This window comes from Lithobates pipiens, unplaced genomic scaffold, assembly GCF_037356315.1.
Source record: "Lithobates pipiens isolate NorthernLeopardFrog02 unplaced genomic scaffold, aLitPip1_a1.2 Scaffold_19, whole genome shotgun sequence".
NCBI classification, from domain to species: domain Eukaryota; kingdom Metazoa; phylum Chordata; class Amphibia; order Anura; family Ranidae; genus Lithobates; species Lithobates pipiens.
Genome location: NW_027507764.1, coordinates 420585394 through 420657482, shown reverse-complemented (window position 1 = coordinate 420657482; position 72089 = coordinate 420585394). Strand labels below are relative to the sequence as shown.

At 44.9% G+C, this 72089-nt stretch overlaps 1 long non-coding RNA gene across 1 annotated transcript; it reads left to right on the top strand.

Annotated features, from left to right (window-relative positions):
* The first annotated feature begins 39431 nt into the window (after nt 1–39431).
* LOC143998331 (uncharacterized) lies at nt 39432–43745 on the top strand. The gene is made up of 3 exons (XR_013277856.1): nt 39432–39824; nt 40114–40266; nt 43564–43745. It is a non-coding gene; the product is annotated as an uncharacterized LOC143998331 (long non-coding RNA).
* Nucleotides 43746–72089: the final 28344 nt, after the last annotated feature.

The following is a 72089-nucleotide window of genomic DNA, read 5'->3' as shown; positions in this document are numbered from 1 at the left end:
AGGAATGACTCACATCATTTTAATGTCTTTGTATTTTCCCTTAGCTAGCAGTAGCAGGTTCCAGCGTCTGGTATTTCATTTTTCATGCTATTGGCTTCTCACTTAGTAGCGAAATGAAACATTTTCAATAGTATGCTAGCATATATGTTTTGAAATTATCAAAATTAGGCAATTATCTAATGCATATATAGCATCCTTTATCGACCTTTTTACCCCAAAGGAACTCTTGCAATAGTTTTTAGGTCTCATGAAAACACAGCTAAAATAGTTATCTACAGCTCACAGTATATCAGCATGGTCAGTAAGTTTTAAATATAATACTAAATTAAAAAAACATAAAGAATGTGGCTTAATGAGATATTTGTACTCTTATTTTTTACTACTTCTCTTCTATATGACAACATTATTTTCAGTAGTAAACAGAAAATGAAAGTAAAATAAATAATATTTACAGTCAGAAAATAAATTCTATTAATTCTAAGAAATTTTAGTGGTTAGTAGGGATGAGCTTCGTGTTCGAGTCGAACGTACGTTCGACTCGAACATTGGCTGTTCGGGCGTTCGGCGAAATCCGAACTCTTGGTCCGTTCGCGTCAAAATTCGTATGGCGCGCGCGGACCACAATGCACTGCGATGGCGCAGTGCATTGCTGGCTCATGATTGGCCAAGCATGCACTGTGACCCCGCATGCTTGGCCAATCGCAGCGCCAGCAGCGAGGAGAGCCATGATTGGCCACAGGCATCCTGCCTGTGGCCAATCATAGCTCAGGCTGTGTAGTGCACGCCCCACACTATATAAGGCCGCCTTTGAGGCGGCCTCGTGTAGTGTGTTGGAATCTGAAGCAGTGGGTGTTCTGTGTACCTTCAACACAGTTACACACCAATCGTTTTTGGCTCATTTCCTATCTTGCTCTTGTGTAGTGGTTATTGTCTGTGCCCTGACCGCAGTATACACCACTATATTCACCTCACCTATATAGCTAGCTAGTGATCTATCTTTAACCACTTAACAACCGCCCATTGCCGATTAACGGCTTCAGGGCGGTTGTTTAACTCTGAGAGGCCGTTAATTAACGGCCTCACAGAATTCTGCTCTCGCACGCCCCCTGGGGCGCGCACTCGAGAGCATCCGTGACCGCCGGGTCCACAGGACCCGGCGCATCACGGATCACGGTAAACGGCCGCTCGTCGCGGCCGTTTATGATGTGATCGCTCCGTCAAATGACGGAGTGATCACTTGTAAACAAACCGGCGTCATGTTATGACGCCGGTTCCTCCCTCCCCTCTCTGTACCGATCGGTACAGCGGAGGGGAAAGAGATCGGTGTCAGCAGCGATGTGGGCTGCATCTGCAGTGCCCACATCGCTGCTCACCGAATTTAACCCCTCAATTCCCTGCCAATACTCTGCAATACCAGTGCATACTCTGCAGTACCCTGCCATTACTCTGCAGTACCCCCCATTACTCTGCAGTACCCTGCCTTTACTCTGCAGTACCCCCCATTACTCTGCAGTAACCCCCATTACTCTGCAGTACCCTGCCATTACTCTGCAGTACCCCCCAGTACTCTGCAGTACCCGCCATTACTCTGCAGTACCCCGCCATTACTCTGCAGTGCAGTACCCTGCCATTACTCTGCAGTACCCTGCCATTACTCTGCAGTACCCTGCCTTTACTCTGCAGTACCCTGCCATTACTCTGTAGTACTCCCCAATACTCTGCAGTACCCTGCTATTACTCTGTAGTACCCCGCCAATACCCCGCCAATACTCTGCAATACCAGTGCATACTCTGCAGTACCCTGCCATTACTCTGCAGTACCCCCCATTACTCTGCAGTACCCTGCCTTTACTCTGCAGTACCCTGCCATTACTCTGTAGTACTCCCCAATACTCTGCAGTACCCTGCTATTACTCTGTAGTACCCCGCCAATACCCCGCCAATACTCTGCAATACCCTGCCATAAATTGCCATACCCAGCCATACTCGGAGATACCCAGCCATACTCGGAGATACCCAGCCATACTCGGTGATACCCTGAAATACCCAGCCATAGACGCCCCCCACCCCTCACCGCCCTCCGGTGCTTCTACCAACTCGCCAGTACGATCAAAGCCAGAATCTTTTTTTTATTTTTTATTTCAGGCTTCCCAGCCTAGAGGTGAGATGTGGGGTCATATTGACCCCCAGATTTCACTGTAAAGAGGACCTGTCACCCCATATTCCTATTACAAGGGATGTTTACATTCCTTGTAATAGGAATAAAAGTGATCAAAAACATATTTTTGGGGAAAAAAATGTCAAACTAAAATAAATAAAGTAAAATGAACAATAAAAAAAAAAAAAAAAAATTAAAGCGCCCATGTCCCCATGTGCTCGCATGCAGAAGCGAACGCATGCGTAAGCCCCGCCCACATATGAAAACGGTGTTCAAACCACACATGTGAGGTATTGCCGAGAACGTTAGAGCGAGAGCAATAATTCTAGTCCTAGACCTCCTCTGCAACTGAAAACATGTAACCAGTAAAAAAAAATTTATGAAGAAAAAATTACTAATCTGCAAAATTTTATAACAGAAACAAAGAAAAATTCTTTTTTTCGCAGAATTTCCGGTCTTTTTTCTTTTATAGCACAAAAAATAAAAAAACTGAGAGGTGATTAAATACCACCAAAAGAAAGCTCTATTTGTGTGAAAAAAAGGACAAACATTTCATATAGGTCCAGTGTTGCATGTTGTCATTCAAAATGTGAGAGCACCAAAAGCTGAAAATTGGTCTGGTTATTAAGGGTGTTTAAGTGCCCAGTGGTCAAGTGGTTAATAATAGAGCTTGCAGTCAGTAGTGTTAGGAGATAGTGCGTGCTGTCTGCGTGCTCTGTACCCAGTACATACCGCTATAATATAGGGCAGGCCCCTACTTTCAAACATCCAACTTACAAACATCTCCTACTTGCAAACGGAAGGAGACAGCAGCAAGTGAGATGAAAAAAGACGGATGGCAAAACAAATTATACAGGGGTGATAACCCTTCCCTATGTTTTCCAAAAAGCTTAAAAATAGTTTTTTTGACTGGAGCTACACTTTAAAAATGTACCAGTTTAAAATTACAAACAGATTCACCTTAACACAACAAACCTACACAGTCCCTGTCTTGTTTGCACCACCTGTATACTTCTGTTCTGAGTATATAGGGCCTGGGGGCCACACGCATTTCCTTTTTTTAATATGGGTACAGGGTTCCCCTTAATATGCGTACAAGACCCAAATAGGCTGGTAATGGGCAGGGAGGGCTACCCATGCCATTTTTCTGAATGATTTTCAACCATATTGCAGGAACCAGATATAACATTAAAACCGCAAGCAGTTTTAAATGGTGTTATTTCCGTTAAATGTCATTTTGTGCAGGGACTGTTCTAAGCACGGGAAACACGTGGCATTTCACAGGCATACTACAGACACCCCCCAGGCACCATATTTAAAGTAATATTTTACTTTTTTTTTTTTCACTTTAATCGTCATTAAAATCAGTGCTCCCGCCAAAACGGCCGTTTTTAAACCTTTTTTTTGCATTGACCCATGTCCCCTGAGGCAGGAGTCAGGTCCCCAAACCCTTTTTAGGACAGTAAAATAAAATTAGCACTTTCCATTTCGAACGTTCGAGTCCCATAGACTTCAATGGGGGTTCTAACGTTCGTAACGAACGCGGGGGCCGTTCGCAAGTTCTGGTGCGAACCGAACCGTTGGGTGTTCGGCTCATCCCTAGTGGTTAGTAGAAAAACACTCCCTTGCATTGGTAGCCATGGGAGAAATACCCCCTTGCATTGGTAGTCAGTGCAGTGTGCTCAATGGAAGAATGGCCCTTCTTGTATTGGTGGTCGATAAGAAGGTTAACCTATCATTGGTGGTCAGTGGGAGAAGTGACCACCTACATTACATTTATGGTCATTGGAAGAAAAGCCCTCTGTCTTTGGAGGCCAGCGTGAGGAAGCATGCTCCTTGAACTGGTGGTCAATGGGAAGAATGCCTACTGCAGTAGGAGCCAGTAAAAGGAATGTCACCCTTACAGACAGATAAAAAGATCACTAACGTCAGTGGTTATACATCTGGTCAGTGGTTATACATCTGAGATAAGAGAGCAGAGGCTGACACTGGAAGAAAAGCTTCTGATGCAGGCACCATCAAGAGGGAGGTCAACCTGCCACTTCTCCCTGCTCAAGGAACCCCTAACAACACTTGGAAACTGGCCTGTGGGGCACTCGTAGACACCTCCGGCCTAGGTCCATTTTGAGAAATGATCAGACTAGTAAAAAAACAAAACAAAAAAACCTGCCTAATCATTACTGTTTTTTCCCTGATTAGCTATTGGCTTCTGTCCAATGTATTGCTTTATTGAGGTGATAAAAGATAACTGAAGGCAGTCAGGTTGTTCCTGCATATCCAGCTGCCCTGTTTTTTTATATGGCCATCTTTTGTAAATCTGAGTAAGAAGATTTAGGATGCCTACGGATATTTAAGAACAATTTCCTAATCCCGCCCTTTATGGTCAGATTAGGAAACATTCACTTGTTTGAAGGCACCTCAACATATTGAACTCATGGTACCTTTAGTCTTGTTCAGTAGTACTAGCCTCTTTCCTGTACTGAAATTGGGTCCTGGGATTTCACTGCTTCTCCTAGTGTGCAATAAAAGCTGCAGCATATCAGATAGAGCACATCTAATTTCCTGGCTGGAGGACATCCAGTATCTTCTAGCTCTTTCCTCTCCAGAATACCTTCTCTGGCCCACCCCTTTTATTCATTGGATTTAAGTTCAATTCTGGAGGCTCAGCATCTCATTTGGGCATTACCTAGGAGAGTTTGCGTGCAAATGCAGCCTGCCTAGGAATGCCCACTAATGCAATCTAACATCCACACCCATCACGTCATTTTGATATTTGCATAGCTCATCTCAATGGCCAGTCCACTGTTTGCATTAAAGCTGAGAAATCATCAGAGGAATACTGAGTCCAGGTGCTGTGATGTTTTCAGGAAGCTATGTACACCCTCCCACTAGCTTTAATCTGCCTGCATTGCATAGAGAAGCACAGAGATTCAGCGATAACATCAGACACCGATAAGTGCACCCTCCCTCATGAAATGACAGTCAGGTTCACATTTTTGATTAATTACACTCTCCCCATTGCTTACTGCAAGTCCATAACGGTTGTAGCTTGTCACTACTGGATCCTGAGCTCTTGCCTAGGTTGCTTTGTGAATGATGATGTTTTATTTTTTTCACTGGTTATATGAGAGGCAGCCATATCAAGGGCAAGAGAAATTAAGCAGCTTTAAAGCCAGCAATTTCAAAAAATGTGCATGTAGCCCTGGCTGGCTGCTCATATACGGTAACCAACAGGAGTAGTACAACCTAGGACACCATCGTAGCCGCGCTGCTGAACCCCCACACTTTCTGTCCCAGGCACATTATTTGACAGCCTGTCATAAGAGGGGAGGGAGCAGCATTGTGTTCAACAACAGCAGCAAGGAACCGGAGTCCAACCAACTGAACCTGGGGTGTAGCGAACGTGTTGAGCAGCATAAAAAGTGGCCTGGAGAAAAAAGGGAGAGTGTACATGCATAGCTGTATGGGACTACTGAGTAGATAACTGCAGGACATGAGCCATGAGCCAGGGGCCCATGGAGAGGACTGTGCTGGGACTAAATCCAAAGATGTAGACACAGGAGTGAGAGCTGAATAGGAACGCAAGGCTGCATGGAGTGCTTTTTGGGCTGCGCAGAGCAGACAGTGTTGAGTAGAATAGAGCCTAGAGGCTACAAGGAGAGATGTTGATAGTAAAAAGAGTAGGAGATGATCAACTGGGCACCATGGTGAACCCCAGAGACACAAGCCAGGATAGTGTGTGTGCTAAAGAAGGGAAGCCCACTGCAGGCTACCTCCTGCCTGACTCTCCAGAAACATGCCAGCAGTGCAGAAACCAACGAGAGAAACAATGTGGCGGACAACTCTCATCCACCATCATCCTGCTAGAAGCAATGTGGCTTCCTCCTAATCTGTCTCAATCCAGACTGTGAGGACAGACTGCTGAGTGGAGGACATCTATTCATAACCTGTGTAATGAGAGGCATTTAGCAGCCTTTATATGCATTAAAGTAATATTAAAGCTCTGGATATTTTTTTTTTTTTTACAATAAAATAATAAACATGTCATACTTACCTGCTCTGTGTAGGGGTTTTGCACAGAACAGCCCAGATTCTCCTCTTCTCTGTTCCCCTGCCGGCGCTTCTGGCCCCTCCCTCCTGCCGAGTGTCCCCAGAGCAAGCAGGTTGCTATGGGGGCACTCAGGCAGGCTCAATCCTGAGCCGCTGCTCTGCGTGTTAATCCACACACAGAGCCATGGGTCGGCCCTACCCCTTTCTCTCCGCATTGGCTTACTGGCTGTGACTGACTGAATAAGGAGGGAGAGTCCGCGGAGAGCCGAGGCTCTAGTGCACAGTGCTGAAGGAAGATTGGGTTCAGGAAAGTATTAGGGGGGCTAATAGAATAGAATATAGAATGCATGGTAATAAACCTTGAGACTTTAGAACCACTTTAAACTTGTTGACTTGCCTTTGGAAATTTTGGTACCACTGGCAGAGTTCTGCCTGAGAACTACATCACTTTCCCTTTCTTGTGGCATATAGGTACCCTCACTTTGACGGTAAGTGCTCAAATGTGAGATAAACCCTGCCTTGCCGGCAGACTTGTTCTTTTATTCCACTGGCCAGTATTGAGACAGAGTATAAATGATGTAGTTAGGCTGCACTGTTGTTTATGTTATTTTAGGTTACATAAGTATTTACCACTGTTACTGTTGTGTTAACATTGTACTCTTTTCGTCCCACATAGTTCGTTTTGCAGAGCCATTTCATAGGCATCTAGGGGAGTGAACATTGGGGTTAAACCTTTCATTGTTAAAACAACTTAAACATAACTACCTCCTTATCTCTTATTCCTGCTTAAAGGAGAAGTTTGGGAATATAAAAAAACAAACACACATGCACCATGCTGAGCAGTCACATGATCACTGATTGCTCAGTTCTTGGTCAGCTCTAATCAAAGTGCTTTGCCCCTTCAGTGCTCACTGGAGTGCCAGGCAGGAGAGGGGGCGAGGGCAGGCTTTAGCTCTCAGCCACACACTGAGAGGCGGAGTCAGATGTCCATCAGGCAGCTGGGTGGATCCTGATAGTACGGTCAGGATCCTTCCAACGTCTGGGTCACAAGAGAGCAAAAGTAAGGGCACGCCTGTGACCCAGAAGAGAAGTATGGCTAAAAAAGTTTTGACCATACTTCTTTTAAATATAATCGATTTTTACCAGTACCAGTGTGTCAGGGAGTTATGGGTACAGTTAGGGGCGGGTCACCACTGGGAAGGGCAGAAAAACCCAACATTTTGCAGCTCCTTTCGGAGTCATTGCTACATGCATTATTCTTACTAATGTCAAACTATGCAGTGTACGAAAAATATGCTTTGGGTACCTTATTACTTTCCTAAGACCCCACATTATGTAGGTACAGCCATGGCGCACAAAAACCTTAATATACTGTTTCCAGTACTTTAACTGCAATGGTCTGTGTAATGTATAAGATAATTCTCATTATGCTATTTATATACAAAAGTCATTCTTCATTGAGTGGTAACTGTGGGGATTAGATTACTATTCATTTGTTTATGATATATGATTTTTCATCATTGTCAGCAAATACTCCCCCACCTTCCTCTATTGTGAGCTCATGTGGTTGGTATTTAGTAGGAATGTCGACCTTATCTGGACACACTAGTTGGCATCTGTTTTGGCTAAACAGACAGACTTCATAAAAAATCATAGCCCTGTTTGCCCTTTTTTGTAATGTACAGTGTAATATGTCACTCCGGAAATGTTTTGTGCCTATTTACCTGTTAAATAAGGCATGTTAACCACTTCAGCTCCGGACCAATAAACACCTTAAGGACCAGAGGTCTTTTTCCAATTTCGCACTGCGCTGCTTTAACTGGTAATTGCGCGGTCATGCAATATTGCACCCAAACGAAATTTGCGTCCTTTTCTTCCCACAAATAGAGCTTTCTTTTGATGGTATTTGATTGCCCTTGCTTTTTTTTTTTGTGATATAAATGGAAAAAGAGCGAAAATTTTGAAAAAAAAAGATATTTTCTTCTTTTTGTTATAAGAAAAATCGAATAAACTAAATTTTAGTCATACATTGAGGGCAAAATTTATTCAGCCACATGTCTTTAGTAAAAAAAATGTCAATAAGCGTATGTGCATATGTGAAATGACACCCCAAAATACATTCTGCTGCTTCTCCTGAGTACGGGGATACCACATGTGTGGGACTTTTCGGGAGCCTAGCTGCGTACGGGACCCCGAAATCCAAGCACCGCCTTCAGGATTTCTAAGGGCATACATTTTTTATTTTACTCCTCACTACCTATCACTACCTATCACAGTTTTGAAGGCCATAAAATGCCAAGATGGCACAAAACCCCCCCAAATGACCCCATTTTGGAAAGTAGACACCCCAAGCTATTTGCTGAGGGCCATGTTGAGACCATTGAATATTTTTTTTTTGTCCCAAGGGATTGAATAATGACAAAAAAAAAAAAAAAAATGTATTTTACAAAAAGTTGTCACTAAATGATATATTGCTCACACATGCCATGGTTATATGTGGAATTGCATGCCAAAATATATTCCGCTACTTCTCCCGAGTATGGGGATACCACATGTGCGGGACTTTTTGGGAGTCTAGTCGCGCACGGCACCCCGAAAACCAATCACCACCTTCAGGATTTCTAAGGGTGCAAATTTTTGATTTAACTCCTCACTACCTATCACAGTTTCGAAGGCCATAAAATGCCAAAATAGCACAAAACCCCCCAAAATGACCCCATTTTGGAAAGTAGACACCCCAAGCTATTTACTGAGAGGCATGTTGAGTCCATGGAATATTTTATATTTTGCCAAAAGTTGCGGGAATATTACAAACTTTTTTTTTTTTGCACAAAGTTGTCACTAAATGATATATTGCTCACACATGCTATGGGCAGAAGTCAAATTACACCCCAAAATAAATTCTGCTGCTTCTCCCGAGTACGGGGATACCACATGTGGGGGACTTTTTGGGAGCCTAGCCACGTACGGGACCCCGAAAACCAAGCACTGCCTTCCGGATTTAAATATAAAATGCTACCAAAAAAACTGTTAGCGATCGCAGGGATCAGGCCTGACTCTGCGATCGCTGCAGTTATGTGTTTAGTGTTTTGTAAGTGACAGTGATCGATCGATACTGCACTTGGGTGGGCTGGGCAGAGGGGCAAAACGCAGGTGCTAGCAGGTATCTGGGCTGATCCCGCTAACAATGCGTTTTTTTGGAACCCTGAACTGCTGGGGACGCTAGTATAGATCTGATCAGATCAGATATTGATCTGTTCATATTCTATACCACTACGGGAGGTGTATGCTTTGCGCGTGGGTGTTAGCGGTACTGGCACTAACCTAGCGCTGCCTGGGGCGACGCAGACCCTGACCCTAAAACCTAATTGATATCACCCGCCGGGTGATCAGGGGGTTAAACCTTTATTGGGTAATAAATGGTGGGTGCCCTGATGCTATAAAAAGCAAACTAACCAGAGTCACCCGTAACACTTATACGGTGATCAGTGGTGAAAGGGTTAACTAGGGGCAATCAGGGGGTTCAAATTTTTATTAGGTAGTATATGGGGGTCCCTGGCGCTATATAAAAACCTGACGGGGAACCTAAATAACTAACTGGCTAACCAGCGTCACCAGTGACACTTATACTGTGATCGCTGGTGAAAGGGTTAACTAGGGGCAATCAGGGGGTTAAAACCATTATTGGGTAGTATATCGGGGTACCTAGCGCTATAAAAACCTGGCGGTGAACCTAAAAAAATAACTAGCTACCTAGCGACAGTAGCGACACTGATGCAGCGATCAGAAAAATTATCGCTTAGTGACACTGGCAAAAGGGGGTGAAAGGGTTAACTAGGGGCAATCAGGATGATAAAACCATTATTGGGTAGTATATCGGGGTACCTAGCGATATAAAAACCTGGCGGTGAACCTAAAAAAATAACTAGCTACCTAGCGACAGTAGCGACACTGATGCAGCGATCAGAAAAATTATCGCTTAGTGACACTGGCAAAAGGGGGTGAAAGGGTTAACTAGGGGCAATCAGGATGTTAAAACCATTATTGGGTAGTATATCGGGGTACCTAGCGCTATAAAAACCTGGCGGTGAACCTAAAAAAATAACTAGCTACCTAGCGACAGTAGCGACACTGATGCAGCGATCAGAAAAATTATCGCTTAGTGACACTGGCAAAAGGGGGTGAAAGGGTTAACTAGGGGCAATCAGGATGTTAAAACCATTATTGGGTAGTATATCGGGGTACCTAGCGCTATAAAAACCTGGCGGTGAACCTAAAAAAATAACTAGCTACCTAGCGACAGTAGCGACACTGATGCAGCGATCAGAAAAATGATCGCTTAGTGACACTGGCAAAAGGGGGTGAAAGGGTTAACTAGGGGCAATCAGGATGTTAAAACCATTATTGGGTAGTATATCGGGGTACCTAGCGATATAAAAACCTGGCGGTGAACCTAAAAAAATAACTAGCTACCTAGCGACAGTAGCGACACTAATGCAGCGATCAGAAAAATGATCGCTTAGTGACACTGGCAAAAGGGGGTGAAAGGGTTAACTAGGGGCAATCAGGATGTTAAAACCATTATTGGGTAGTATATCGGGGTACCTAGCGCTATAAAAACCTGGCGGTGAACCTAAAAAAATAACTAGCTACCTAGCGACAGTAGCGACACTGATGCAGCGATCAGAAAAATGATCGCTTAGTGACAGTGGCAAAAGGGGGTGAAAGGGTTAACTAGGGGCAATCAGGATGTTAAAACCATTATTGGGTAGTATATCGGGGTACCTAGCGATATAAAAACCTGGCGGTGAACCTAAAAAAATAACTAGCTACTTAGCGAAACTAGCGACACTGATGCAGCGATCAGAAAAATTATCGCTTAGTGACACTGGCAAAAGGGGGTGAAAGGGTTAACTCTAGGCGCAATCAGGGGGTTAAATCTTTATTGGGGGGTGATAGGGGGCTACCCTGGACCTAACACTAACTGCCCTGACAGTTTACTTTTACAACTGACACTGAATGCATTGATCAGTAAAGAAATGATCAATGCAATCAGTGACACTGTGACTGGGGGGGGAGGGGGGGGCGGGGGGGATCGGTGGGGGGGGTTTGTGTACCTGTGTGTACCTACATGTCAGTGTAGTGTTGGTGCACACTTACTATTAGTCTTCTCCTCGTAGTCCGATCAAAAAGACCGCCCCGAGGAGAATGACATCACTTCCTCCTTCCTGTGTAAACAATACACAGTGGGAGGAAGTTCGTCATTGGCCAGGAGCGATCCAGAGGGGGTGGCCAGAAACCAACGGCCATCCCCTCATCACGGATTGCTGTTGGAGGGAAAGGGACCGCCGTATCCAGCGGGAGGGGGTCCGATCGGACCCCCCACCCGCTGGAAGCCAGGCACGTACATCTACGTGCTTGTGCCTGCCTGTGCCATTCTGATGACGTATAATGGCAATACGGCGGTCCTTAAGTGGTTAAAATGTATTTAAAGACAATTTTTTTCTTTTAGTTTTGGATGAAGTGGGAAAGAGTTAGAACCACTGTTGAGTTTTTATTGCTGTCTGTGTCCTATCTGGGAAAATTCACCCTCTCTACTAATGCTGGAAAGCATTGTCACAAGGTGAAAAAATTATGTTTGATTGTCATCAGAACAGGCGGTTAGCAGAAATCTTCCAATGGGCATACCTGTTGTGGTGACAACTGTTTAAAAGGAGATTTCACCTTCTTTTAGGGCTTGTTCACACCAGCCATTATATTGCTACACAGTGGCTGGTATGCGGCAGTGTTGATGTGCCAATAGTGGCACATCGTACTGTTCCCTTTTTTTATTAAATGAACTTTATTGAAATGTCACAGTGACATTTCATAGAGTTCTCTTGGCCGGCATGCGGTGACCCAAGCTGTGCTGGAAAAAAGTACTGCATGCAATGCAGCGGTGTGAGCCGGCCACATTGGAGAAAATGCATTTTGCCTTGTTTTGTGCTGGAAGTGCAGTGGAACGGGGCATTAATAGCCACCAAATGCAGTTCCACCTTATCTGGTGTAAATGGAACCTTAAGCCGCGTACACACGGGCGGACTGTCTGGCCTACTTAGTCCGCCGAAACACATTTCAGCGGACAGTCCGCTCGTGTGTGGGCTTCAGCGGACTTTTTCAGCGTGCAGTCCGGCGGACTAAGTATTTCGGAATTTCCGTAATACTGTCCGTCGTACTCGCATTTCGGCGGACAATCCGCCCGTGTGTATGCCAGTCCGCCGTACTTTTGAAATGAGCGGACTTTTCCCGCCCGGAGAAAAGTCCGCTCATTTCGAGGGGGTATCCAGGTAGGCGGGGCCCGCGAAGGAGACGTCGCAGGCCCCGCCTCCTGGTATGGACTTAAAGGGGAGCCCCAAAGCCGAAAAAAATCGGCGTGGGGGTCCCCCCCAAGTCCACAACAGACCCTTGTCCGAGCACGCTACCCGGCCGGCCAGGAAAGGGGGGCGAGCGAGCGCCCCCCCCCTCCTGAGCCGTACCAGGCCGCGTGCCCTCAACATGGGGGGGTGCCTTGGGGAAGGGGGGGCCGCGCGGCCCCCCACCCCAAAGCACCTTGTCCCTATGTTGATGAGGACAAGGGCCTCTTCCCGACAACCCTGGCCGTTGGTTGTCGGGGTCTGCGGGCGGGGGGCTTATCGGAATCCGGGAGCCCCCTTTAATAAGGGGGCCCCCGGATACCGGCCCCCCACCCTATGTGAATGAGTAGGGGTACAATGTACCCCTACCCATTCACCTGTAAAATAAAAGTACAAAAAAAAACAACACACGAGATAAAATACTTTATTGCACAGCTCCGGGGGTCTTCCGTCTTCGGGGGTCTTCTCGCCGGACTCCTCCGCTATCTTCTTGTAGCTCTTTTGCTAGCGGAGGAGTCCGGCTTTCTTCCTCACCGCCGGCCTCTTCTCCCGACTTCGGGGGTCTTGTCCCCCTCTTCGGTTCTTCTGCCGGGCCACCGCGCCTTCTTATAGCTCTTTTGCAGGCGGTGGCCCGGTCTTCTGTCGCCGCCGCCGCCGCCCCTTCCGTTCTTCTTCTTCTTCTTCTCCAGGAGATGTTGCCTCGACGATCTCTCTGGCCGGAATGCCAGGGCGCGGCCACTTATATAGGGACAAGGGGCGGTGTCACATGGCTTTATGTCACATGGGTTGGTCACATGGGTTGATGTCACATGGGGACTATGACATCGTAAGGGGGCGGGGTCACCATGTGACACCAACCCATGTGACATAAAGCCATGTGACACCGCCCCATTGTCCCTATATAAGTGGCCGCGCAGTGCGTCCCTGGCATTCCGGCCGGAGAGATCGTCGAGGCAACATCTCCTGGAGAAGAAGAAGAAGAAGAAGAAGAAGAAGAACGGAAGGGGCGGCCGCGGCGGCGACAGAAGACCGGGCCACCACCTGTAAAAGAGCTATAAGAAGGCGCGGTGGCCCGGCAGAAGAACCGAAGAGGGGGACAAGACCCCCGAAGTCGGGAGAAGAGGCCGGCGGCGAGAAAGAAAGCCGGACTCCTCCGCTAGCAAAAGAGCTACAAGAAGATAGCGGAGGAGTCCGGCGAGAAGACCCCCGAAGACGGAAGACCCCCGGAGCTGTGCAATAAAGTATTTTATCTTGTGTGTTGTGTTTTTTTTATACTTTTATTTTACAGGTGAATGGGTAGGGGTACATTGTACCCCATACTCATTCACATAGGGTGGGGGGCCGGTATCCGGGGGCCCTCTTATTAAAGGAGCCCCCCGCCCGCAGACCCCGACAACCAACGGCCAGGGTTGTCGGGAAGAGGCCCTTGTCCTCATCAACATGGGGACAAGGTGCTTTGGGGTGGCAAGGCACCCCCCCATGTTGAGGGCACGCGGCCTGGTACGGTTTAGGAGGGGGGGCCCTCGCTCGCCCCCCTTTCCTGGCCGTCCGGGTAGCGTGCTCGGACAAGGGTCTGTTGTGGACTTGGGGGGGACCCCCACGCCGATTTTTTTCGGCTTTGGGGTTCCCCTTTAAGTCCATACCAGGCAGCGGGGCCAGCGACGTCTCCTTCGCGGGCCCCGCCTACCTGGAGACGCGCTCGAAATGAGCGGACTTTCCTCCGCGTGTGTGGGCGAGTCCGTTCATTTTAAAAGTAGGGCGGATAGCATGGCGGACTTAGTACGCCGTATTAGTCCGCTCAAAAAGTGCCGTGTGTGGGCAAGTCCGTTCATTCGAAAGTATGACGGACTGTCCGTCGGATTGTATGACGGACTAAGTAGGCCATACAATCCGCCCGTGTGTACGCGGCTTTAGAGAGGTTTCCTCTCACTTCCCGTCTTGTCTCTAGGGTAGAAACTAAAGCAAATTTAGCCCAGGGGTTTTAGCCTTTTTCCTGGCAGAAGGCATGGATTAGATTCTAATCTCTGTTAGGCCGCGTACACACGGGCGGATTGTCTGTCCAACTTAGTCCGCTGAACCGTGTTTCAGCGGACAATCCGCTCGTGTGTGGGCTTCAGCTGACTTTTTCAGCGGACTGTCTGACGAACAAAGTCTTACGGAATTTCCGAAATTTTGTCCGTTCAAACTTGGTTTTGTCCGTCCAAACTTGGTTTCAGCGGACAGTCCGCTCGTGTGTAGGCAAGTTGGACGAACTAAGTATGGCGCATGCTCAGAAAGGATTTACACGGCCGAAGGTTGCATTGCAGTGTATAGGACGTCGTTTTTCTAGTCCCGTCGTACGTGCTGTACACGTCATCGCGCACGCTTTCAGCGGACTGTCTGCTCATCGTGTGTGGTCAAGTCCGTTCATGCAAATTTTGAACGGACTGTCTGTCGGATTGTCTGACGAACTTAGTTGGGCAGACAATCCGCCCGTGTGTACGCGGCCTTAGGTTTATATTGCTGCCCTCCAATATCCTGCTCAATGGCAAAGGTCTTTGCAGTTAGGGAAAGTCTCTCCAATTGAAGACAGACAAAATTAAGAAAATTTCCTTATAGAATAGTGAAGCATTACACCTTCTCTTAAAGTAGAACTATAGGCACGTTTTTTTTTTCATTTTGGATAGATAAGGGAGGGTTATAACCACTGTAAGGTTTAATTTTGCCCTCTTTGTCCTATTGTAGAAATGTATCTTCACTTCCTGTCCCATTGCCAAAACAGGAAGTGGAGGGTAAATCCCTGATAATTAAGGGAATTTCTTGGAGACCCCCAGGTCATCAGAACTAGTGTCCCCATTGGAAGGTATCCCCACTATTACTTTTCTGGGGACAGCCCAAAATGTGGTATTTTCTTTTACATTCACTTTTAATGATAGCGGTAAACAGGACAAATAGAGAGGGTGAATCTCCCTGACGGGGGCACAAACAGCGATAAAAACTACCAAGTGTTCTAATCCCTCTTCACGCTAACTAAAACAAAAGTTTTGCCTTTAGTTATGCTTTAAGCCTAGTACACATAATGAAGTTATTGGATGAATGATAGTCCATTTTTTGGTTTCTTTTGCATGCTAGTCTCCATATCGAAAAGAAATAGGTTACTAAAATTTGAAAATTATCGTATGACAGAATAGAAATTCGTAAATGACATACGACAGCACACCCGAATGGCCGCTCCTACACGCTCGTGGGGGCACGAAGGGAGGCTTTTGCAGTCATGCCATGTTGCTAGGACATGGTGTGACCTCGATCCCTGTAACCATGTGATTGGCTGTGTCCAATCACAGCCGGTCACATGTAAACACAGACGTGCTGGTAAACTATACTGGTTCTCCTCCTACCTATCACAGCACTCCTTCAGTTTTAACTACAACTCTGTCTCCTCCTCTCCATTGCTCCTCTCTGTGGGGATCCCCCACAGCTCTGTTCTTGGACCCCTTCTCTTCGCTATCTACACCTCCTGCCTTGTTCACTTGATTGCATTTTCTGTCTTTTCTTTTGTAAAAAATAAAAAAGCCCAGCGGTGATTACATAGCACCAAAAGAAATATCTATTTGTGTGAAGAAAATTATAAAAATTTCACATAGTTACAGTATAGTGCTGAAAACTGAAAAATATCCTGGGCAGGAAGGGGGTGAAAGTGTCCTGTATTGAGGTGGTTAAACAAAATCATACCATCTATTAACGTATGAGAAAAATTTTCATGTTTGTCCCTTTTGAAATTTTGGACCAAAGCTGTGTAATAATGATCGGATTATCATATTTTTTGTAAGATTATTCTGATTGTGTGTACAAGGCTTTACGTTTTTATAACTGTTTGTCTCCTTGTTGTCCAGATGCTTCAGGACAGCAAATAAAGTGATATCTTCTCAATGGAGACATGGAAAATAAGCAAAACTTGATAGAGATTCAAACCCTTCCTTACTCTATGCTAAACTAAAATCTATATCCAAAGCTTTATGAATGAACATACAAATGACTAAAGAAGAACAAGCCCCAACCTTTATCAAATTATATAAATATATAAATATTTTGTGGGAACTTCCAAAGACTTCTGTCTAAAGTATCACTTTCTAGTTTGTGAAACAATGCTATTGTAAGTAGCTGTCCAGGTATTAAATGTATAAGGAGAAGGGCAAGTGGACGATCAAATGGATTCCATATGCAGTAAGTGCCCTGCAGACAGACACAAGATTTTTGAGACTCAGCCAGAGGACGTTTGTCAAACTCTTGAATAAAATAGAAAATCCCTGATCAAAGCAGAGCTCCTTAACAAATTTAAACATTTGTCACCTACTTTTACTTTTGATGTGTTTTGTATTAAAAACATTCCTCTTTTCTTAGAAAGGGTAGCCTAATCTTCAGGCACACAAACTTTGCTTTTTGAAGAGAAAACGCAGTGACAGCTACATGGTAACAAGGAAGTTTTTATTAGTCAATGGCACAGAAAAAGTCTAGGACAGGAAATTAATCAGTGGGACTGTGAGAAATCCACAACACTTTGTTTTAGTATTATTCTACATGCAGGTTAGAGCAGATCACATTATTAACAACACGCTGAACTAAGGGAGGACATTTCCTCCTATTAAAAAAATGTACTGTAAAGCCCTAAATAGCCTTGAGGATTTTGGACCTTTCAACAATGCTGCAGTGTAATCATTTTATGTTCCCTGCTCACTAACATCTAGGATTATTTTTATGACTTCAGCTGACATTAGGAGCCCAGCGGTAAAGAACACTCTTGCTTTTGTCTATGAAGACTTCCAAACCCAATAAAGGGAGAACATACAGTATAATGTTTTATCATTTTAATTCTGTCGTTCAAGGAGTTGTAAAGGCAGAATTTTTTTTTATCTTAATGCATTCTATGCATTAAGATAAAAAGCCTTCTGTGTGTAGAAGCCTCCCCAGAACCCCCTAATTACTTACCTGAGCCCCATCTCCCTCTCCAGCGATGTTAACGAATGCCTAAGTCCAGGACACTCCTCCTGCATTGGCTGAGACACAGCAGTGGCGCAGTTGGCTCCCACGGCTGTCAATCAAAGTCAGTCAGACAATCAGGGGAGAGAGGGGGTGGGGCCGGGTTGGGGCTCCGTGTCTGAATGGACACATGGAGCTGTGACTCGGCTCCAGTGCCCCCATAAGAAGCTGCTGACTGTGGGGGCACTCAATAGGAGGGAGGGGCCAAGAGCAGCAAAGAGGGACCCAAGAAGAGGAGGATCCGGGCTGATCTATGCAAAATCAACTGCACAGAGGAGGTAAGTATAACATATATTTTTTTTTGTTTGTTTTTGTTTTTAAACAAGCCTTTACAATCACTTTAAGTTCACATTGGACATGTTTGTTGTAACATGTTTTTCTGGTGCCTCCATGGCAGCATACATGTGATAGAGCTCAGCCTCTACTCCGCCTTCAGGACTAGTGAAAAGCATTAATTAAAGGACATTGTCCCTCCCCCAACTTTTTTTCCTCATACCTCTTGACTGGTGAAGAGTAGCAGTACGTCCATAACTCTGCAGTCGTCAGCGTCCGCCGGGTTAAGCCTCTCCCATGCGCAGTCCCTGTTCTTGGGCCGCAAGTAGCGCTGATAAGACTGGGAACCCCTTCTGAGGATCTTTTGGGGTCTTGCAGAGTTTCCTCACAGGAACGCAGTCTGCTGAAAAAGAGTCAGGTACAAAATGAATGATTGGTGCATGCGACAGGAGGATCAGCTCTTTTTGGTTTTCAGGTCAGGTTAGATTCTTTTTTTCCCCCTCATATCTTATAGAAATGTGTATGAGTTGATAATAAGGTAATATATAGTGGAGCAGAGTGATAAGGATGTTTTCATGGTCTGCAGTAAAAATTGTCCCCTTTAAGGATTTTATTCCCGGCTTGCGCATGCGTGTTCCGGGTTACCCGTTTTTATTTTTCTCTGAATTCCCGTTTGTGCTCCGGAGGGATCCCCAGGGGTTCTCACCTGTTCTTTGCATTTTCTCTTCTCTTCCTACTTGCTGTACGAGCGGTAGGAAGAGGGGAGGGCGCCGCCATCCTTCAGATATGGCACAGCGTGTCCTCAGGCTCTATGTGCAGGCCCGATCTGGAGCCCTGAGCGAACTGTGTATTCTATATTCTCTTCCTGGTTCTAGTGCGCGTGCGCGCGTGCGCAGTAGGTTGGTGAAGCCTCGGCGGCCATCTTGAAAATTCTATAACTTTTTGCCAGTAATAGGGTAGGTGATTCTAATTAAGATTTCCCTCCCTTTTGCCTTTAAATTCTTGTTTCAAATTGGACTCAGGGCTGCTCCACATAACAAGTGTGTGCCCTGAAGTCCAAATTACTTCAGCAAGTCAGGTATGTGTTACGTTTTTAACCTGTTTTCCATTGCTGTAGCCTTATTTAATTTTTTTTTTGTAAATAGACTCTATATATTTCTTTTGTTTCTTACTTCGCCTCCTACAGCTGATCCTCCTGCCCATAATTCACCATGAGCCATTCATCTCATAGTCAAGATCCTCTTGTATCCATTAGGTATGTGGACCACCTGTACGTGAGTATTTAAAAAAAAAAAAAAGAGTGCGCCACTGACAAACAAACTTTGTTTGTTTCAGCCCTGTTCCTTCAAAGTGGTCCAGAAAATCCTCAAGGCGCCATGACAATGAAGATAGACCTGAGCAGAAGTCATGCTCTTCTCACCATAAATCTTCCAGAAGATCAGGATCTTATAGACATCGTCATTCGCCTTTGCTTCCACTGCAGGCATCAAGGAAAAAATGCTGGGCTTGTGGCGCGTTTCCACTCTCTGATAAGCTTGTCTGCAGAGACTGTCTCAGGGACTACGCAGCTAAATTAGAAGGCCAACAGGTGGTTGACTTGCTTAAGCAAACCATGAGAGACTCTCTTTCTGAATTGATGGCCATGATTCCAGCTCACCCGGTGTCACAAGCTGCACAAGTGTTGGATGTAGGCTCCGACATACCGGGTCCATCAGCTGTTAGTACTCCTTTGCCTCCGTCAGGGAAAACAGCTAAACAAACTACACCAGTAGATTCATCCGACGAGTCTTCAGATGATACTGAACCATCTGGTTTTAATTTCTCCCTGGTTCAACCCTTTGTACAAACAGTGAGGAGCACCATTGTCTGGTAAGACCCGGAAGAACCTCCTCAAAAATCAAAAACCTATTTTCAATTCCTTAAGAGAAAACAGATTTTCTTTCCATTAATGGGGGAGATCAGGGAGATCATAGAGGATGAGTGGAGCAAGACTGACAAGAAGTTCTCTAGCCCGTTTAACCAAACTGTATCCTTTGTCAGATTCAGGTACTCAGTCCTTGAGCTCAATATCGGTGGTTGATGCAGCTGTAGTGCGTCTGGCAAAAAATGTAACACTGCCAATGGAGGGATTCAATGTCCTTCAAGGATCCCCTAGATAGACGTATTGACCTAGACCTCAAGAGGAGCTATCTAGCGGCAGGGGCGGCTTGCAGACCAGCCATTGCGCTGACATCTGTTTCCAATGCCATCAGATCTTGGCTGGAGAATGTTGAGACAGCCCTGCACTAAGACGTTCCCAAAGATGACATAATCAAAGCTCTGGAGGAGCTTAAGTTGGTGGCGGATTTCGTGGGACAAGCTGCAATTGGCACAATCCGGTATTCAGCCAAATCACTCTGTTATGGCAAAGCGGGCCTTATGGCTAAAGCTTTGGACAGCCAATCTAGCATCAAAGCAGAATTGGTGCAAGATTCCCTTTGATGGAAAATCCTTCTTTGGTGAGAAACTCGACAAAGCAATCTCCAGAGTAACAGGGGGAAAATCTGGCTTACTTCCTCAGGACTCGAAGGTCCGGAGAACAAAGGCCTATTTATCACGATTCCGGCAATCAAATTCTAGAGACTTCAGGCAGTCTCGCCCATTTAGGGACAACGGGAAATCATGGAGAGGCACCCAGACTTCTTTTTTTGGAGCCAGAAAGAACCAATCCCTCACCGCTCCCCAGGGGGGGACAGAGTCTTTTTGACTTCAGAGGGGCGGAGACGCCCCCAGTGGGAGCCAGGTTAAAAAACGTTTTCCCCATCTGGGTCTCCAAGTGTCAAGACCCATGGGTCCTATCAACGATCCGGTATGGTCACTTCTGGACTTTCTCTCAGCAGCCTCCTCACAAGTCCTTCAAAGAGACAAAGTTACCAGCCTCTCCACAGAAAGCACTAGCCTTAAACCAATTTTTGGAGTCCCTGCAGTGTCAAGGGGCAGCAATACCTGTCCCCCCCCAGCGATTTACAGGTTTTTATTCCACTCTTTTCCTGGTGCAGAAAAAGACAGGCGACTGGAGACCTGTAATAGATCTGAAAAAGCTAAATAATATATCTATCTCGAAAGCTTCAAGGTGGAATCGCTCCAAACGATCATCCAAACTATATAACCAGGAGATTGGTTAATCCCGATAGACCTGCAGGATGCTTACCTCCACATCCCTATTCTACCATCCTTCCAAAAATATTTAAAGTTCGCAGTGGGTCATGTTCACCTGCAATTTCAAGCTCTGCCCTTTGGGCTGTGCACCTCCTCTCGGGTGTTAACAAAAGTGTTGATATCCGTCTTGGCCCCTCTGAGAGAAAAGGGATTAAGGATTTATCACTACCTGGACAATATTCTCTTGCTGTCAAACAACTCGAGCCAGCTTATAGTCCACAGGGAAATTCTTCTTCAGTCATTGACGGAGTTTGGGTGGCTAGTGAACGATCGGAAGAGCCAGTTGGTTCCAACACAGCAGATGGTTTACTTAGGAGCAATGTTCGATACGCTCCTAGGCACAGACTCTTTACCCCCAGATGAAGATGGAGGGCATCATTCAGAAGGTATCCAAGATCATACAGAGAGCCCATCTATCAGGCTCGCAGTGTCTGAGCCTTATTGGCATGATGTCCTTGTGCATACCTCTAGTCCCATGGTCTCACTGGCATCTGAGACACTTCCAGACGGGATTCTTAATACAATGGAGACGGCAACATCTGTCTCAGACAATCCGTTTAACAATGCTAATGAGCAGGATTCTACACTGGTGGACGAATCCAGAGAATCTATCCCGGTTCCATCATTTGGGTTCCCACTCATGGACCACAATTACGTCAGATGAGAGTAGCCAGGGGTTTGGTGCTCATTGCAGAGAATTCCGGATTCAGGGAAGATGGCCCTTTGCCACCAGAGGGATAGTATCCAACGTCCTGAAAATGAGGGCAGCATTTCTAGCCTTAACCTCTTTTGCATCTCAGGACAAGGTACAGAGAGTACTTCTACGTTTGGACAACAAGGCGACGGTCTCGTACCTTCAGAAACAAGGGAGCACCCACAACAAGACTCTTCTGAGGGAGGTGGAACCTGTGATGCTCTGGGCAGAGAGGAACCTGGTAGACCTCAGGGCAATGTATCTCCCAGGCAAGATGAACACGGAAATCGTGTATGAAGCATGAATCCAAAATCAAAAATACACAATATAGGATACCCTGAGGTACATATTCATCCTCAAAGTCCTCACAAGTAAGAGACTATAGTTGTGATTCTAGTCCCCAAAAAATGCGGAAAACAAGGAAATCAGTCTTTCTTAGAAGCTTGATGAAACTTCCAAATTTTGCCAATATCACTTCCTGAATGGAAAAAGTTGGACTCTTACCGCAATGGATGGACTCCAAGCCGGCGGAGTCGTTAGCGCTGGCAGAAACCAACCCTCTGCAGGGATCACAGGTGCACACTCCATTCTCACACACCGATGGGGGTGTCAACACGTGTAAATCTTCAGAGGATTTCCGACGCGGGCCGATGGTTTCCGGGACCAGCCGATTAGCCTTCCTCCCTCTCAGTTTATGCTAGGAAGATGGACAGGATGGCCGTCCAATCGCTACTAATTTGTGGAGTTTGGAGAGCTCTCCGATGGACATACATGCACGGAGGTTCCTCAATATGCAAACCTGTGGTAAAACATAAACCGCTCGGGCCACCCGGCCACAAGCAAAAGGAAAGGGGGGAAAAAAAGGTGGGCTCCAATCGTGAATGTACCGTTAAACAATCAGCAAATTTATTTAGTTAAAAAATACAGCAGACCAGAGGTATGAACCATTATGGCCAGATTACAACAGATAAGTATTTTCCTTTCGCTCGTGGCCGGGCGGCCCGAGCGTTTTATGTTTTACCACAGGTTTGCATATTCAGGAACCTCCGTGCATGTCTGTCCATCGGAGAGCTCTCCAAACTCCGGAAATTAGTAGCGATTGGACGGCCACAACTATAGTCTCTTAGGACTTTTAGGTTGAATATGTACCTCAGGGTATCCTATATTGTGTATTTTTGATTTTGGATTCATGCATCATACACGAGTTGTATTGGAATTTATTTTTAGAAATTACATTATAGATTTCACGTATATTAAGCGCAACTTTACTCATAATTTTTTGATTTGGTCCATAATGATATTAGATGGTTTTTAGTTGCAGCTTTTGGGTTTATCCTTTTGTTTATGAAGATGAACACGGAGGCAGATGTCTTATCAAGAAGGTTGGGGACAATGAGTGGTCTCTCCACCCCCATGTGTTCAACCAAATCTCCAATCTATGGCAGCCCCCACAAGTGAATCTTTTTGCTATGCAGGAGAATTGCAAAATCAGGAGATTTTTCTCTCGCCTTCCACATCCACATGCAGAAGGGGTAGATGCGCTATCTTGTCCCTGGACCTTAAAGACAGCTTACACCTTTCCTCCATGCCCACTCATTTCAAGGTTTCTCCTCAGATTCCTGAACAAACCAGTCCAAGTGCTAGCAGTGCTACCCTATTGGCCGAAGAGACTGTGGGTTCCACTAGCCATTCACCTCAGTGTGGGTCCTCCGATCAGACTTCCTCCCTTCCCACTGTTGTAGATCCAGGGCAGGCTGGCCCATCCAGACCCACAGAAGCTGGATCTTCTTGTATGGAAGTTGAAAGGAGGAGGTTTGAATCGTTAGGCTGTCCCCAAGAGGTCATATCCACCCTGTTGAAAGCTAGAGAGCCTACAACCAACACAATCTATGCAAGAATTTGGGACAAGTTCTTATCCTATGCCACAGGGAAAGGATTTGATCCTATCTCTCCTTCCACTGCTGATGTGCTAAGTTTCCTGCAAACTGGTCTTAATTTGGGGCTTAGCCAAAGTTCCCTCAAGGTACAAGTGTCCGCAATTTCTGCAGCAACCAACACCAAGTGGGCAGAAGACCCTTTAGTGGTTACGTTCCTCAGGGGAGTATTGAAGATGCGTTCTCCATCCAGACATTCCTTTCCAAAGTGGGATCTTCTTTTAGTCTGGAAGTTCTATCTACTCATCCGTTTGAGCAGGTTGAAGAAGTTTCAATTTGGAATTTAACTTTAAAAACAACTTTTCTATTGGCCATTACATCTGGCAGGAGGATTTCGGAGCTTCACTAACTGGGCATCAGGGATGAAAATATATCATTTTTTCCAGATAGGGTAGAACTTCGCCCTCTCATAGAGTTTACCCCTAAGGTCACCTCAACGGCAAACCTGTCAGAGCCATGGGCATTACCAGTTTTCATGGACTCAGAATCAAACTCCTGTCACGAGTTGGACATATCCAAAGTCCTCAGGGCCTACTTGGAAGCCACAGCAAGTTTCAGGAATTCTGAAAGATTACTCATCATCCCATGGGGCAAAAATAGAGGGAAGAAAGCTTCTACCAGAACCTTGGCATCCTGGGTTGTCAAGCTAATTCAGAAGGCATACAGGGTGAAGAACTTGGAACCTCCGGCTCGGGTGAATGCTCACTCAACATGAGCAGTATCAGCTTCTTGGGCAGCGAGGGCTAATGTTTCTTTGGAAACAGTATGCAGGGTCAACACGTGGTCTTCGCGACACACGTTCCTTAAACATTATCGTGATGATCCCAGAGCTCTTGCGACCGTAGAGTTCGGGAGAAGAGTGCTTCGTGTTGCTATGTCTGTATCTGATTAAAAGATTTTTTCGTTAAAGCATTAAACCCACCCGTGTGAGCTAGTTATTTATCACATGTATGCTGCCATGGAGGCACCAGGAAAACTGAAAATTGTATCATACTTACCGTAATTTTCCTTTCCTGGTGCCAATCCATGGCAGCATATGCTCCCACCCTCAGTATTCTATATAACGAAGAATGTTGGGGGAGGGACAATGTCCTTTAATTTATGCTATTCACTAGTCCTGAAGGCAGAGTAGAGGTGAAGCTCTATCACATGTATGCTGCCGTGGATTGGCACCAAGAAAGAAAAAATTATGCTAAGTATGATACAATTTTCTGTTTTGCTGATGCTACTTCATAAATAGATCTGTATGTTCTCACACTATTGGATAATTCTATTGCAGTGTAGTCATATGTTGAGAAAAATAATTCACTTGATAAGCCCTATAACTGTCAATCATTTTGAACAGACTTAAGTTGGGTACGCACTAATAAAAATTCTGTCGGTTCAGCAGGAAATGGCCAAATTTCTATCTGTGTATGTGGCCCTCTCTACTTGACAGAATTTAATCAGTAGATCAATTGTTGTAAAACGGGACTGTAGGAAAACTTTTGTTCGATCAATTGCTGATCAATGTACTCTGAGAAATCCCGCTGTCACAATACAGTAGCACAGGAGGGAGGATTCTTCTATCCACCTTGCTTGTGTGAATGGGGGAATCCGTTCCTTTCTTTTTTTGTCCTGCTTTATGGTTAGTCAAGTTCACATTGAACACCTATAAAATGTAGATGAATTAAAGAATATAAACTTCCTAGTAAATGTTTGAAATAAATACAGCTTAATTAAGATAATAACCCATAAATTCAGGCTACATGGGTGATTTCAGTCTCTTGCTGCTAAGAGATTTAACCACTTTCAAGTGTTTATTTTCTTTAAATTTCTTTGGCACAGTAAATTTCTGAAAAAAATATACTGTGATAATGGTTTTATTTTGTATAGTAAGTAGTATGAATTGATATGCTTCCCCTTTGAAATATATGTTAGTTTTCAAAGATGTATTCCTACTGCATTGTCTTTTCTCTTCAACTGATACTTCTTCTGAATGACTATCAAAGTAACTGTCAAGGTACAAAAAGTGATGCAGTTCCAACTCCAGCCAAAAATGTTTTCTTTTTGTTTTGTATAGAGAGGGTAGGGATTATTGACTGTGTCCCTTTTGTGGATCATTCCCTTTTCTTCCTGGATCAATGTGGGCACAAACAAAAACACATTATAGGAGAGCAGGGAAGCTTAGAACTTCTGCTATTGTTGTTTTTAATGTTAATGCCTTTTTGACCACATCCCCTATTTTGTTTACAAGCATGAAAAGAACAGGAAGTGGGACAAATCTCTCTAATCAGGCCACAGACATCCAAAACAAGAAAAAAAGAAATTAGCTGGAATTATGAATGATGATATGTACAGTAATTCTATACATCTTTTTGCTTGGGGAGAATCTTCTTGAGGTTTTCCAAAAACATCCCAATGTTATCTTTTTTTCAAGATGCTACTTATTACGTTTTATATATACAGACATAAAAAAACATTACAGTGAATATAATTTCACAAATGTTTGTCCTTCAGAGTCGTGGTATCACAATCAATAGCCACAGTAAGAATGGGGCAGCAGAACAGATCACATAACAGTATACTATATGTAGACCATTAAATGGTCTCCTAGCACAACCATAGTAGCCTAAATGGTTAGTATACAGTGCTTTCATGGACTAAAAATGTTCTCATATCTCTCACATCACAGGGGGAAACTCTATTGGTACATGTAAGCTGGCATACCAGAAGTGCAGAATTACTTAAACTTTTCCATTCAGACTGAGATGACGGAGGGGATTCTTTCAAGGTCAATAATATGTTTTTTTGCATATACATATAGTAGCCTCAATGGTTTCTTATGCCGCGTACACGCGACCAGACTTTTCAACATCAAAAGTCCGACGGAACAATTCCGGCAGACCATTCGATCGTGTGTGGGCTGCAGCGGACTTTTGATTTGCAAAAGTCTGACAGACTTTAGAAATGGAACATGTTTCAAATTTTTCCGCCAGAACTCCGCTGGACCCAGTTCCTACCGAGAAATCCGCTCGTGTGTATGCTAGTCCGACGGACAAAAACCGACGCGAGGGCAGCTATTGGCTACTGGCTATGAACTTCCTTATTCTAGTCCAGTCGTACGTCATCACGTTCAAATCCGTCGGACTTTGGTGTGATTGTGTGTGGCCAAGTCCGTTCATTCGGAAAGTCCGTCAGAACTCTGTCAGAACTCCGTTGAAAGTCTGTCGGACCTTGTCCCTCGAAAAGTCCGGTCGTGTGTACGTGGCATTAGTGTGTGAAGTAAGTCTTTGATCAATACCAATAAGCATACTTTAGGACATTTTATATTGAGCATGCCAAGGCTGATTCAAGAAACTCATCCTCCTGTGACCAGAATGAATGCATTTGTGGGCATTTCCTTGGCACATAAAAAAAATATTTTTTTCATCACAGGTGTGGAAACAAATTGGAGAATGTGTATGGTTTGTAAAGTTTTGTATAATTCGAAAGGAGGATAATATAATGATAACGTTTTATTTGGATACATCTGTCTTTAGAAGAGATAATCAAGGGCATGTAGGACTCCTCAAAATCATCCCAGGCTTTTGCTGAGGTATCATATTGTGGCAATTAGTTTGGATGATAGGAGTTGGGTCTATTGGTGGAGTGGAAAGTAGAATAATACCTGGAAAACAATTTAGCATTATCTGGGGACAGTAAAAGATTCTCTAAAGGGGTTTGTGTAAAGACCATTGTATCAGCCCCTAAATTAACTACTAATTAGCTGACAGTAGTCTAAGAATTTGTTGTGTTAAGTGTTCCTTCATTAAAAGGGCCCAAAGAGAGTCAGATTCCTGCACTGTGGATCAAGAGAATCTCATGTAAATGAGGCTTACCCCGAAATTGGGTTATTAAGAAAGGGACCATGGGTTCACAAAAGAAGGTCACAGCAACATGACAGAAGAGTTTTGGTGTAGTTTTATGAGGGTGATACACTAAAGAAAACATACCCTTTGGTGGTACAAGGAGTTATGCATGGACACAAATGAGGACACAATAGCAGCTTCCATGTCTATGCCAGCATTCTCATTTCTAAGGCCGCGTACACACGGGCGGATTGTCTGTCCAACTTAGTCCGCTGAACCGTGTTTCAGCGGACAATCCGCTCGTGTGTGGGCTTCAGCGGACTTTTTCAGCGGACAATCTGACGAACAAAGTCTTACGGAATTTCCGTAAGACAGTCCGTTCAAACTTGGTTTTGTCCGTCCAAACTTGGTTTCAGCGGACAGTCCGCTCGTGTGTAGGCAAGTTGGACAGACTAAGTATGGCGCATGCTCAGAAAGGATTTACACGGCCGAAGGTTGCATTGCAGTGTATAGGACGTCATTTTTCTAGTCCCGTCGTACGTGCTGTACACGTCATCACGCACGCTTTCAGCGGACTGTCTGCTCATCGTGTGTGGTCAAGTCCGTTCATGCAAATTTTGAACGGACTGTCTGTCGGATTGTCTGACGAACTTAGTTGGGCAGACAATCCGCCCGTGTGTACGCGGCCTTAGTCTCAGCCTATCCTGTATAGAAATCAATTGCGCTGCCAAATAGTAGAAATGGAAATGAGGGAATGTCAATCCAGCAAGTTCAGGTGGCATCTGCAGAGTAGTAAGTTTCTCTCTTGATTCCATTCGAAGGAAGTACAAAAATTTTTATTTTCTGAAATAACTTCTTGGGAATGCCACAGGGAGAGTTGGCCAGAAAATATAAAAGTTAAAGCGGGAGTCCACCGGGGCTCCGCGTTTTTTTTTTTTTTTAAAAGCCAGCAGCTACAAATACTGCAGCTGCTGACTTTTAAAATAGTGACACTTACCTGTCCAGCGCGCCTGCGATGTCGGCACCCGAAGCCGATCTCTAGATCGTCTGTAAGGTGCTGCCGCCGCCATCTTGGGTATGGGAATCAGGAAATGGAGCCTTTCGGCTTCATTTCCCGGTTCCCTACTGCGCATGCGCGAATCGCGCTGCGCAATAAGGACGGTCCCCGCTGCCTCTGGGATCTGTGTGTTTCCCAGCAGGCAGCGGGGCACTTGCGGAAAGGGGCGGGCACTTGCGGAAAGGGGCGTAATCTACGCCCCTTTCCGCAGAGAGCTATCCCGGAAGTGGGTGCAGAATACCTGTACTGTACAGGTATCTGCACCCCCCTCCCCCCTGAAAGGTGCCAATTGTGGCGCCGGAGGGGGGGAGGGTTCCGATGAGCGGAGGTCCACTTTAGGGTGGACCTCCGCTTTAAGAAAATGCATTTTAGCACACTCACCTGATAAGGTCCAGTGGGAGATAATAACTTTTAACTATAATGGACCCAACATTTAAGTCTTTTTCATAAAAACCTTGTTTTTAATTAAGGATAAAAACATATTGCAAATGTTACAAGGCAATAAAAGGTACAGCTTAACATTGGAATAACCTTGGTGCACATTCACAAAAAACAAACAGGTTTTAAGGAGACAGTTTAAGTAAATGTCAGAGATTGACTAAGGGGTCATTGAAAAGAATTGTAATGATGTATCAAGCAGTCAAAGCACAGTTTGTATAATATTTTTCTTGGTTGAAGTTGGTAAAGTATCAATAAAATAAATTGTGTGCGTGTCTTCTTCCACAGTATGGTTGCCATTCGCCCCCATTTCCAGGGGACTGTCTGTGTTTTGAGAGGTCTTTCCCAGGAAACAAGCATTACTAGAGTCACAGGGTTACATAAATGGGAAGTCCTTGGCACGTTACTGCTAGATGGTCAGGGATAATTCCAGAGGTTCTTATTTCCCAGGGATGTTCTCAAAATAAGAACAAATGGGAACAATACTTCTGAATCCTGCATTCTGCACCATGTACTCTTGATTTTTCTGTTACACAATTCTGACCCCTGCACTCTGTGTTACAGAGTCCTGATCTCTGTAGTCTGTGTAATGCATGCCACATCATTTCTCCACCAAGTGCCCAAGGCATTTTGTCTTTATTCTCTTTCAACCTCTGCTTCATGTTCCAAAAGTCTGTGACCAATTGTTTCAGGGCGTGTTAAAAATGGGGCATAGTTTTGTTGTGTGGGTACAAATTGGGGTGCGGTTCATGGGAGTGGTTAAAAGTGAACATGGTCAGTTGGGTGTCCCTGAATTTCATTTTCTAAATCTGATAACCTTATTCCACAGAGAAATCTCAATCCATTTTTAAGATGAATGTCAGTTTCAATATTTGAGTTTTAATTCATCACATATACTGTATAATCACACCAGTATTAATTCATCCTTGTGATATAGGATATTCAGTTAAAAGACCATGAAAGATAACAAGGTGTTTATGAGTGCATAATTTTTTTATGTCTCAGAGTTTTTGTTGATGTCCGGGGTTGTAATCAAATTTGAAAATCTTTCCGTTTACCTTAGAACACCTTTTCTTGTTATTACCTCTGCATAGAAATGCAGCAAAATTGTGAAAATACTGAAGATAGAAAAACAGTCGGTTTCAGCAAACTTTATGAACGTTTTATGTCCCAGTACAAACAGCCACACACACCTCTGTTTACATTATACCAGCTTTATCCTGGGAAACTGCTTACCCTTAGAACCATCCAGTTGTTAGAGGGGACTTGAGGTCATGAAATACACATATACTTTAAGGCAGAGACTCTGTTTCCAGAAAAAAAGAACGGGGAAGGCAATCATAGTTTATCTAGTGCTGGGAATAATTAGAATAAAAGTGGTTTATGTAAAATAAAGGGCAGAAGAGGTTTCCTTTTTTTAGCCTCCAACCCCCATCCAGTTGATAAACGGCCTGAAGTGGGAATTCCCCAAAGTAGATGTAAACCAAAACTGTATGATATTTATTTTGTTACACCATGATGTATTATAAACAATTTTCATGTATTTCCTATAGAAAATACTGATTGCACTTTTTTTTATTCTTTTTTACATCTGATCAACCTCTTTGCAGCCACGCTCTGTGTACCTGTACTTCCTATATTTAAAATAACAAACAGGAACCAAAGGTCTACTGTATAGAGCAGTTCCACAAAAGGACAAATGGCAGTCTCACCCTCAAAGCATTATTAAGTACAAAACTATCAAGTACACAAAGAAAATTACCAAGTAGCCTCCACCACTCTCCATTAAAAACCAAATGACAATGTTGTCACATACAAAACCAGTGTCAGAGCTCACAGACACGGCAACACCCACACATACCGGCTATGATGTCTCTATGTGAATAACAGCATAATGCCTGATAAAACAGAGAGTGGACATACAGTGACACCCAGCCCTTACTCTGCAGACCAGTGTTATCAATATACTACATTTGAAGTATATTGATAACACTGGTCTGCTGAGTAAGGGTTGGGTGTCGCTGTATGTTCATCCTCCAGAAGACACCCCATAGCTGGCCAAAACTTCAATCAGTCTGTGAGTTGATGGCAAGTCAGTTGTTTAATGAACTTCTTTTGAAGAAAACACGTTGGAAAAGTTTTCATCTATCAGTGACTGCAACCGTTGAGTGTATTCTGACAGTAGCGGGTGCCACTGTCAGAATACAGTGTCCTTGCAGAGGGATGTCACTAACAGTATCACATTTTTTGAATGCCTTTTAATGCAGTTCTATGTTAGTCTTTGTGACTATGCATATTAGACATTTACATCAGTATTTTAAGACTAGCGTTTAGAGGCATTGAAAAAATTACCCAAACCTACCTTTGGAAAGAAGCTTATGAGCGTATATACTGGCATAAATGCTTGCATATGTACATACATTTATTCCAGTGTCCAGAGTAAATGAATATTCTGGTCAGTAGAATGAGTTTACACTTAATTTTATGTTTGTAAACATGCATAAATGCATACTGAAATTAGCACTTTTTACGCTGCAATTTTCCTGCCATCTTCTAGCAGAAAGATACGGTGTAGATAGGAGTATTTGAATATGCCCATGTGCATGAGGTCTTAAGCAAGAAAAATTTATCTGAGTTCGGACCTCACCCATTGCATACTTCTTTCATATCAGTGACTTTGAAAATACTGAAGGCAGAGACAGACAGGCAGCCAGGATTTTCCAAGTGGGGTCCGCAATGGCAGCCCCTGTATCTCTCCTAGTGCAGGTTTCCTTTAATATGGGTGTGTCCTTTATCTACTCAGTGCAATATTTACTCCTTTTCCTGCAAGTGTCAATCATCACAAAATCTTTAGTACTAAAGTACCAAATAATTATTTTCAATTGGTCAGCATTTTAGAAGAATAAAGGGCTGGATATATCATGTTTCTCTATGCCAACTGTTTTGTACTACACCTATCCTACACCACATGACTGGCTAGTTTTAGTATCATACTACAGGCTAAATCGGATGTCATAGTCACAGAAGACCGTTGAGGTTGAGGACAGAAAAAAATGAAGAGGACCATTTATGCATTCTGCCTTAGAACACCTAGAACCAAGAACTAGAAGACTAGTCTATCAGCAGTTCAGTTAAGGGTGCATCTTGAGTCGCTAAACTGCAAATACACAGCAAACCATATTCATTGACAATTATGTACATACTTTGCAGAGAGGCAACTATTAGGACCCAAATGGATTGTTCTAGCAGGCAGGGCAGCATTTTATATCCTTTTACCATAGGATTAAGTTACTGATAGTCGACAACATAATGTGTGGGTGTATGTGCCACCTATGGCAGAGCCCTGCTGGTCAAAGCTACAGCCTATGTTGGCTACAGAGATATCTGACCCTGAAAATTACTCCAAAGCATAGGATCCAATGAGCACCCTATGCAAACTACTGTATGAACCCAGGGCCATCTTTAATATTGATTGGACCCTCGGAAAACATTTACTTAGTTCCCCTCTACAAATGCAATTTCGTCTCCACCCCAACAAAGGATTAGATAAGGGGGGATATAGAAATATTACATAGTGCAGTATTTTGAAGCGTGGGGTAACCATACCTGGAGCCAGTGAGGAAGTAGTATTGTGACAGTAGAGACAAGTAGAAAGGGGTGCAGCATTCTAGAGAGTGGGGCTTCTTAGTACTAGTAGTGAGCAGAATGAGATGGGGCTGAGTATGTAAGGGGGTACAGTTAAGTACATCTCCAACCCCTCTCACCAGAAACAATGCACCCTCAGCTTTGCAGTCTGGGAGTCAAAAAGGCAGTGATCTATTGATCTGGGGATATGTAGGATGGTTCCTCAAAAAACTCTTCCAAGAGGGTACTTTATAACAGAAAGGATAGGCCACACTCCATAGATGGTGACAATTTTATATATTTTTTATTTCCCCATCTATGGAGTGTGGCGTATCCTTTTCTGTTATAAAGTACCCTCTTGGAAGAGTGGGGTCACCAAAGGGGGAGTCACCTCACACTTTGGCAACATGGTAGTAAGCTAATCTGGTGATCGCTTGACTCTGTCATCTCACAATCACAGGAAAAGGAAAGAAGTGGAAGGTGCGTGATCTGACGCTTTGATTAAATTGATACAGTTTAATCATATACAGAAACAAATACATTTATATAAAAGGTAGCTATTTATTTTTAAAAACAGGGTTACAAAATATACACTTTACAAATTTTTGAAATTGGACATGCCCATACAAGGGCAAGTGCTAAAAGGTGTCTGATGTGTTTTGAGGGGTCCCCTCTTCATCAGAGCCTTGAAGAACAACAGGAGAAGACTTTACAATATGGTAGACCAACATTAAGAAAGGAGTGGCTAGTTGGGAGGTATATCACATGGTAAGTGATGGATTCTCCTTAGCTTTAAAGCTATCCACATCCCAGCGCTCTACATCCGAGTGTGTGAAGATGTTGCAGCCTGCATTCATCAATTCAAGAACAGGAGGCAGTTACTTCAGTTTGGGTTCTATGTACCGCTTAGCAGAGAGTTGCCTTGTGCTGTCCAAAGGATTGTAGCTGTCTCCAACTATGTGAAACAACACTCACAATCACAACCAGGTGGCTGAATCCGGTGAATATTAAATAGTTGTATGCAGTTATTCATATTTACAATTTCTCATTTTTATTTTTATAATCAAAGACAATACTCCCTCAATATAGTCTCCCTAGAACAGAAAGTGTTTCCATACTACAGAACACCTCTCCCTCGCCCCATCTCCAAAACATAGGAAGCAGGTTCTCTCTATTCCATAGGTAGAACTGGAAACAAAGCTCACTAAGTGTACTTTATATATGGAGAAGCAACATTGTCATGCTGGGACAAGTGTTCACGCTACGGAACACCTTTTATCTGGATAGCATGGGGGGGGGGGGTTCTGTAGTTCGCAGCGGGAACTGGGAACAAAACTGGGAATAACTGAGGGAATACCTGGGCTCACAGAGTTCACAGAGGAATACTGGGCAGTACTGATAACACTGCTTGGATTTCAGTGCAGTAGAAGCAGAGAGAGAGTTACAAACTTACTGTTTTCCTGGGAAGATCAGCATGTACGTTTTGCTCTTTTTTACAGATATAATAAAATACTTTCAATAGTGTATTTTACGGGCCTTAATTAAGTAAATAAGAGAAGTTCATTGTTGGAGTTTACATACTCTTGGCGTTATTATCAGTTATTATGAATAAAATTATATACTTACATTATTCCTTGGTCTTTCAGACTTCCTCCTCTTTGTGCAACTGGTTGCCTGGTTGCAGCCCTCTGGTGTTATCCCCTAAAATGTAGGACCGGTAGTTCTGTATTTTCCAGGAAGATGCTGAGGGCCAATCCAACTTTTTAATCATCCACCAAGCAAAATGAACCGTTAGCAAACCTCCTGGCACGGCTCTTTCCCCCCATGGAACAACCCCTCGCTACCTCAATTCTATGTCCTACCTGACCCACAAGGTTCAGCTAGACACAATATAAAATGTATCTCTCACATTGTGGGGGAGCATCTCTTCTGGACCTGTGCTCCCTCAGGCGGAAATGGCTAAAGGATATCCTTGATTTCAACGATGAAGACTGGCCAGATATGTGGGACTTCCCATTTAAGCAACTGGTTTCCAATGGAGAAATATGCGTTAAATTCAAAATCCTGCACAGGGCCTATTTTATACTTTAATTGCTTCACAAACTCAATCCAACATCTTCTGTGGCCTGTTGGAGATGTACCATCAGATGGGAGATTTCATATAAGTTTTTTGGGACTGTCTGGCAATCTCACAGTAAGGTAAGTGGGGCAGTGGTAGACATAATCAATGCATTGGCAGGTACATCCTTTACCTCTTCCCTCAAAATCTATTTGTTGGGCCTAGTTGACGATCTTGCTACCAGAGCAGAAAAGACTCTTTTAGGGTTACTTTTATTCTATGACAGGAAGGCAATTAATTTGAATTGAAAAAATCCTTTCCCCCTACCACAGATTAAGGGCAGGTGTGCCTGGAGGAGGTCCACCCCTCCTTAAAGGTATTGCCATTTTGTTGTAGTTTGTGAATTGGTGCGGAAAAACACAGGATACCTTCATCTGCCATTGTGCCCTTGTTTCTCTATACCTTTAAGGAGGGCTGGGCTAACTCCAGGCACACCTGTCCTTAATCTATCCAACTGCTATATATTTTGGGAGACTCTCAAAATTATAGAGTTAAGACTGCAGTAAACTGGGGTGCCTTGATGTGGTACTCTGCGGCTTACACATATGTTTGCAAATGTGTGTGAATAAACCCTTTTGTTTTTAACGTGAACTGTTAGACAGGGACCATTTGGTTGTTGCATGCAGTTGAGAAATTTTGTTTGTTTTTGACGTGCGTTGCCCATGTGTTCCTTGCTGCAAAGGCTAGTTATATGTTGGGGTGGTTGTCATTTGTTTGTAAGAAGGATACATATGCCAACAGGGTTGTTTTAAAAAATTGATAGAGTGTGGGTAGGAAGTGCCTCCACTGCTTCCATGCCTGATTCACTTTGACCTGACTTTTTGTTTTCTGGTCTACTGCTTGTTGCACAGATGGGATAGTGATCCTGCCACCATGATGACTCTGTAGATTCCTGGGAGTATATCCTGTTGAATGTACTGGTATTTATTATATTGTACTTAATCCTTATTTCATACGAGCCACACAACCCCACAAGTTGTACATGTTTGGTGGTTTTCTATTGCTCTATTTTGGCACCAAGTGCCCTTTTCTTTTTTGTTTTGTTCTAAGTAGGCAGGTGTACCCCTGCATGGGCCGCATTGCCAAAATGTTTTTCTTTTTTCCCCTTATTGAAAGCAAATAAAAAAGATTTAACAAATGAGCAGTTAGCCCTTGCAGTAAGACCCACTGCAAGGGCAATTTTTTTCCCCATAGTTCAGATTTAACCACAAGAAACTCTTCCTGGAAACAAAGTGTTTTCAGCAATATAGAAAGGACAGATTGCCTTGTAGGCAGAACAGCTTTTGTTTGCATATGTCAGTTTCTTTACTGTTTTACAGTCCAGGTTAGTAGGGTTAGATGTTTACTACATGTTCAGTGTTAATTAGACTTCACTGCTGCTTGCACTGAGAACTCTTTAACTCAGTGTTTGCTTTTGGCTACTCCCAATCTGAAGAATTTTTGGGTTTAACTGGACAAGGGTCACTCACCGTGCATTTCTGGTGCAAAGCTCTAATAAGGTGAAAAATAAGAAAGAATGGTGTCAAAAGGTATTATATGCAATCACAGGTATTTATGTTTTGATAACCTCCATTATATCTAAACTTCTATACTTATTGAGCCATCTGTGATGTACAGTGATAATCAAAGGAAAGTACTGCAATAACACTAGTGCCTATTAATCTCTAGTCTAGACTTTTAAAGTGCAACTTTCAATTGCTCTGACAACAATGACCTGGTGAGATAGAATTTTACATAGTTAACATCCACAGTTACATAGTTACATAGTTAGTAGGGTTGATTAAAGACACCAATCTATCCAGTTTAAATGCATAATATATTAGATACTTTATAAACACCTACTCCAGGATATGAAACAAATACAAATGTTTATAAAATTGTTTATTTCTACTGCTCAGCCTAAGTGAACCAAATTAACCAGACAAATTTGGTTCTTGCTTGCATACATTATGTTTTGGATAATCATAGTAGACACAAAATGACAATTAACCCATCTATCTATCCATTTTCCAGTGTCGAGTCCATGGGTGCCCATAGATGTTTCTGGCACTTGGTTACTATCTGGAAAAATGCTGCTTCCTAGAGAATCTTCTCTTCTCCTCCTTATTTCTCCAACTATCCAGTGACATCAACTGTTAGATCTAGTAAAGCCAAATGTACAATTTTTATGGGAAGTCTGCAACACTGAAGATGTTGTAGCCTTATGTGGTCCGATCAAGCCTACACACATGAATTCTACTGTCAGATTTAAGTTGTCATGGGACCCAGGTAGCTTCTACAGCTCTGTGGATACAATGATAGCGACAATTTTTAAGTTACAACTATTCCTAATAGCACCTAATAGTTTATGTACTATGTACACATTTAGATAATTGCTCCATAAATGCTCAATTGATATATGTACATATTACAGGACTGTGTTTTTCCCTCTCGCGAAAGCCTTTTCCATTTGTATTCAGGCAGTGCATTACACTACATAATTGCTGGTATATCTAAAAGATTGAACAGATTGTAACATGTATAGTCAACTTAAGATCTTTTTTACACAATTCCAGATTTGATGCAGCTCTACAGACGCCTAAGTAGGACAGGGCTGTAATACTCATGGAACTCAAGTAGCAACTAAGTGATTTTGCATGTATGGCACAATATAATAACCTTGTAGATAAGATATAATGTGCTAACCTAAGCACCATATACTGTATTACAGCCTTCCTTTACCATGCAAGCAAATACAAACTGGTCATTTATATTTCAGGTCGGATTTCCTGTAGGGATTCTGCATTAGCATTTACTCACACATGCACATCTGATGTATTTCCCGAACATGAAAGTTTCACATTTGGGAAATACTATGGACGCACATGCATGGATAAACGCAGATGCAAGTAAGCACTGGTGTGTAAAAGAGTACAGCCACATACAGACATTCAATGTATAGCAGGCTGTATGGGGAACTTGTGGCTTCTGGGCATTTATGCTATTCATAGAAAATGTCTATAAAATCTCCAAGTGAATAAAACCTAAAAGTGGTGTTCTCGTTTTTTCAATTCAGTCTAACATTAGAATAATTTGAAAACTAAGTAGTTACAAAATAGCTAACAAGCAACATTCAAACAAATTAATACCAGGATGAAAAAAATATAGCCATATGGTTCACAGAAATGCTAGCACATGCCTTATAAAGAAAATTGTTCATATAACACCTGTAAGGCTCCTTTCACACTGAGGCAGTTTTCAGGCATTTTAGTGCTACAAAATAGCGACTGAAAACTGCCTCCCATGCTGCCCGAATGTGAAAGCCAGAGTGCTTGTGCTGGGGTGGTGTGCTTGTGGGATGTTAGAAAAATGCGGGATGTTAGTCCTGCAAGCAGCATCTTTGGGGTGGTTTGTGAGCACTTTTTTTAACGTTGCCAAAATGACCTGCCCATTGTAATGAATGGGCAGCGCTTCCGAAGCACCTGAAAAGTGCTTCGGAAGCGCTGCAACACAGGCGGTTTTAACTACTTCTTCAGTCGCAGCTAGTGGCCGCAAAGCCCCACTTAAACAGAGCTAAAGCACCGCTAAAACAAGTGGCACTTTAGTGTTGATGCTTGGGCGGCCCCAGTGTAAAAGTAGCCTAAAGGAAATATGTTACACAAAGAACATTAGATTAGCACAGGATTCAATACAAACTCTGAAACTTAAATTGGAAGGCTTGGGATTGCGAATGTCCCAACTTGTCATGATGAATATATTAGACATATTTTGCAACTAATATGAATATGTTTATAGGAGCTATGAGATCCCAAAAGCATGGATCGTGATCAGATAGCGGCTGTTATAAGATCTATTTTTATAGCACGTAAGCTGATAGCTTCTCGCTGGGTCTCACCCAATTGAGGACTAGATTTGAGAAATGGATAAATAAGTGATGTTTGAAAAATACACCTATGTTCAACTTAATGTCTTTTGGAAATTTGAAAGGATCTGGAGTAAATGGATTGTTGTGTCACGTTCTAATTTCAATTGAAATTGTGTATAAATGGTGGATGTGGCCACAGTGGGGGGGGGGGGGGGGGGGGGTAAGTCAAAGATCCATATACCATCTGCTCCGGAGTATTTCTGAATGTTTTTGTATTTATGAATAATTTTGTATATCTATGAATATTTCTGAGAATTTTTACTTGTGAATATCTTGGGAAAAATCTAGAGGATGATGTATCAAATGCATTGATGTTGATATTGCTTGAAATAGCGATTTGACTTTGGATTGTAGAATTTTTTTTTTTTTTGGGGGGGTTGTTTTTGATGGTACTTATTTATCATAAAAATGTCAAAAACAAAACCTTTAAAAAATATCTATCTTTACATAAATATGAGTTGCCATGTTTGCAACTTACATAAAGACAAACTGACAATTCTAGTGTACTGTGTCACTACATAACAAAATACATGACAAAACTGGTAAACACAATGGTTAACCCAACATTCTCCAAATTTCCTTCTACAAGTTTCTTATTACTGCTTGATGCATTTCAAATACATAATCATCATCACCATTATCATCATAATAAATACAATTACTTTCGTTTTCATTAAATACATTTCATTTCCTGCATTTGCCAGTTTTTTTTTTCCAGAAAGGTTTATTGCTGGTATCAACAAATGAATTTCAGAAGTAATTAGTTAGTTATAAAAAATGTTTTGCACATTACATTGCTGATCAACCCCGGGTTAGCAGAGGTTACCAGAGTAACCCCATTTTGTTTGCACAATGGTGTTCCTTTGTCTGTACTTAATGTTTTCCTGGCCAATCATAATGCTTCAACAGCTGTGCCTCGTTTTGATCCCACCCTGAAGGTTTATAATGTTTGTCAAAAGTAGATGATTAAACTCCTAGCCAGGTGTAAATGCAACCTTTGTCATCTGAATTACCTACTGTGAGGTCTCTTTAACCTCATCACTCCTGCCACAATGAGACGCAACAGTTTATTCACAGACAGCACAGATTGTTAGCAAAGAAACAATAAATGAGAATGTTAACTATAAGAATATTAGGGTAAGATCGTTATTCTCACAGGAACGGAAAGTTGTTTTTTTTTAAATCTATTTGCATTACATGTTTACTTATTATTTATTTCATTTACTTATATAGCGCCATCAATTTATGCAGCGCATTGTATATACATTGTGCATTCACATCATTCCCTACCCTCAAGGAGCTTTTCAATCTACAGTACAATGAGATAAGCTGATAAATCCACCCTTGAAAAAAATGGTACTCCACAGATACAGTATGCATTATAAATCTAATTTTATGTGATGGATTTAATATTTATTTTTTTTAGTAACGTTTTAGGGTCCATTTCCTGTAGCCCATTCAACGTGCTTGCATGCACCGAGTTCTGACATTACTTCCTCTGGCCAGGCCCAACTTATCCATGCTGCATAAAATAGGGGATGCAAGATGAAAGGACACTACACTGCTCTGTGCAAGCCAGGTAATTTAATAATCTCTTTGTCTGCATCTCAAGCATGTAATGGAATTTATTTAGACCTGTGCCACTGATTACTTTATCTAAGTCACTCCTTTATATAGTGCTGTGAACATAACTGAGAACAATGAACCATTCTAATCAGTCGTTGTATCCAAAAAAGCTTATGCTCTATTATTCCTATCACACACATATACTCATGAATGCAATGTAGGCCCAATATTGGTTCAAAGCAAAATTAACTGTCTTTCTTGGATTGTTGGAGAAAATCACAGCACACGGAGGATGCCCCCTATGTTAGGCCTAAATAGGAGGATGTCCCCTATGTTAGCCCTAATTTGGAGGATGTCCCCTATGTTAGCCCTAAATTGCTAAACCCTCAACCACTCGGTTTTCATTTTGGTAGCAAGGGCATTTAGAGCCATGCCCAGCAGGGTGTTCATTTGTTCTAATGCTAACCATACATGGATTGATCCAATCACTCAAGGAAATGTTGCATCCTGATAAGCCATTTTTGAACATTGTTGATCTTGTTGTTTTTAATTTTTCCTCCGAATAGATTTGATCAAAACACTTAATGCAGCACCTTGTTTTTTCCAATCATGTCTATATTTTGATATTAGATAATTCTGTGTTTGGATAGTCAATTCCTAGTTCCTATGCTAGTGTTCTCCAAGTCAAAATTATATGTCTGAAATGTGTGATATTTGGGAAGAATTTTTAGAAGATTTCCTGTAATGTACTAATCATGGTCTTATTATTTATGTGATAGGTATAACTAGTGGTATTCGTTTCTTGTTAGCACTCAGTCCTCCTGCAGAGGTTCCTATATATGAAAATATCTTTCTTCAGGCAAAAGAGTTGTACAATATCTATCTGTATGTCAATGATGGTTTATGATAAGGGTAGAATGGATGATTGCCATGAGTAGCCAGGCTTCAGGGGGCCCAGGTGAGGCTAAAATATATATATATATATATTTAAATGCATAGTAAAGCTGGGTGAATTTGGAGGAAAAAAATATTCCTTTATCCAAGCAATACAGAGTGGATGGACAACTCTCCTACTGGGGCTAGTGTTCTTTAACAGTAGGCATGTGATTGCATGTGGGTACTGTTTGGCCAACAATTTTCTGCCAATGTGAGGTAGAAGGCAGCTGACAGGGCCACTCACTGAGCACATTTTGGCCAGGTTTAGTCACAATTACAATTTTGCAAGTCTGAATTTTTTCAGTAGGAGCTAATCAGTGATAATTTTCTTATTCCTCTCTGTCAAGGTCACTGGTAAAATAGTCAAGCAATCACAATGCATATGAACAACTCTGTACTTAAACATTGTTTCACCATCACCTAGCATGTGTAATGTGCAAAGAATATACGGTACTTCTGCATAGGACCCAATTTAATATTCAAATACTGTTCTCTCACTACAGAAGTCTTTGTGCTTTGACTCTTATGCATACGTTTATTAAACAGGTTGGAGCCCATGAACTGATAATGGCACAGGGACCAAGATACAAATAACCCATCACTGTTGTAGGCTGTTTTCTCAAGGATTTTCCTTCATTTATATAAGGATGGCTTTCCCTTGCTTTCCCTAATGAGAAAAACACGTACTTTCCAGGAGAATTTCTTTCTTCAAAAGTCAGACATACAGTAGCTTTCTTGCTCATATTCATGTTTTTGAAGCTGTCTTCTCCTTGCTCAGTGGCTTTTCATTATAGGTGCAGAACTAACCACATGCTATAAATACCATTATGCAAAGATATCAACCAACTACATTTTTCATGCATAGGAATAATTATGCCTCTCTATGGAATGAAAACTTTTTGAATATTCTTTATTTAAATAGTATTTTTATGTAATCAACAAAGCAATTGTGTTCCTGAATAAATGCTACAAACATACAATCGCCAATATATATAAAGAAAAGATTTTGTACATGAATAAAAAAAATTAAGTTTTCATGATTGCATGAAATGATATCACTAAAATACGGTTAGAGATTAGAGCTGTCATAGAGGTCCAGCATAGCATTTTAGTTTACTGTATGTCATACATTTGTATAAAAAATAAGCGCCCATCCCAAAGAAACATTTACCTTAAAGGGGTTGTAAAGGTAAATGTTTTTTTACCTTAATGCATTCTATGCATTAACGTGAAAAAACATCTCACACTGCCGGCGCCCCCAGGCCCCCGTTTTACTTACCTGACCCCACGAAAGTCCCGCGCTCGCCCCTGCCGTCCTCTTTGCCGCTTAACCTGGCCGCTGATTGGCTGGAGTGGATGGATTGAAAGCAACGCAGCCATTGGCTCACGCTGCTGTCAATCACATCCAATGACGCAGCGTGTCGGGGGGCGGGCCGTGTGATACAGCGAGCAGCTATAGCCGCCGGCTGTATCACGGGAGCGCGCCCGCAGGTGCTTCTCAGCATGCGAGGGAGCTCGCATGAACGTGAGAAGTACTTGCGGGAGGAAGCAGAGACAGCCGCCAAGGGACCCCAGAAGGGCAGGTTTGGGGCCACTCTGTGCAAAACTAGCTGCACAGTGGAGGTAAGTATAACATGTTTGTTATTTTAAAAAAATAAAAAAATTTACTTTACAATCCCTTTAATACAAAGGTGTAATTTCAGTGTCATTTAATGATACATTCACATAAAATTATACAATGTATATAATTTTAAGTGAATTTAACTAAATGTCACTGAACGTATTCCTTTTGTATTAAGGTAAATGTTTCTTCGGGATGCACACTTATTTTTTTATACATTTCTATTAGCTGAATATTTAGGCTTTTTCTAAGCAGCAGCACCTGTTTTCTTTCATTATCGCTCTTTTTGGGTTAGTGCTGATATTTCACTTTACACATGTCATACATTTAGCAGAAACTAATTAAAGCTGAACAGTGAACAGATAAAATAGACAAAAATAATGATGCTACGTAATTATTAATACATCATTAATTGTATCTTCTTAATGCAAGCAGTGTAAATGGACCTGATATCAGGTCCAGTGGTCCCCATTTAGCAGCAATGGAGAGTAAAGCCTCATACGCACGATCGGATTGTTGGCCAACAAAACCGTGGAATTTTGTCAGAAAGCGTTGGCCCAAACTTGTCTTGCATACACATGGTCACACAATTGTTGGCCAACAATTACGAATGTAGTGACATACTACATGGTTTTTCAGGTCTTTAGCACTACCTTTTGGGCTAATTTTGTGTTAGTAGAATTTTGGTGAGTGTTGATTCGTGCTTTTCATTTTGTGCTTTTCATTTTGTGCTTTTCATTTTGTGCTTTTCAGTTCATTTCTGAACGGGCGTTTGTCAACCAGACATGTTGCTGAATCGGAGGAGATAACGTGTTATTTATTATTGGCCTTGGAGTTATTGTTTTGACATTATTTTTTTGGTTGAATAACGATTTTATTTGGTATATTTTCTATATTTTTAAATGAAATAGAAAGCACTTTTTGATTAAGTTCTATTGGCAGATAGCATGTCTAATTTTATTTGTTTTCTTTTTTTATTGCACAATAAAAAAAATTGTGTAGAATAATATTTGGCTATGTGTTTTACTTCAAATGACAGTTTGGGAGTAGGCAGTTACATTTTAAAAAATACAATGTAAAATTGACAAGTTACACCAACATAGTTGTATCTTTGATCTTAAAAACTAGGGGATAATGGTGTTGTGGTAACTTGCCCAAATAAAAAAAAAGCATAATAATATTATTCTTGATATCGCTAGAAAAAAAAGCTTTTGAAAATTAGTTTGCAATAACTAATTTGCCACGTTACAAATGTTAATTTTCCATTACGAACGCTAGTTTACAAGACCAGCCGCTTCTGGCTCATCCTTGCGTCCAAAAATGCGTGTTTGTACTTTGGACTTTTGTCCGACAGACTTGTCTACACACGCTTGGAAAATCCGACAACACACATTTGTCCACAGAAAATTTTAAAACCTGCTATCCAACATTTGTCCATGGAAAGTCCGGCAACAATTGTCCGATGGAGCATACACACGGTCAGATTTTCTGCCAACAGCCTGTCATCGAACATTTCCCGTTGGAAAGTCCGATCGTGTGTACGCGGCTTAAGAGAAAGAAGCAGTGGAAGGAGCCAGTCAGTTCATGTCCTGACAAAAATCATGCTGATAGGCAGAAGAAACAGAGTAACATGACATGAGCTCATCACTGTGCTGCTTCCAATTTTGCTGTCCAGTTACAGGCAGGATGGGTCTAGGTCAGTCTGGGCTGAAAGGAAGTGGGTTGAATGATGCTGGCCATCAGACTAAGGGCATCTTGTGGCAGAGAAGAAATACTGCAGAGAAGAGCTCCAGATTATTTTATCTTTTAAATGGCAATTCCTTTTTATTTTGTTATATTTGGCTAGAGTTCTGCTTTAAGTATTAAGATAGCCACATATATGATATGGCCAAAACACTGTGCACTAAAAATACTAAGGCCGCGTACACACGGGCGGACTGTCTGCCCAACTTAGTCCGCTGAACAGTGTTTCAGCGGACAATCCGCTCGTGTGTGGGCTTCAGCGGACTTTTTCAGCAAACAGTCTGACGAACAAAGTCTTACGGAATTTCCGTAAGACAGTCCGTTCAAACTTGGTTTTGTCCGTCCAAACTTGGTTTCAGCGGACAGTCCGCTCGTGCGTAGGCAAGTTGGACGGACTAAGTATGGCGCATGCTCAGAAAGGGTTTACACGGCCGAAGGTTGCATTTCAGTGTATAGGACGTCGTTTTTCTAGTCCCGTCGTACGTGCTGTACACGTCATCACGCACACTTTCAGCGGACTGTCTGCTCATCGTGTGTGGTCAAGTCCGTTCATGCAAATTTTGAACGGACTGTCTGTCGGATTGTCTGCCGAACTTAGTTGGGCAGACAATCCGCCCGTGTGTACGCGGCCTCAGGTGAATTGCCAATATTCTCAGATAAAAATAATAGTATAATAATTAAGTCAAGCAAGTTGAAAATTATTTGTCTTGATGGAGCTTCTCCATTGTTGTCTTTTATAGTTTATGGTGATTGTTGAAAAACCTACTATCACTACAGCTACTGAATTAGAGGCAGCTACAACAAAAAGCAACTTTCCTCTACTTTAGAAAACATGTGGATTAGAAATCTTGGTAATTTATGGCCAGCATTAACTGGAGTTTATGTGTAAAATCTAGTGGAAAGGAGGCATGTAGGTGGAGCTAATATGTTAGATTTTTAACTTTTAATTGCTATTTAAATAAACACCCTATGGGCTAATGCAGTAGCTCAACTTTCTTATCCTATAGTTTTCTAATTTTGGAGAGAGAAAATTGAGTACTGCCCCTGATAAAAAAAAGTATTTGCACTAACATACAATTTTTCAGGACAAGCTTTCGGAGTATGTCCCCTTCTTCAAGGTCCAAGCAGTACTGATTCACAAATTTTTAAGCAGATACTGGATTAAAAATTTGTGAATCAGTACTGCTTGGACCTTAAAAAAGGGGACATACCCCGAAAGCTTGTCCTGAAAAATTGTGTTAGTGCAAATAAAAAAAGTATCACGGACAGTGCTCAATTTTTTCTGTCACAATTGCACTAATACGGCTACAATCATGTCTAATTTTGGAGACAATTTGAAGCTTACGTAGCAGAGGTGTAACTAGAACCTTCAGGGCCCCAGTGCAAGTAACCATGAAGGGCCCCCCTGCCCCCATCCCAGGGCCCTTGTCATTGATCCAGTCCCTTTACTCCCATTGCAGGGCCCTTTATTGTGGCCTCACAGCAGGACCCTTTTACATGTTCTGCAGCGGGACCCCTTCCTGCATGGTTGCCTACCTTTCCAAAAAAAGTCAGATACACTTTTTTTTTTCATTTGTTCAGCCAGCCATTGTAGGGGGGGGGATGTATGTTAATTAGGGGTGGGCCATTTAAAATGGACATAGTTCTACAAGAACCATCTAATGCCATACCCCTTTGCACATCTCTACACCCCCCAGAATGCCTCCATACCCCTCAGCACGCCTCTACCACCCCTGCACATCCCTGTACATCCAGATAACCCCTAGCATACTTCCGTACCCCAAGCACACTTCTGTACTCCTTTGCACATTACTGCACCTTCTACACACACCTCTGCAGTTCCTAGCATCCTCCGTACCCCCCCCCCTCCAACACACCTCTGCACCCCCACACAGCCCTGCATTGCCTAGAATCCTATTTATCCCTCGGTATGTCTTCATAAGCCCAGCAAGCCACTGTAACCCACAGAACACCGCCGCACCCCCCCCCCCCACACACACACACACACACATAGATGTTTGCATTTCTCAGCACATCTATGCACTATGCTGCACATTTCTGCACCCTCACACATCTGTACCCACACACACACACATCTGCACCTCTGTATTTCTCCGGTACACCATTGTACACCACAGCAAGTGAACTTGGCACCCTGCACACCCCTAAGGCCCCTTTCACTTGAGGCAGACCTGTTCTGATACAGAGCGGACATGGGCACAGCACGCTGCTCTCTATGGGGCATTTGGATGGAAAATTTGGATGGACCACCTGTCCATTTCCATCCGACTATCATCCTATCTGATCCACCAGACAGATAAGTAATGGATCTCCCATCTGTCTGTTTTTAGCCAAGAAGATCGGATGGTGGTGGGTATTAGCAGACACTCACCGCTCCATAGAGTGCTATGGATGTTCTGATCGGGTCTGCCTGAAAAATGGACAGGGGGACCTGATTAATCTGCCAGTGTGAAAGGGGTCTAACACATCTGTACTCTGTACCCAATTAATGTGCACCTCCAGCCACCAGCACATCTTTGTACCCCCCCCACACACTTTCACCCCATGGTCACTCACCCCAATGTTGATGACAGTCTGTGGTCAGCATCTCCCCCTGCACCTCAGTATACTAATGTTGCAGTTTAGTATGCATTGGGGGAGGTGGGAGGAAGCAATCGGCAACTCTATGGTACCCCTCTCCACTGTATACACTCGAGAAAAGAACTACTAGCCCCAAGGAGATTCCACAGCCCACGGGTACCACAGAGCTGCTGATCGCCCCCTCCCACTGCCCCCCCACTGCATACTAAACTGACAGCCAGAGGTGCAGGGGGAGATGCTGGGTCTTGGGGCCCCCCACAGCAGCAGAACGCCGGGGCCCAGTCGCAAGACCTTGATAAAATAGGGGGTTGGGCAGCTACTGTATAACGGGGGGAATAAGTATTTGATCCCCTGCAGATTTTGTACGTTTGCCCACATGCAAAGAAATGAAGGGTCTATAATTTTTTATCATATGTGTATTTTAAATGATAGAGACAGAACATCAACCAAAATCCAGAAAAAACACATACAACAAAGTTACAATGAAGTTGCAGTTCAATGAGTGAAATACGTATTTGATCCCCAAGCAAAACATGACTTAGTACTTGGGGGAGAAACCCTTGTTTGCAAGCAAAGAGGTAAGATCTTTCTTGTAGTTGGTGACCAGGTTTGCACATATCTCAGGAGAGATTTTGGATCACTCTTTTTACAGATCTTCTCTAAATCTTTAAGGTTTCTTGGCTGTTGTGTGGCAACTCAAAGTTTAGGCTCCTTTCATAAATTTTCTATAGGATTAAGGTCTGGAGATTGGCTTGGCCACTCTGTGACCTTAATGTGCTCCTTCTTGTTGCCAAATGTTCACATTCAAAATATATGTTAGGAGAGGCTCCCCTGGGAAAATCAGTGATGGAAAAGGATCTGGGGGTGCTTGTAGACTTTGCAGGCTTAGCAACAGCATGCAATGCAAAGCTGCAGCTAACAAAGCTGGCAAAATACTGTCAGGCATTAAAAAGGGCATACATTCCAGATATAAATCAATAATTCTACAACTTGAGAAGACACCGTTTTGGCCTTATCATGAATATGCGGTTCAGTTTTGGCCACCAGTCCTCAGAAAAGACGTTGAATTACAAGAGTGAAGGGCAACAAAATGAATAAGGGGGTGAAGGACTACAGTTTATATAATAATGTATAATAATGTATAATGTATAACTATATCACGGGTGACTTTAGTGACTGCAATAATCTGTTTACTTTAAGGGCCCTGAAGAGGACACATGGCCACAATTTGAGGTTGGAAGAAAGGAGGTTTAAACTTCGACAGTGGAAAGGGTTTGTAGTGCACCCCACTAGGAGCCGCAGATGAACTGGGATCCCCCACATTGCACAGCCAGGCATACTGAATTTTCACAGGCACTCCAGAGACAGAGAACAGTCCATGACTTTTTTTTTGTGGTTTATTGAGGGTTAATAACTTGGATGGGGATGGGAGTTTATGGGATGCCCACTTGACTTTCCTCCACAGTCCTCTAGACTGACTCTCACCAGTCCACCCGACTGACTCAGCAGGAAATCTCCCAGGGAAGGGATGAAGACTTGGCACACCACTGTCTTCAGGGAGAACTGGCTACATGGGGAAGTCCCCAGTAGTGTTACTCTACTTACACTGTCCTCTCTCTTGCTCCCATGCCTCCAGGAAGGGCTTCTTCTGTGTGTTGTTGGCAGGATCCTTCCCGCACCTGAGCGCCGGCTCAAGGTCACCCCCCCCCCAGACTAGGGGGTACCACAGAGGGCCACCGACAGCCTCCTTAGCACTAAATCTCCATCTTCCACCTGACTGCCCTTTATGAGGAAAGCCTTGCCCCCTGCCAGCCCTTTACTAGGGATTGGCTGAGGCCCTCATAAATAGTCCAGGCAGCTCTTCCTAAACTCCAACCACTAGCTCTAGAAGCTTCTACAACCTTCTAGACCAGGGGGAGGCACCAGAGAAGCTGTCGGGATGAGTCATCCAGCCCTGACTCTCTGAGCCCTGACCCAGATTCACAGCTCAGGCTTAGCCCTGCGTTAATCAAATTTACCTATACTAACAAACCCTACACTACAAAAATGTATCTTAAATCTAGCACTCACTAGAGAGTGCTACACTCACCCTCCCTAAAAAAACAGCTGTGTACCAATCGGCTGGGAAAAACACTCCTGAGCCCAGGAAAAAATAGGGCATCCCATAAAAAGAGAAGGGAGGGAAAAGGGGCAACAACTTAGAAGGGACTATGTACTTTGTATTTTGTCAAAGAACCATATGTACATTACATAGATATATATACATCTTAACTACAGGTCCTTGTAGCTAACATAATAGGCACAGAGGTACAGTATAAGGCATATACTTCCACTGGAGCACCTCCTCCTAGAGGGAATGCCTTCCAGCAAACTGTAGAAAAACTCAAAGTCCATTTTCGAATCCATAGGTGTGAACGCCCATCGTGGTTGCCATGGGTGACAGCTCATAACACAGTTCACACTGAATATCAGGTTCTCAGCATAAGTGCCCATCCCAGCCATGGTTGGGGTAACTTTGCATGCGGTGCTATACTGGCACTTCAGCAACTCCCGCCGGTTGCTATGGACAATGGCACTTGACTTAGACCCTCATACATATTCCAGGCAGCCCCTCCTAACCTCCACTCACTAACCTCCACTCACTAGAAGTTTCTACAACCTTCTAGACCAGAGGAGGCACCAGAGGAACTATCAGGATGAGTCACTGAACCCTGACCCAGATTCACAGCTCAGGCTTAACCTTAAGCTAACTAAATGTACCTATACTAACAAACCCTACACTGCAAAAATGTATCCTACATCTAGCACACGCAAGAGGGTGCTACAGGTTCTTTACTGTTAAAGCTGTAAAAATGTGGAACTCCCTCCTCCCAGGAAGTGGTACTAGCTGAGAGTGTTGAAAACATTTTTTTTAGATGTTTTCCTCAGGAAGCTGAATATACAGGGCTATGAGAATTTTTAGAGACTAAAAATAACACACACATACACACAGACTTTTCAACCATATAAACTATGATATCACTTTATATGTGTTAAAGGGAAAATTGTTCATGTAGGGACCCACATGTGCTGCTTCTTTTATTGTGCTGTAGCTCTATGTTAGCATATCACATTAATAAGTCAAAACACAATCATTTTTCATACATTATCCCTATGAAAATAGCTCAGACAACAGAAAGAATCAACAATAAAAACCAAGCAAACAGTCCTTGAAGTATGAATGCTAACAAGACTGAAGTGAGTACGGTAAGCGGAAGTGCGGTTTCCGAGGGAGCAGCCGACTCGTCTTTGCTCACAAGCTGTCATAAAGGTGATCAATGATTTATACTTATTAATAAAGCAGCAGTGACCCTCCAACGACCTGGCGAATCTATAAGAAGTTAAAGGATCCTTGTAGAGCACCTTTTATCCCAGTCTGCTTGTGGACTGACTACTCTATCCATTGAAGCAGCCAAATACTGACTTAAAATGAAGAATGTTTAACAAAGCTTACCTTTTTTTTTTTTTTTTGCAAATCCAGACCAAACACAGTTATAGACAGAGCAATATTAATAGAAGTATACAAAGTGGAAATAAAACATCTTTATATTTCCTTCAACAAACAACCTCTTTTGCATGTCAGTTGAAGCTGTTGATGACTAAGGCTAGGTTCACATCAATGTACGTGCGATTGAGGCATTTTTAGAAATGCGTTTTTCACACACCTGTAATGATTTTTATGCATTCACATGCTTCCTGCATTTTTTTGGTAGGAGGAGGAGACTGGTTGTTAAACACAAAATCCTATCTAGATGCATTTTTTGGAACGCAGTTTCATTGAAGTCTAGGGAGCTAAAAACACACCGTTCTCTGTGTAAAAAAAAGTCCTTGCACTATTCCAAAAAATTCACTGCAGGAAACTGCAAAGATGAGAACGGGATCCATAGGAAATTATGTTAAATTGATTGTAGTGTACTTGACATTTGTAAGGACTTAAGCCCCCCTAAATGCGTATCCGTAATCTCCCACCCATGACAGGCACCCGCCTCCAAAACCTGATCCCCACCTTTAATAAACCACGGACAAGGTATGGAGTAAATGGCCAACTGGTCTTAATTTATTAACAAAAATATATATAGTTTAATAAAATACCATAAATAACTTTCAATTGTAAACATTCCCAGCCTTTAAACGGGTGATGGGTACCAGCATAACAACACACTGGTCACTGCGAATGACTTCCCACTTTTGACCTCTTGACCTCCAGACGGAATCCCCTGTCTCGGAGGCTATACCCAAACCATCGCAGTGACCTACCCCTTTTAACCCTTCCAGGTTAACAACTCTTAACCTGAAAGTACATTAACCACCCCCATCCCATGGATGGGTACAACAGTCTTTTCTACCTGAAAACCTCCCCTTTCCTACTCAAAAAATCCCCAAGCACCGCCACAGCCTGAAAGGGGTAAAACCTTACCTTTGCAGGCACCTCCACACACACAGCCCTCACTGGATGCCCTCCTGTAGACCCAAGGCCCACAGATCCGTCCCCACCTCATTTAAATGCACACCATCACTCCTCAAATAACGCCAGGTGTCTATTTCCAGCTCCCTGTGCCTAACGGCAAGGCCCCCGTTTCTAATGAAGAATCTGCTGACCTCCTTGTTCACCTTCACCCTTGCCTGATCCACCTTCTTATCGGACAAAGCCCACCTCCATGACATCCTGCCCACCATGTCGGACCAGACCAGCACCATGTTAGGATATGCAGATTTCAAACGCTAGAAGTCGCATTTGATGTCCCTGATGAGATCTCTCATGGACCTGACCCCCATGTCATTTCCTCCCACATACAATAGCAACACATCTGGAGGCCTGTCTAGGCGAGAAAACCTGTGAACTTCGCCCAGGACTCTGTTCCATCTCATGCCAGGGACCCCGATCCAGCGAACCTGTGCTTCCTGCCTGGGTATGCGAAGTTGTCTGCCGTTCGGCCGAATGTCAGCTCTCTTCGCACCCCAAAAAACATAGGAATGGCCCAGGATCCACACCAGGCCCACACCATAACCTGCAGATAAAAATTGGATTAACATACCGTAACCAAACGACAATTACCCCACCTACCCCCCAAATAAAGGCGTACAACTCCCCTCTTTACGCCAACCATTGTGGACGGACATACAATTTAAATCTGTCTGAATCCCACTGCCCGATTCTCCTCACAGCCTCATCACTCAAACCCGCCCTGGATGCCCAGGGGCGGCCCTTCCGTAGCCGCCCCAATCCTAAAGGAGTGAGAGGAAAAATTCCTCGGGTCAAAACCCTCTTCCGCCACACATTTTTTAAAAACAGCGATAAACTGAAACTTGGAAAGATAAGAGCCATCCAAGTGCAACAAAAAGGGGCCAGCGACCTGAGGTCGCATGTTCCAAAACCTTTCCACCGCCCTGACCGGACAGATATCGAATTCCCCGATCCTTACCACCTCCACCGGTAGCCCCCGACCCATTTGATCAGTCTTTGACCGCCGTACCCGGATACCAACCGAGTCACGATCGATCTCAAGGTCTTCCCTTGTCAACCCCCCAGCCACCCGTTTCGACGGGCTGACCAGCTCACTGATCCTAAATGCCCCAAAGAAGGCCAGAGTGAATGCCACCTGGAACAACGCCAGTTCGTAATCCGAACTGCAAACTTTCCCCACCGCCCGGCACAAACCGCGAAGGAGGTCAAAAGAGACAGGGCGCCTCCCGTCCCTTTGCTTGTGCGCCCGACGGGATCCCTTGACGGCTTGTCTCGACCAGAATTCCTTGGTATGGTCCCGCTGCCCCTGCCATTTAAACAGAAACACCAGCCCAGCCAGTTTGCGGTCAATTGAAGCCGCCGAAACCCCTTTTTCCATAGCCCCGCTAAGAAAATAAAACACTGCCTGAGCCATGCCCGCATCGCCCGGGGCCATGCCGATCGCTTCCAGGCAAGCTGACCAGTCCTGCCAAACCCTTGAGTAGGCGCCCCACGTAGCCTTACTCACAGATTGCCTGATCCATTGAGCTGCTATTCCAGCGCTATGGCCCACAGGCCCTTGGGGCATTCAATCCCATGACGCTCCGTCTCCGGTGCCAGTCCCCGAAATCTGTCCCACTGAAAACGAGACAGAGCATCAGCAACCGTGTTGTCCACCCCCGGTAAATGTACAGAATAGAGGAAAGAATTAACCTGCAAACACCGTAGCACTAGATGCCGCAACAGCTTGACAACTGGCCCAGAGGCTGCCGTCAGCCGATTGACCACCTGCACCACCCCCAGGTTGTCGCAGTTAAACCTCACCTTCATGTTACGGAATGACTCCCCCCAAATCTCAACCGCCACCACAATGGGGAAACAGCTCCAAAAGAACCAGGTTCTTCAGCAGTCCTGCCTCCGCCCACTCCGATGGCCAGCGAGCCGCACACCATTGCTACCCTTGAAAAAGGCCCCGAAACCCGTGGACCCAGCCGCATCCGTGAAGAGTTCCAGATCGCAGTTACTGATGGGCCCAGACATCCAAAGGGCCCGTCTGTTAAAGGACTCCAAGAACCCCTGCCACACCCTCAGGTCCTCCCGGAGGTCCCGACTGTGTGTCACAAAATGGGTCGGGGCACAAATGCCCGCCGTAGCGGCCGCCAGCCGGCGGCAAAACACACGCCCCATCGGCATGATCCGGCAGGCGAAGTTCAGCTTTCCTAGCAACGATTGCAACCGATGTAGTTGCAACTTACGCAATCCAACCGTCCCGTGTATTTCCTCCTGAAGCCTCGTTAGCTTGTCCAGCGGCAACCTGCACTCCATCTTCTCAGAATCGATCACGATCCCTAAGAACGTGATACAATCCGTAGGACCCTCTGTCTTTTCAGGGACCAACGGGACTCCGAACCGCTCCGCAAGATGTTGAAGCGTACCCAAAAGGACCGAACAAACGTTGGACCCTGCCGGTCCCACACATAAGAAGTCGTCCAGATAATGGATAACCGAGTTGATACCCGACACATCGCGGACGGCCCATTCCAAGAAGGAACTAAACTGTTCAAAGAAGGCGCACGAAATCGAACATCCCATTGGAAGGCACCGGTCCACATAAAACCCCCCCTCCCAGGTACAACCCAGTAGTCGAAAACTCTCTGGATGCACCGGCAGAAGCCGGAAAGCCGATTCGATGTCCGACTTCGCCATCAGCGCCCCCTGGCCATAACGCCGAACCCAGGCAACGGCCGCGTCAAAGGAAGTGTACGTCACCGCACACTCCTCCGGAGCAATGGCATCGTTGACCGAACCCCCTTTCGGGAAGGACAGGTGATGTATCAATCTGAATTTATTCGGCTCTTTCTTAGGAACCACCCCCCAGCAGGGAAACCACTAGGTCCGGGAGAGGCATCTCCCGGAAACAGCCGGCCATCCGACCCAATGCCACCTCCTTCTCCAATTTCGGCGAAACAACTGCTGTATACTGCAGCGCAGATTTCAAATTTTTTGCCAGAGGGGGCACTGAGGTCAGTGAACAAGGGATCTTAAAACCAAACCTAAACCCATCCTCCAGCAAGCAGGCCCCCACCCAGTCGGGGTACCTATTGAGGAAAGGTAACATCCTTTCCACCCGCACCGGAGTCGTCCCGCAGAATCTTGTGCGCAGAATCTCCAGGACGCGCTTTTCCTTTTTTAAAGCATTTGGCAAGTGTGTGAGATCCCGCGCATCCGGAGCACGCGTGCTTGAACCGGCAGGTAGCCCCAAACTTACACGTCCCCTCATTAAATTGCCAACAGAAACCCCAACGTTTTTCGGTCGGCTGTCCCGAGGTTGTCGAACCTCCGACCCCTGGCTGAAAAAACTGGCTTGGGGCCCGCGCTGCCGTCATGAGCTTCATCCATAAGCTGATATCCTTATGATCCCAGCGAAGAGACGGTCGGACTGCCACCCTCTGCCTAAATTGTTCATCATAACGGAGCCACGCCGTCCCTCCGTATGTCCTGTGCGCCTCACTGATGGACTCCAAGTACACAAAGAGCGCCGAACAGTGCTCCGGCGTCTTCTCTCTCACGACGCTTGCCAGGATCGCAAAAGCCTGAAGCCAATTGGCAAAGGTACGCAGAATCAATCTATAGCGCCGTTTTTCCTCATCCTCCTTCTTCCGCTCCTCGGGCTTCAACCTGTCCAGGTTGAACTTCTCTAGTGGCAACAGGGTGAAGAGCTCGACGTACTCACCTTTCCATATTTTCTCTTTCACCTCTGGCTTGAGATGCGCACCTAACGGGCCCTCGATGCATACGTACACTTCGCTCCTCGCTGCATCCGCCAACCGCACCGAGTCCGCACTCTTCTCCGCGGGTTTGCTACCCCCCCCGTCGGCCGAGCTGCCCGCCGGCGACGCCGACGTCACCGCAGCCGTGCCCACCTCAACCGTAGGTGCCGAAGCCTGCACCCCGGCCACCCCCCCAGCCTGGGCCGCGATCGGCCCAGGCGCCTGCGGCCAAGCCTGTGCCGGTCCCCCCATGGCCCCAGGCTCAAACCGCTGAACCAGCTCCTTCAAGCCCAACAACAAACCCCCCAGGCCTTCCTGCCCCACCCTGGATTCCTGCGCCCTTTCCTTCGGGGGGCTGACTGCCGACCCCCCAGCCCCGACACCCCCCCTACCCTACTGGAACCCGGACAACTACCCCGTGCCAGCAAGTCATGCAACAAAGAAGAAAAAGAATAATCACACTCACCGGGCTGCCCAGGAACGGACCTCGCAGCCGCCTCTTGCGGACCCACCGCCGACGACCGACCGTCCTCGCCATGTTCGTCCGACTCCGACAACTCGCCCTTGGATCTTCCGCTGTCTACCGGTGGTTCCTGGCGTGGCGTGCGACTCACTGATGGACCAGCTTCCATGACCAAGGGTCTGCGGTGCTGCACACGAGATGCCCTCTGCTCCTGACCACCAGCCCTGCTCTCCCGCATCGGTGAAGGGGACCTGCGCCTCCCGGCTAGCCGACTCCTCCCTGCTCTCGTCCCGGCAGTGACTGCCCTGGCCTCCTGACTCACACGTTCTCTGCTACCCATGCGCCTGGGACTGGGGGCCGTGGCAACTGGAGGGTCCCCCACCCGCTGCATGTCCTGACCCCGCCGTCCCGGCTGGCTTCCTCCATCCTCCCCTCCTGTGCCCAACGGCCGCCCTGTGCAGCGGCGCCGCGCAGGGGGTGCCGAACCCTGCGCCATATCCATCACCCTCGCTGGCGTGTCCTGGCCCCTCCTCCGCACTCCTCTCCGCGTCACCCCACTCCTCTCTGTAGGCCCCGGGGTGGAAGCTGTGGGATCCTGGCGCTGCCCATCCGACCCTGAGCCCGCATCCCTCCTGGGAGTGCCCGCCAACGCACGCTGAGGCCCACCCGGGCCGGCCTCTGGGCTGTACCGCTCGGGCGGCCGGGAACGCCGAGCCCGAGGTGTAGCCCCTGCTCCCCTGCCGTCAGTGCTCCCCCCCTCTGCCGCCATGGCCGCAATCTGCTCGCGGAGCCATGCTGCGCCCTGACTGTTCACCGCCACCTGCAGTTGGGAGAGGAATGCCTCAGTACCTGCCGCCATAACAAATTCCGGGTCCAAGCGGGAGGGTGCGTGCAATCGCTTCCTCCTCCGCTCTCCGAGTGAAAGCATGGTACGCCGCTATCGCGTACCATGCCGTAGCTCCGCCCCTCAGCTCCGCCTGACCCCTCCTCTTAAAGTGGCCCCGGGGCTGCTAGTTAAAACGGCGACAGGGCTGTCCTGCACCTGTCATGCCGTCCCTCCGCTGACCCCCCCCCCCTTCAGGGGTGTATGGCTGCAGGACTCTCTTTCTGCAGATCTGCAAACTAATAAATGCAAAGTTGTGAACCTAGCCTTAAAGTGTTTGTTACCAGGGGTGGATCCAGAGCCTAGTCTCGGGCGGGGCACTGACAGAAAATTTTGCCGGCAATTTGTTGGCGAAATGGCTGGTGTTGGCGCTTCAATCATCACAGCGCCATGGTTAATATGGTGTCAGGATGATTGAAGCGCATTATTTCTATTATTAGATTGTAATATAAAATTAAATAGTTCAACTCACTTTTGTTAAAAAAAAAAAAATAGTTCAACTCGCCATAATGCAGAATCAGTGGGAGCCCTGAGCGTGTTACTTGCCACGTCGCCTGCCACCAGATGCAGCTTGTCACTTGCTACGTCACCTGCCACCAGATGCAGCATGTCACTTGCCACCGTTGGCTGCTACCAAATGCAGATTGTCACTTGCCATGTCACTAACCACATCCCCTGCCACCAGATGTGGATTGTCAGTTGCCAATTTCTCCCGCCACAAGATGTGGATTGTCACAAAGTGATGTTGCATTGCGGCCATCTTGGTACACCCCCACTTGTCTGCAGTAAGCCTAGAGTTAAAAGTCGACATCTTTATACACCCACCAGTTATTTTTAACAGTAAACTCAACTTATTTAGTGATATATAAGTTGAGTTTACTTTTAAAAATACCTGTGAAAAGCAAGACACTGGTGGGTGTATAAAGATGTCCGCTTGTCGACTTATAACACTAGGCTTACTGTGGTCGAGTGCGGGAGTACCAAGATGGCCGCAACGCAACATCCCTTCAGCCACATATTCAGATGGGTATAGGCTTTCAGACAACACCTGTGTGCTTGCTCAGTCACACGCCAGCCTGCCGGCATGATTGCCATCTGCTTGCTCACCCACCGGCTCACCCACTCATTATTTTCTCAGGGGGAGCAATTGCCCCATTGCCCCCCCTGGATCCGCCCCTGTTTGTTACCCCAGCATTTTATATTTCTGATATGTGCCTGCTGTACCAACTTGCATGAAACAATCTCCTGTTCTTTTTATATTGCTTCCTTTGTGTGAAATCCCTAGTGTTCCTGCCAGTCCCTGTACTTTGCTATCAAAAACTGACCACGAGAAGCAGGGGAACACATTGTGGTCAGCTCCCTAGCTGTGTTGGCAACTCAACCTGCTCTCCTCCAATGATCAGACTTGTCCAGGCAAACCAAAAAAGCTTTTCACTGGGAAAATCGGTGTGCTGTTGCTTCTCTTCCCCCCAGCTCTTATGCAGCTGAGAACAGAGAGAATATGATTACTAATAAAAAAAAGGTAAAAAAAAGGTATTTGTATATTTTATTTAAATATATACACAAAGGTTTTGCCTTTCATTTAAATTTCAAACTGAATGGGTTGTTTTGCAAGGTGATTGTTTACAATCACTTTAAATGTCCTGAATTTTGAGCTTGACCAACATTTTAAAGTGGTACTGTTTATTATCAGTGATTTGGAGAAACACACGTGAACAGCCATTATTTTGTTTTCATGTAAAAAGCAGCTTTGAGACCATGAAGTGTGTCTGGTATCTGCTCTGCCACTTTACTGGTTCCCGATCAGCCGCCACAGTTTTACTGCGGCAGAATGGCACGGCTGGGCGAAACGACATTACCTTACATCGCTTTGCCTTCTGGGCACTAGGGCCGCATGCCACCGCATAAGCGGCGTGCACACCCACAGCGTGTGCCCTGGGCTGATCTGAGTGCCTGGCGGGCGCGATGACCGCTGGCCACCCGCAATCGCTCTTGACAGAGAACCAGTTCTCTCAGAGGAGAGGAGACAGATCGTGCATTTATACTATGTGTGCACATCGATCTCTCTATCCTCATAGACATTCCCATCCCCCCACAGTTAGAAAACAAACATAGAGAACGCAGTTAACCCCTTGATCGCCCCTAGTGTTAAGCCCTTCCCTGCCAGTGACATTTATACAGTAATCAGTGCATTTTTATAGCACTGATCACTGTATAATTGTCCCAAAAATTAGTCAAAACTGTCCAATTTGTACTCCACAATATTGCAGTCCCGATAAAAATTGCAGATTGCCACCATTACTAGTAAAAAAATAAAAAATAAATAAAAATGCCATAAATCTATCCTCTATTTCAGGGGTCTCCAAACTTTTCAACACGAGGGCCACATTGTAGATTTTACAAGTATTCGGGGCCGAACAAAAACCCAGTTATGTAAAAAATACATGAATTAATAACATTTAAATGTTTATATTTTACATGGATCATTTTTGTAATCAGCAGTGTCTCCAGCAATATCCCCATCAGCAGTGTCTCCAGCAATATCCCCATCAGTGGTGTCTCCAGCAATGTCTCCATCAGTGTCCCCATCAGTGGTGTCCCCATCAGCAGTGTCTCCAACAATATCCCCATCAGCAGTGTCTCTAGCAATATCCCCATCAGTGGTGTCTCCAGCAATGTCCCCATCAGTAGGGGTGCAACGGATCAAAAAACTCAGGGATCGGATCGTTCCTCGGATCAGAGTCACAGATCGGATCATTTTTTGAATCAGCAAAATTCCACCACCATATAGTCCCCACACAGGGGCGTAACTATAGGGGGTGCAGCAGTCGCGACCGCAACCGGGCCCTGTGATGCAGGGGGCCCATACAGCCCCCTCTACATATGGCCGACAGCAGCATAGGCAGCTAGGGGTACCAGTGCACCATGCACACGGGTGGCTGGAGGTGGAGGGTGACTAGCAGAGCTCCATGCTCGACTATCGCACTGGCTGCTCTTTAGTTGTACATTCCCCGCTTTACCTGTGTCCTCAGCCAGCTCCTCAGAGTACCCCTCTCCTGCTCCATGCATTGCCGCTCAGTCCGATGTCTGTTCTCCCCAGCCAGAGTCCCGCCCCCCCTGCGTCTGGCCCACACTGCACTGCATACTTCTCCCGGGTAAACAAACTTTAAGCACACAGATGCAGTGCAGCCCTATGAGAGCCGGCTCCCCGGAGGACACTGCAGGCTTGTCTGCCAGCCCCCCTCCTCCCCCGTCATACACAGATGATGAAAGGTCTTTCTGGGAGATATGCTGATCGCCCGTCCAGCACACTGGATGGAGCCCAGGCTAACATGGATGAGTGCGCGGCCTACAGCTTGGTCATGGTGAGTGAGAGGACCCCATCCCCCACACACCATTACAATCCCCCTCCATCTCCCTCTGGGGACAGGGACCCCTTCTCACCTGGGGGCAGTAACTTCATATGCCCTGGAGAAAAGGACCTCATCTCTTCTGGGGACCCCATCCTGCCTAGGGACAGTCCCCCAATGGGGCACCTAAAAATAAAATAAAAAATAATAAAAATAAACTACTGATACCAGTGGTGGAACTACAGGGCTCACAAAGGTCATACCTGTGACCACGCCCTGGAGTTCCACCGCCGGACTCGGAGGGAAGGGCCCTGGCTGGGGTTCAGGGGGGCCCTTCATGGTTTCTTGAATCAGGGCCCTGAAGGTTCTAGTTATGCCACTGCTCACTGTAATATCCACGCCATCTCCCCCACTGTAATATTGGCTGGGTACGGCTGGGTATCACTGAGTATGGCTGGGTATTACCGAGTATGGCTGGGTATTACAGAGTATGGCTGGGTATCACCGAGTAGTGCAGAGTATGGCTGGGTATGGCAGAGTATTGGCAGGGTATGGCAGAGTATTGACAGAGTGTTGCAGAGTATTGGCTGGGTATTGCAGAATATTGGCATGGTATGGCAGAGTATTGGCATGATATGTCAGAGTATTGGCAGGGTATTGCAGAGTATTGGCAGGGTATGGCAGAGTATTGGCAGTGTATTGAAGAGTATTGGCAGGGTATGGCAGAGTATTGGCAGAGTATTGCAGAGTATTGACAGAGTATTGGCAGGGTATCGGCAGAGTATTGGCAGGGTATTGGCAGGGTATTGGCGGAGTATTGGCAAGGTATTGGCCGAGTATTGGCAGAGTATTGGCAGGGTATTGCAGAGTATTGGCAGGGTATTGGCAGGGTATTGCAGAGTATTGACAGGGTATTGGCAGAGTATTGGCAGGGTATGGCAGAGTATTGACAGAGTATTGGCAGGGTATTGCAGAGTATTGGCAGAGTACTGGCAGGGTATGGCAGAGTATTGGCAGGGTATTGCCAGAGTATTGGCAGAGTATTGGCAGAGTATTGGCAGGGTATTGGCAGGGTATGGAAGAGTATTGGCAGAGTATTGGCAGGGTATTGCAGAGTATTGGCAGGGTATTGGCAGCGTATTGCAGAGTATTGGCAGCCATCAGTGTCCCCATCAGCAATACACATGCCTCTGTACGAGCCAATTTCTGCTGCAAACAGGCCAGTTGGAAGGTGGGGCAGTGGGGAATGCAGCCATCAACCTCTTAAATTTTACAGCTTAACCACTACAGCCCCGGACCAATAAACACCTTAAGGACCAGAGGTCTTTTTCCAATTTCGTACTGCGCTGCTTTAACTGGTAATTGCGCGGTCATGCAATATTGCACCCAAACTAAATTTGCGTCCTTTTCTTCCCACAAATAGAGCTTTCTTTTGATGGTATTTGATTGCCTCTGCGATTTTTATTTTTTGCGATATAAATGGAAAAAGAGCGAAAATTTTGAAAAAAAATGATATTTTCTTCTTTTTGTTATAAGAAAAATCTAATAAACTAAATTTTAGTCATACATTGAGGGCAAAATGTATTCAGCCACATGTCTTTAGTAAAAAAAATGTCAATAAGCGTATATTTTTTGGTTTGCACAAAAGTTATAGCGTCTACAAACTAGAGTACATTTTCTGGAATTTACACAGCTTTTAATTTATGACTGCCTATCTCATTTCTTGAGGTGCTAAAATGGCAGGGCAGTACAAACCCCCCCCCCCCCCCAAATGACCCCATTTTGGAAAGTAGACACCCCAAGGAAATTGCTGATGGGTATGTTGAGCCCATTGAATATTTATTTTTTTTGTCCTAAGGGATTGAATAATGACAAAAAAAAATAAAATTTTTTACAAAAAGTTGTCACTAAATGATATATTGCTCACACATGCCATAGTTATATGTGGAATTGCACCCCAAAATATATTCCGCTACTTCTCCCGAGTATGGAGATACCACATGTGTGGGACTTTTTGGGAGTCTAGTCGCGCACGGCACCCCGAAAACCAATCACCACCTTTCTAAGGGCATACATTTTTTATTTTACTCCTCACTACCTATCACTACCTATCACAGTTTTGAAGGCCATAAAATGCCAAGATGGCACAAAACCCCCCCAAATGACCACATTTTGGAAAGTAGACACCCCAAGCTATTTGCTGAGGGCCATGTTGAGACCATTGAATATTATTGGGATTAATGGGATTAAATAATGAAAAAAAAAAAAAAAAAAGTTGTCACTAAATGATATATTGCTTACACATGCCATGGTTATATGTGGAATTGCATCCCAAAATATATTCCGCTACTTCTCCCGAGTATGGGGATACTACATGTGTGGGACTTTTTGGGAGTCTAGTCGCGCACGGCACCCCGAAAACCAATCACCACCTTCAGGATTTCTAAGGGTGCAAATTTTTGATTTCACTCCTCACTACCTATCACAGTTTCAAAGGCCATAAAATGCCAAAATAGCACAAAACCCCCCAAAATGACCCCATTTTGGAAAGTAGACACCCCAAGCTATTTACTGAGAGGCATGTTGAGTCCATGGAATATTTTATATTTTGCCACAAGTTGCGGGAATATTACAAACTTTTTTTTTTTTGCACAAAGTTGTCACTAAATGATATATTGCTCACACATGCTATGGGCATAAGTCAAATTACACCCCAAAATAAATTCTGCTGCTTCTCCCGAGTACGGGGATACCACATGTGGGGGACTTTTTGGGAGCCTAGCCATGTACGGGACCCCCAAAAACCCCGAAAACCAAGCACTGCCTTCCGGATTTAAATATAAAATGCTACCAAAAAAACTGTTAGCGATCGCAGGGATCAGGCCTGACTCTGCGATCGCTGCAGTTATGTGTTTAGTGTTTTGTAAGTGACAGTGATCGATCGATACTGCACTTGGGTGGGCTGGGCAGAGGGGCAAAACGCAGGTGCTAGCAGGTATCTGGGCTGATCCCGCTAACAATGCGTTTTTTTGGAACCCTAAACTGCTGGGGACGCTAGTATAGATCTGATCAGATCAGATATTGATCTGTTCAGATTCTATACCACTACGGGAGGTTTATGCTTTGCGTGTGGGTGTTAGCGGTACTGGCACTAACCTAGCGCTGCCTGGGGCGACGCAGACCCTGACCCTAAAACCTAATTGATATCACCCGCTGGGTGATCAGGGGGTTAAACCTTTATTGGGTAATAAATGGTGGGTGCCCTGATGCTATAAAAAGCAAACTAACCAGAGTCCCCCGTAACACTTATACGGTAATCAGTGGTGAAAGGGTTAACTAGGGGCAATCAGGGGGTTCAAATTTTTATTAGGTAGTATATGGGGGTACCTGGCGCTATATAAAAACCTGACAGGGAACCTAAATAACTAACTGGCTAACCAGCGTCACCAGTGACACTTATACTGTGATCGCTGGTGAAAGGGTTAACTAGGGGCAATCAGGGGGTTAAAACCATTATTGGGTAGTATATGGGGGTACCTAACGCTATAAAAACCTGGCGGTGAACCTAAAAAAATAACTAGCTACCTAACGACACTAGTGACACTAATGCAGCTATCAGAAAAACGATCGCTTAGTGACACTGGCAAAAGGAGGTGAAAGGGTTAACTAGGGGCAATCAGGGGCTTAAAACCATTATTGGGTAGTATATCGGGGTACCTAGCGCTATAAAAACCATGCGGTGAACCTAAAAAAAAAAACTAGCTACCTAGCGACAGTAGCGACACTAATGCAGCGATCAGAAAAATGATTGCTTAGTGACACTGGCAAAAGGGGGTGAAAGGGTTAACTAGGGGCAATCAGGGGGTTAAAACCATTATTGGGTAGTATATCGGGGTACCTAGCGATATAAAAACCTGGCGGTGAACCTAAAAAAATAACTAGCCACCTAGCGACAGTAGCGACACTAATGCAGCGATCAGAAAAATGATCGCTTAGTGACACTGGCAAAAGGGGGTGAAAGGGTTAACTCTAGGGGCAATCAGGGGGTTAAATCTTTATTGGGGGGTGATAGGGGGCTACCCTGGACCTAACACTAACTGTCCTGACAGTTTTTACTGTTACAACTGACACTGAATGCAGTGATCAGTAAAGAAATGATCAATGCAATCAGTGACACTGTGACTGGGGGGGGAGGGGGGGGGGGGGCGGGGGGGATCGGGGGGCGATCGGGGGGGCGATCGGGGGGGCGATGGGGGGGGGGGTTTGTGTGCCTGTGTGTACCTACATGTCAGTGTAGTGTTGGTGCACACTTACTTTTAGTCTTCTCCTCGTAGTCCGGTCAAAAAGACCGCCCGAGGAGAATGACATCACTTCCTTCTTCCTGTGTAAACAATACACAGTGGGAGGAAGCTTCTCATTGGCCAGGAGCGATCCAGAGGGGGTGGCCAGAAACCAACGGCCATCCCCTCATCACGGATCGCTCCTGGAGCAAACCGGACCGCCGTATCCAGCGGGAGGGGGTCCGATCGGACCCCCCACTCGCTGGAAGGCAGGCACGTACATGTACGTGCTTGTGCCTGCCTGTGCCATTGTGATGACGTACAATGGCAATACGGTCCTTAAGTGGTTAAGGATCCTCCCTCCACCCATCAGCAACACACACACCTCCGTACAGCTGTCTTTAGCGCCTGACTCCCACCCGCTGCTTCACACGCTGAAGGATAGTTAATAAACAGCGGGCAGGAAGAGGGGAGGTGCCGCGACAATGACGTCACTGGTTGCTGGGACATCGGCGGTCCCAGCAGCCAATCATAAGCACGTCGTACAGCATGGGCAGGTGTGCTGCTTTGTATTGCAAGACCTGCCAACTGCGGGTAGGCCAGTTTAAACACACAAGCGGACCACACGTGGCCCACGGGCCGGGGTTTAGAGACCCCTGCTCTATTTTGTAGACGCTATAACTTTTGCGCAAATCAATCAAACTACGCTTATTGCAATTTTTTTTTTAACAAAAATATGTAGAGGAATACATATCGGCCTAAACTGAGGATATTTATTATAGCAAAAAGTAAAAATGATTGGGGGTTATTTACAAAAGGCAAATCCACTTTGCACTGAAAGTGCAGTTGCGCTAAATCAAAGGGGTATATCTGAAATGAGGGGAAGCTCTGCTGATTTTATCATCCAATCATGTGCACGCTAAAATGCTTATTTTCCTTGCATGTCTACCTCGGATCGACAGCGACTTTACTTTCAAGTGCACTTGCAGTACAAAGTGGATTTTCCGTTGGTAAAGTATAAGTATTTATTAGCGTATAACACGTGCCGACGTATAACATGCACCCCAAGTCTAGGAGAGAGTTTTAAGGACAAAGACTTTTAGGAGGGAAGTTTAAGGAAAAAAACTTACATTTAAATGCCCATCAATGCAGCCTTATCAGTGCCCATCTGCAGCCTTGCCCATCCATCTGCAGCCTTGCCAATGTAATTTGCAGCCTTTTCAGTGTAGAAAAGGCATTTTAAAATAAAATTTTATTTTAAAATAAAATTTTACTTTTTATTATAGCAAAAAGTTAAAATGATTGGGGGTTATTTAGGAAAGGCAAATCCACTTTGCACTGAAAGTGCACTTGGAAGTGCAATTGCGCTAAATCAAAGGGGTATATCTGAAAATGAGGGGAAGCTCTGCCCAGTGTCATTTGTAGCCTTGTCATTGCAGTCTTGAAGTTTAAAAATGGCGCGGGGTTCTCTCAGGTCCTCTCGGCGGCTCTCGGGTCCTCTTGCAGTCCCGAGCTGAGCTGAGAGTAGCCTGAGTGTACTCAGCTTGGCTCACGGTCATGCCCAGTCCCTGTGTTATGTCCATCATAGGGCGGGACTGGCCGTGACTGTGAGCGGAGCCGAGTACACTCGGCTATGTATCTCGGCGGGGCCCTCTATTGGGTGGGGCCCATGGGCTTGAGCCCGGTCAAGCCCAATGGTAAGTCCTGCCCTGCCCCCATTGTGTTTTTTTTTTTCAAAATTGTAGCTCTTCTTTTGTTTATAGCGCAAAAAATGAAAACCGCAGAGGTGATCAAATACCACCAAAAGAAAGCTTTATTTGTGGGAAAAAAAAGGACATCAATTTTGTTTGGATACAGCATCATACAATTGCGCAAATGTCAGTTAAAGTGACGCAGTGCCGTGTCACAAAAATGCTCTGGTCATTAAGGGGGTGAATTCTTCCGGGGCAGAAGTGGAGAAGTGGTTAACCACTTGCTTACTGGGCACTTAAACCCCCCTCAGTCCCAGACCAATTTTCAGCTTTCAGCGCTGATGCACTTTGAATGACAATTGCGCGGACATACAACACTGTACTCAAATGAAATTTTTATCATTTTTTTCCCACAAATAGAGCTTTCTTTTGGTGGTATTTAGTTACAGCTCGGAGTTTTATTTTTTGCTAAACAAACAAAAAAAGATGCAAAAAAAAAAAAATCATGTTTTAATAGTTTGTTATAAAATTTTGCAAACGGGTCATTTTTCTCCTTCATTGAAGTGCGCTGATTAGGCGGCACTGATGGCTGCATTGGTGGGCACTGATGGGCTGCATTGGTGGGCACTGATGGGCTGCATTGGTGGGCACTGATGGGCTGCACTGGTGGGCACTGATAGGCATAGTTAAGGCGGCACTAATAGGCACAGATAAGGCGGCACCGATGGGCACAGATAAGGCGGCACTGATGGGCAAAGATGGGCACAGATAAGATGGCATGGATGGGTGGCACGGATAAGTGGCACGGATGGGTGGCACGGATGGGCACTGATAGGTACCACTGATAGATGGGACTGATGGGCACTGATAGGTGGCACTGATAGGTGGCTCTGATAGGTGGCACTGCTGGGCACTGATGGGCGGCACTGCTGGGCACTGATGGGCGGCACTGCTGGGCACTGATGGGCGGCACTGGGTCGCAGCACCTTTGAGGCAGATTGTGGGCACTGTGGGTGGCACTGTTGGTGGCACTGCTGGATGGCACTGTGGGTGGCATTGTGGGTGGCACTGTAGGTGGCACTGTGGGCACTATGGGCACTGATGGGGGGCACTGATGGGGGGCACTTACTTTTATTCAGGATGGCACGGCGATGGGCAGGTGGGCACTGGCAGGGGGCAGGTGGTCAGCTGTATTGCTGGCCGTGATCGGGACTGATGTCCCGATCACGGCCGCCGGTGATCGGCTTTTTTTTTCTCTCCTCGCGCTGTCAGCGCAAGGAGGAATAATAGCCGATTACCGGCTCCGTTCTATCACATGATCAGCTGTCATTGGCTGACAGCTGATCACGTGATAAGGGGTCGGGATCGACCCCTTGCACGGATCGGTGATCAGGCGAGTCTCACGGACTCGCCGATCACAGAGCGCGCCGCGCGCGCCCCTCAGGGGGCGCGCAGGCCGCTCGTATCCGGGACGACGTCAATAGACGTAGTCCCGGAAATGTAGGTCCGCGCTGATGCCGTCATTTGGCAATAGCGCGGATCTGTAGTGGTTAAACTGGTTGAATATATTATGTCAAAAGGTAATCTCTTAATGCACAGGATAAGACTTAAAGAATGCACACTGATCATCCACACGGCAACTTACTACAGTAACCAACTGATTTAAAGTGGAACAACACTGCATCTGAACATCACAAACCAAAAGCACAATTGAATTCACTTTTAATATTTAAAGCAGCCCCCCCATCCACCCATCCATCCATGTCTCCATGCTTTATTTTGCTGAGAAATCACTTTGAACCCCCCGAGCACTTCTGGCCATGCCCTTCTTGAGTAATGGCAGATGATTCATGAAGGATTTACTTCTTGGAATCCATCTGCCTTTAGCTCAGGCAGGCAGGCAGACTGGAGGTTGTGCTTAGCTGAGAAAACCCCTTCCCCCCTCCTGAAGGCTCCTGGAATGTATGACATAATGTGCCTAGGCCTGGAAACCAGGGAGTAACTGAAGAGAAAGTTTAAAACAAGTAGCGGCATAAGAATTGGAAATAGTCAACGTTGATTGAGAGAGCAAAGTCCTGCTTTAAAGTAAACAGCATCTCAGTAAGGGACATTATAGTGATCTGGAAAACAGAAATATATTGACTGGAGAAATAGGGATTGATTCCAACAAAAGGTATCCAAAGCATTTGTAGATCTGATACACCATAATAACTAGTGTGCAGATGTTGGTAAGACTGATATTTAAAGATGGACACTCATGACCTTAAAGGGGTTATAAACCTTCAAGGTTTCTCATCTCAATGCATTTTATGCATTGAGGTGAAAAACTCCTGTAATTCTGCAGCCCCCCCCCCCCCAGCCCCCGTTTTAATTACCTGTACCCCTTCTATCTCATCCCGTGAATGAGCACACCAGCAAAAGCCGGTCTCTCGACTCCTGATTGTATGGATTGATAGCAGCGCAGTCATTGGCTCCTGCTGCTGTTAATCAAATCCAGTGATGCGGGTGCCAAGTCCGGCATTCATGTCTATGGACGCAAATGCTGGACTCCGGAGTGCACCCGCAAGTTAACCCCCTTGGGAGAGTGCTTCTCCTAGGGGGTTATCTGATGTGAGGAGGAGCCATGAGAGCCACGAGGGACCCCAGAAGATGATGTTTCGGGGCCACTCTGTGCAAAAACGAGCTGCACTGTGCCTCAATCTAGCACCATCCTTACACCTGCTGGCCCAGAGAGCATTCCTTCTTGCACAGATAGTACATCAGCATCCCCTGCTCTGGTCCTGATCTGCATTCTTTGAGTCTGCCTGAGTGATTGCTGGATTAATCTGGCTATTGCCATCTTACGGCCTCCTGTGCTGACGGTGGCCACCCGGACCAGCCAAAAGGACATAGAAAGTGTCGACGGCCATCTTGCTACACCCTGGACAGAAAAAATTACAGAAAATTCTACAAACTTTAAAACTTTTACTTTAACTTTTTAACTTTTCAAAGGGACAGCCCCTCCCGGTGTTACCCGGGTTGCCCGCTGCTACCCCTTCCACCACCACACAACTGATCACCGCCACGCCAACTCTGATCCAGGACAGAGCCTGAGCGGCGCCATGGCACCTCAAGCCACTCACTCCATAACACACACCCAGAGCACTCTCCCATCAGATGCGCCATCAATTATTCAGTTGACACCCTCTGCAGCCTAAGGAATACCGATACAACATTACCAACCACCACCCAAACAATATTACGAATAGAACAACTTTTAAGAACAAATTTGAAACCAACCATCCAAAACAGGAATACCTCACATCCAAGACAACAACTATCATGTGCCCTGATCAACACTAGATGAGCAGTCAAGCACAAACAAGAAATTCATGATTTTATCACTCAACACAACACAGACTGTCTTTTCATCATGGAAAGCTGGATAACACCTGACTGTAACACCATTCTAGCAGATTTAGTGCCTAAGAACTACCGCATCCTAACTGAGCACAGAATCGGTCACGTTCACAAAACCAACTTTACAGAGCTCACTGCCATTCATGGAAACACTCACACTTCAATGTCAAACAACGTCCTAGGACACCATTCACATACTACTGTGCTACAAACCACCGGGACCAAAAACACACTTTCTTGCACCTTTTATAAAATTCATCTCTACATACACCTTGAAAACCAAAAATCTCCTGCTACTTGGGAACTTTAATCTCTGGGCAAACTCCTCCCAGGACTCCATTGCTACCGCTTGCATCAACCAACTAGAGGCACTAGGCCTGTAGCAACTGATAAATGCTCCCACGCATGCTTCGGGCCATACCCTTGACCTCATCTTCGAACAAAACATTGATATTAACACACTTGATAACATGCCATTGCCTTGGACTGACCACCACGTGATCAAATCCAAAATAAACATCACTTACCAAATACCAACACACTCAACGACAATACACTGGATAAGATCACAGAAGAAACTATACTCACAACTCTTCAAAACTACACTATCCAACAAAATAGCGGTGTTAACCCAAAACTACTCAACTGAAGACACACTCAACTCCCTTAACACTGCATTATTACAGACAGCAGACATAGTCGCACCAATACGCAGAGCACCCACCCGCAAAAACAATTCGGGCTGGTTCAATGACTGTCTTACATCACTGAAACAAGAACGCAGAAGAGCTGAAGGAGCATGGAGAAGGACTACAACAATAGAAAACCACACCAATTACAAATCACTCACCACAAGATACCACAAAGCCATCTTCATAGCAAAAAAAGAACATTTCTCCAAAACCATCTCAAAAGCCATAAACTGACCTCGAGCACTCTTCAAACTGGTCGCCCAGACTATGAACCCTAACTGTTTAGAGTCTCCAGCAAACAAAACACAAGAATTCTGCAATGAGCAAATCTGATTTTTTCATTGAAAAAAATCGCAACCATTTGGGAAATAATTCAGCAGAACATAGCAAGCAACCCCACTCGGTCAGAGCAAGAAGACAAAAACCTCACAAAGATTCTACAACCACCGAGATTTACTCTGGTCCCAATCACCAATGACACCACCAAAACCATCATCAGAAACCTCAGAGACAGCACATCGCCAATTCTCACAAAACTTCTGAAAGAATGTACCGACATCTTGGCACCCATCATAACATACCTCATAAACCAGTCATTTAAAGAATGAATTGTTCTGACCTCCCTCAAGCAAGGCACGATCAAACCCCTCCTTAAGAAGCCTAACCTCCATCCCAAAGACCCAAAAGACCACTGACCTGTCACAAGCCTCTACACCATCTCCAAAATTATCGAGAAAGCAGTAGTACAACAGCTACAACTCCATCTGGACACCCATAAAGTCTTGGACCCACTACAATCTGGTTTTCGCCCTGGCCACGGGACAGAAACGGCACTCCTCAAATCTGGGGTGACACCCTTGAAGCAGCAGATGAAGGAGAGTCATGTCTCCTGGTGCTGCTGGACCCTGCTCACTCGTCTCACAGAAGTAGCTGGAGTTGCAGACTCAAACTTACCGTGGTTCGCACCCTTCCTAGAGAACCGATCTCAGAAAGTGAAACTAGGAGTTTTCACTTCGGAAGCTCAAAAAATTACTTACGGAGTCCCTCAAAGATCACCCCTGTCACCCGTACTCTTTAACATCTATCTCCGCCCACTTCTCAAAATCATCGGAAGCCAGGACCTACTTTATCACTCCTATGCAGATGACATCCAACTCTACCTACGCATCACCAACAAAAAAGACCAATACCAGGCACTGGAAAACTGACTCTCATTGATCGACGATTGAATGATGGAGAGTTCCCTTAAACTCAACGGATCCACGCAAACCAAAACAAAAACCCTGGTATGATGTCCACACCACTCATCATCCTCAGACAACCCATCGCCCCCAGCACTAAGCCAAAAGCCTCGGAGTCATCTTTGACTCAAACATGACGATGGATGCACAAATAGGGCCAGTAGTCAGCGGATCCCATTACCTTCTTTGCCTATTGCGTAGACTCATCCCCTTCATCCCAGAAGGCGATACAGCAGCAGTAGTTGAAACAATCATCAATTCCCAACTCGACTACACAAATTCCCTCTACCTAGGACTTCCAAAATACCAAATTTCACGTCTACAAATCATCCAGAAAACAGCAGCCAGACTGGTAACTGAAAAAAACCCTGAGGACCCTCCATTGGCTAGCCATGAAGGACCGAGTTACATTTAAGACCCTCTGCCTCACGCACAAATGTACACAAGGAAAAGCCCCGCAATACCTCTGCGACAAAATAAAGCCCTACACCCCAGGTCGCCCTCTCCGGTTAACTAACCAGAACCTCCTTCGCATATAAAGACCCGTTGTAAATTAAAAGGCAAACAAAGGTTCGCAGTCCATGGACCACGGCTATGGAACGCTCTACCCACGGCCATCCGCTCGGAAGAAAACCATCTGGCCTTCAGGAAGAAGCTCAAGACCCATCTCTTCTGAAGACCCA